Genomic DNA, 72,089 nt, shown 5'->3' with positions numbered 1-72,089 from the left:
CACGACTTTTAATAGTTGTAATTATTAGGCTACAAATGACATATATGCTGATGTAGTGTTGTTCAGTACACCGTCCACAGTCACCAATAGAAATATCTGCACTTACACGTGTTAAATCCTGTATATTGCCTGATTTTTCTTCAAATACCGCTTTGTGAATAATATGCTCTACAATACATATCGCTTCTGTTTTAACGACTACCATTAGTGTTTTCTTTTCTTTTTTTTAGTACCTCTGTAGCGCTCTCGCGGCGACTAACCGATCAAGTGACGAAACGTGCCGCTATTCGCAGGGTCTTCTCTATCTCTTGCATTTCATACCTGGTAAGGATCACAGACAGTTGAACAATACTCAAGAATTGGTAGAACATTCTTATGTAAATAATTCATGTCAGTATTTTGCAACCATAACTTATTAAACTGATGGTTCCATAATACTCACACCTATCAGCACCTGTCTCCTTTGGAATTTAAAATTTGTATTCTGCTTGATGTGTGAGAGTATTTACTCTGTCTAATAGTACTTACTAAATCTTAAAAATCTGAAGTCCAAGTCAGAATATCAACAATGCAGGGAAAGGTAGATTTCTACTTACCATAAAGATGACACGTTAAGTTTCAGACACGCACATTAAAAGACACTTAACCGTAAGCTTTTGGCAACAGCCACAATCAGAAAGAGAAACAGTAGCATACAACATTCATTCACACAAGCAAGTACACCTCATGCACACTTGATGACTAACTCTGCCAGTCTGATTTGATCCATTATAAATGGTTTTTGAAAGCCTGCGACTGTGAAAACAATAGGTTTCTTTATAAATAAATCTTCTGCTACCAGTCACTATTTTTCTTTATTTTACTTTTCGCACGACGCGTTTCGTCAAATGATTCCAATTTCCAATTGTGTTTTTTGCGTTTATTAAGCCATTTCTATCGATGTTGTCAATGTATGAGAGTCTGCTCCATTTCGTTGACTTTTACACTTGATTTTTTAGTTGGGTATCGATTCTTTCGGTGAAGTTAATGGCGAAATTTAGAAGAATTTGTACTTACAGGTTTCTAATGGTCCATTTGTGCAGAGTCTCACACACACTAAACATCACACACTACGTGTTGTACACTTTACACATCGAAAATACCTTACATAAACAAAAAAGTTACAAACATCTTCTTACAGGTAGTCCACAGAGATAACATTATAGGTCTTCCACAGATTATAATATGCTTTTGTACAGAGTTTATTTATCTTAACAATTTTGCTCATAAATTACTACAGCTGGGCAAGGAAAGGGTGATGGGTGATGTAAATTATGATTGGATGTCTAGGATGAAGCTATGGACTGAGAAGAGAAGGCGACGGAAACGACGCTGGGAAAGGACATGGAGAGTTTAGAGAGGAAGGGAACGTGACATATGATTGTAACACATCGTTTCAGAAAATTGCAGCTGCCCCCGGATCTTTAGTGTGCTAAGACCTCAATATGCTCTAGTTATTACTGTACTCTAACATGCAAGAATGAATGAGTGTCGAATGACGTATCTTTTACTGTAAATAAGTATTACATTTGGGTCTTGGCAATTAAGTGCCCAATCTTAACCAGTTATTTATATGTGAATGCTGTGCATATTCAGAACGACGTGTTAACTGCACAATGCCTGGATTCGCATTCCATGAATTTTAGGACTGGTGAGGACTACCGTTTATTCAATGTAATTTAGCAACGAAAACAGGAACTATCAACTTGTAGGTGATTTCATAAGAAAAAAAGAGTGGCAAAACGAACCGCTAGGCGGAATAATACCACATTTCTTGTTAACCTGTCGGCGAGGTATCGAGTACTTAATTGGTCTGTTCTATCAACTTAAGAATCAGTCTTTCTGTGGTGTAAGCCAGGTAACGTCGAAAGTGGTTTCTTCTGGACACCCGTCTATGTGTTGGCGCACAGTGTCAGGTGGTGGTGGAGCCACTCAAGGGCGGATTTTTTTGGCAGTGAGTGATGCAGGCTAACAAGGGCGTTAATTAATGGGAGGACGCATTCAACAGGTCCTAGTGGATGGACTGGGTGACAACATCAATATCGTTTCTTTTTTTTAAATAATATGTTGACAAAATGTATTCTTACAATTCAGTTCACCAATATATTACAAATATTCATAAGTTCTTTTCTTTGAGAATAAACCATTTTGAAGCCGCAAGAATTATTTTTTATTTTAAAACAGTGCTCATATGCAATGAGAAACCAAATTGTGCATTATATTCCATAAGCGTTACAAAGTCTTTTTACTAGCTTCAGGCATTAAATCTTTTTTTTATCAAAACTGTGTAATACACGTACTCTTTTTGCTGCAAACGTTTCAGTCGAAACAAATCTACTCCAAGAGGTTGCTTCGACCTGATCTCACGCCGGGCTTGTTCCTCATACCTGTGGCCGAAGCAGCCCCGCAGACGGCATATTACACTCCGGCGATAAGGTCTGAAGTTAACACTGTACGAACTTGAACATAATGAAACCTGTCTTAAATAAAGCAAGGATGAAACAACAGTTCACTTGCCCAACTCAGAACACAGTGTACACAAGGCTAGAGCAGGAGCGGACACGAGACACTTAACAGCATCAAAACACGAACATTAATTTCCAAAAAACATTTCATATTATAGTTAATCAAGTGTGCCAAACAATGCAAGGTATCATTTCATGGTGTAACACATCGGCTGCGGTTCAGTCCAACCGTGAATTAATGTTCGGCTAGAAAATTATAGTTAACCACGCCAACAAGTAACAAACACTTCGATACGTCTGAAGGATTGCTCTGGCAACTATTAACTAAATCTGACAAGGATTGCGAAGTACTAATGGCTCTGCACAACAAAAAATGGCTCAAATGGCTCTGAGCAGTATGGGACTTAACATCTGAGGTCATCAGTCCCCTAGAACTTAGAACTACTTAAACATAGCTAACCTAAGGACATCACACACATCCATGCCCGAGGCAGAATTCGAACCTGCGACCCTAGCGTTCGCGTGGTTCCAGGCTGAAGCGCCTAGAACCGCTCGGCCACAACGGCTGGCTCTGCACAACAGTTATTACTACTACGTAGGGGAGCTCCCATCTTGATAAACAGTAGCTGAACAGTTAAAGCATAAAACAACATATCCAGGTCGCAGGACCCTTTAAAGGAAGTCAAGCACCAGTAACATCAAAAAGACTTTAGCTATAACGATGTCCCTGCGGTATTTGCCTTTTTAGTTTAAGAGGAAGTAGCCTTAATACATCGGAAATTTGTGGTGCCACCTCCCTCCAGCGACCTTCTAAGGCCTCATTGCTTCTATTCCACAACGCGCCGCCGCCCTTACCCATGTCAAAAGGTTGAAATGGCTCTGAGCACTATGGGACTTAACATCTGAGGTCGTCCGTCCCCTAGAACTTAGAACTACTTAAACCTAGCTAACCAAAGGACATCACACACATCCATGCCCGAGGCAAGATTCGAACCTGCGACCGTAGAAGTCTCGCGGTTCCGGACTGAAGCGCCTAGAACCGCTCGGCCACCGCGGCCGGCTTACCCGTGTCGAAGGTGGGTATACCGTCTATTAGGTAGGTGGTAATAATGTTCTGACTGATCAGTCTAAGTACCTAGGAGTAAGTCTGTAGCGACCTAAAGTGGAATGAACAGAAAACAAATTGCAGGTAAAACATATACCAAGCTGAGAGTCATTGGAAAATGTTAAGAACATTGCGAATGGAAAAACACACGGCAGTGCTATAATATTCTACAATATTTATTGCTTTACAAACTGGAAAAATTTGTGGTAAGGTCTTATGGGACCAAACTGCTGAGGTCATCGGTCCCTAGACTTAGACACTACTGAAACTAACTTACGATAAGGACAACACACACACCCATGCCCGAGGGTGGACTCGCACCTCCGACGTGGGGAGCCGCTCGGACCGTGACACGGAGCCTTAGACCGCGCGGCTGCCCCGCGCGGCTCCTTAATAGATCCATTAATTTGCCTACAAGGGTTTAGTTTGATCGCACGTGATGGAAATTTGGACTGCAAAACGGACGGCAGTGAGTTGAGCACCAAGCAGTCAATAACCACTAAATCAGTGCGACAGAAACAAGAGCCACCGGTCGCAACGAGTGTTACAGAGATGTCAAAGAACGATCACCATTGAAATAGGTAGCGACAGATCCCAAGCTCTGTCTTCGACCAAGCGTGACAAGCAAGCCGGGCAAATAAATGTCCGGTGAAACTATTCACCAAAAGGTCCGACCGAAATAAGCTAGTAACGGCTGGCACGCCGCAGTAACTGCCGCAGAGCTCTACTCTATACTGTCAGCGCCTACACACGGGGCCCGCTGTTGGAACATGCGCAAACCAGGAAAGCCAGCCCCGTTACCCAACAGAAATGTGTGATGTCCTTAGGTTAGTTTGGTTTAAGTAGTTCTATGTTCTAGGGGACTGATGACCTCAGATGTTAAGTCCCATAGTGCTCAGAGGCATTTGAATCAAAACTAGTACTCTCCGCCTCATGCGCCGTCCTCTCCCATACTCCTCCCCCCCCCCTCCCCCCCCTTCGACCTGGCTCTCACCTCGACCGTTCCTATTTCAGATACCACACCGCTCAGTTAGGCTGTAACGTCGCCAAGGACAGTCGTTCGTTCTCTTTCAGGCGCTTATTCACTTGTTCACTCTGTTACACACATTAGTCAAGAATGACTGAAGAGTAACGACAAGTGAACCATGTCTCCGCGTGAACTTATGGCCGACTCGTCGCTATACACTGCCGGTTCAAAAATGGTTCAAATGGCTCTGAACACTATGGGACTTACATCTGAGGTCATCAGTCCCCTAGACTTAGAACTACGTAAACCTAACTAACCTATGGACATCACACATTTCTTTTTGATAACGTGGCTGGCTTTCCCGGTTTGCGCATGACACACATCCATTCCGGAGGCAGGATTCGAACCTGCGATCGTACCAGTCGCGCGGTTCCGGACCGAAGCGCCGAGAACCGCTCGGCCACAGCGGCAGGCTATACACTGCCAGAAAAAAAATAGTATGGCCATTAAGAGGATTCCAATTCACTCAAGATTTATTGTTACAATAGTGCATATGGAGTCCATGAAATTATTACGTTTACCGATCAATAGCGCAAGCGTTTCTGAGGTACCAGGTATAGAGCCATGCTGAAACACCCCTATTAGTACTTCGTGTTGCCACGACGGGCGGCAATGCAGTCGATCGCAAATACTCGCCTGGGATATGTTTTGCCACGCCTGCTCCACCTGTTCACGTAGTTCTGCCTGTTTAATCATACGTGTCACTTGAAAGTTCCTGGCAGATTAAAACTGTGTGCCCCACCGACACTCGAACTCGGGACCTTTGCCTTTCGCGGGCAAGTGCTCTACCAGTTTTAATCTGCCAGGAAGTTTCATATCAGCGCACACTCCGCTGCAGAGTGAAAATCTCATTCTGGAAACATCCCCCAGGCTGTGGCTAAGCCATGTCTCCGCAATATCCTTTCTTTCAGGAGTGCTAGTTCTGCAAGGTTCGCAGGAGAGCTTCTGTAAAGTTTGGAAGGTAGGAGACGAGATACTGGCAGAAGTAAAGCTGTGAGTACCGGGCGTGAGTCGTGCTTTGGTAGCTCAGTTGGTAGAGCACTTGCCCGCGAAAGGCAAAGGTCCCGAGTTCGAGTCTCGGTCGGGCACACAGTTTTAATCTGCAGGAAGTTTCATATCAGCGCACACTCCGCTGCAGAGTGAAAATCTCATTCTGGATACGTGTCACTTCTTGACTCATCGTATTTCACACGTGCTCGACTGGAGACAAGTCCGGAAATCGTGCTGGCCAGGGAAGTTGCTGCACCTCATGCAGATCATGTTGAGTTTCACGGGTAATGTGTGGGCGAACATTATCCTGTTGGAAAAACACATCACCTTCCTGCTACAAGAAAGGCAAAAGAAAGGGTCTAATAATATTCCGCACGTACCGAGTTGGTTAGCGTCCCTTCCAGGAATACTAAAGGTGGACAAGCTTTTCAGTTTATCGGCGCCAGACCATAAATCCTGGGGTATGGTCAGTGCGTCTTGGACAAACGTACTCTACGAGACAGCCCTCACCAGTGCGTAAACGACTATGACTTGCGTGCAGGCAGAACATGCTTTCATCGCTGAAGACCACGGCCCGCCATTATACGAGGTGCATTCAAGTTCTAAGGCCTCCGATTTTTTTTCCTCCGGACTGGAAAGAGATAGAAACATGCACATTGTTTTAAAATGAGGCTGCGTTCATTGTCAATACGTCCCAGAGGCGGCAGCACCGTACGGCAGATGGAATTTTACCGCCAGTGGCGAGAATGAGAACTGTTTTAAATACTTAAAATGGCGACGTTTTCCTTACTTGAACAGCGTACAGTCATTCGTTTTGTGAATTTGCGTGGTGTGAAACCAATTGAAATTCATCGACAGTTGAAGGAGACATGTGGTGATGGAGTTATGGATGTGTCGAAAGTGTTTTCGTGGGTGCGACAGTTTAATGAAGGCAGAACATCGTGTGACAACAAACCGAAACAACCTCGGGCTCGCACAAGCCGATCTGACGACATGATCGAGAAAGTGGAGAGAATTGTTTTGGGGGATCACCGAATGCCTGTTGAACAGATCGCCTCCAGAGTTGGCATTTCTGTGGGTTCTGTGCACACAAGCCTGCATGACGACCTGAAAATGCGAAAAGTGTCATCAAGGTGGGTGCCACGAATGCTGACGGACGACCACACGGCTGCCTGTGTGCCATGTTGCCAAGCAATGTTGACGCGCGACAGCACGAATGGGACTTTCTTTTCGTCGGTTGTGACAATGGATGAGACGTGGATGCCATTTTTCAATCCAGAAACAAAGCGCCAGTCAGCTCAATGGAAGCACACAGATTCACCGCCACCAAAAATATTTCGGGTAACCGCCAGTGCTGAAAAAATGATGGTGTCCATGTTCTGGGACAGCGAGGGCGTAATCCTTATCCACTGCGTTCCGAAGGGCACTACAGTAACAGGTGCATCCTACGAAAATGTTTTGAAGAACAAATTCCTTCCTGCACTGCAACAAAAACGTCTGGGAAGGGCTGCGCGTGTGCTGTTTCACCAAGACAACGCACCCGCACATCGAGCTAACGTTACGCAACAGTTTCTTCGTGATAACAATTTTAAACTAATTCCTCATGCTCCCTACTCACCTGACCTGGCTCCTAGTGACTTTTGGCTTTTTCCAACAATGAAAGACACTCTCCGTGGCCGCACATTCACCAGCCGTGCTGCTATTACCTCAGCGATTTTCCAGTGGTCAAAACAGACTCCTAAAGAAGCCTTCGCCGCTGCCTTGGAATCATGGCGTCAGCATTGTGAAAAATGTGTACGTCTGCAGGGCGATTACGTCGAGAAGTAACGCCAGTTTAATCGATTTCGGGTGAGTAGTTAATTAGAAAAAAAATCGGAGGCCTTAGAACTTGAATGCACCTCGTATCTTACAAGTGACTCTCTGACAGCACGTTCGTGCACGTCGATGCTGTGACGTGGGTGGGAGGCGGGCTAGAGGTGGGCAAACCTGTAGTCCCACTGCTAAAAACCGGTTCGCAACAGTTGGTGTTGACATGTCTGGGCTCGCAAGCCCTCTTATCTGCGCTGTGGTAGCCGTACCATCTGCCACTTTGCCCTTACAACACGGCGATGCTGCCGGGCGTTTGGGCTGCGCGAACGTCCAGAACCTCGGGACTTGTATGAGAATGTTGACGTGACCACTCACTCATATCAGCATCGTTGCACAACTGATGCAGTACGTCCAACTTGTGTGGCATTTCGCCGAAAGGACCATCGCGCCACCCCTTTCAAACTCGCTCAGTTGGCTGCAGGAAGCACCAATGCGTCTCCGTTTCACGACTGTCCGCTTTCTTCAGCCCCTGCCTGCGCCACATGGAGCCTTCTGGCTGTGAACATTCCCTATTAAAACGGAAACATAGATGGCGCTTTTGTTGCTATGCTGATAAGCTACCTGTTGACGGACGACTTTAAAACCATTACCAAGCCGCCCGAAGTGGCCGAGCGGTTCTAGGCGCTACAGTCTGGAACCGCGCGACCGCTACGGTTGCAGGTTCGAATCCTGCCTCGGGCATGGATGTGTGTGATGTCCTAGGTTAGTTAGATTAAGTTCTAGGGGACTGATGACCAAAGAAGTTAAGTCCCATAGTGCTCAGAGCCATTTGAACCATTTGAACCATTACTAGGACGTCTACTTTCCCCAGGTACCATATGCTGCCATCAGATCAAAATCGACGTCGTCTTTCCAGGTATACAATTTTTTTCGGCAGTGTATTTCATCTCTTCACAAACTCACGATATACGCTCTACGAGAAAGTAGAGTGGACGGCTAGTTGTTTTAAAATATTGCTTCTTCTATGAAACTGACCTTTTCCGTGTACTTTAAAGTTGTTGCAGCATATTTTATTGCAAATCAATGCTCTCTTTTTTCCTCGGCTATAGGACGTAATGATGGTGTGCTAGCTACTTAAGTCTTCGTAAATTTTCATATAAATGTTGCTTGTATTGTGACGGAGATTTTCTTCACTGTAAGATAGTTTCGATTAGTATTGTTTTATTTACATTCTGTGATAGGAATGCTAATTTTGTATGTTGATGTGATTATTTTATACACATAAAACCTACAATGAAGCTCGTAATTAAGTTATGTAATATTATCTCTAGATATATATTTTGATTTCTGTATTATGTAATGTCAATATAATGAATGATCGGATGGCATTGTTGGCCGGGAGGCCCCTTTCGGGGGAGTTCGGCCGCCGTATTGTAAGTCCTCTTTAGTTGACGCCAGTTCGGTGACTTGCGAGTCAATGATAACGAAAACGATGATCAAGGACACACAACACCCACTCTCCTGCCGGGAATCGAACTCGGGCCCCGTGCGTGCTAGGCGGTAACGCTACCGCTGCGCTAAGGAAGCGGACACTGTAAATGTAAATTGTATGTTATTTGTAAAATAACTGCTACAGCAAGTAAGACCACCATTAACATCTCTGTAACTAAAGACGAGCACGAACACAGTATAAGGATGGACTGAGACATGAAGTTCATTAGTGGAGAAGCGGATCGTATTCATGGAAGGAGGAAGTATTTTGTTGTAGTGGACGGACGGTGAAGTGTCAAGAAGGGTATTAAGGGGATATTGTTACTGGGAGGTGTAGGACTAATGTTTTTTGGAGACTGTGTCAGTGTGACAAAGAAGTTGTCAGAGGCCGTTTAATGGCGTCGAGTTATAATGAGTCAATAAGCTTTTCAGCTGATCATTAAGTTTCTGAATCGTTGGACGGAGAAGAGTCCACTGCGAGAAAGGAAGAGATGAAGCTCAAAAGAAGGAAGAATTAACTAAAGTAGAGAAAGTGCATAAGACAGAAGAGAAGAGAAAAGACAGCACGAGGAAGTTTAATGGTGGACAGGAATAACGATATCTTGAAGGAAATTAGCAACAGCCTATTCATAATGGATGGACGGAGGGAGTGAAGACTGAGTTTACGAGCAACTGAAGTCGTGTAGTCTGTTATATGTCAGTATCAATGAAGACGTGTAAGTAAAAAGGGAGAGTGCCTGGAGTGTGTTTTAGTGGGGACAAATCTTTTTTCGTGAGGACTGAAGTGGTTCACAAAGTAATTAGAGCTACATTTATGTTAGTGATGGAGTGGTATATACTCGAGAGTGAAATTTCCAATAAAGTGACACCTCGCAATCTAAATAAATTATTGCGTGGGTGTATATTGTTGATTATAACAATTGTATGTACATCTAAGAAATAACTCTCTGTGTCCCACCCATAAATCCTACCTGAAGTGAGTTAAGGCATTTCTGCAGTCGAACAGCGCTAAAAGTTTGCATTTTGAGTTCGTGAAATTTTCAGTTAATTTATGTAATTGTTCGAGACGTCACATCGCCATATTATCAACCACTGCTAATCAGTTTCGGAGCTGGGATTCGGAGACAGGCGCTAATCAGTTTCGGAGCTGGAATCCACAGACAGATGCTCAAGAGTGCAAGGTACAGAACTCTCTGATTTCACAACCGTTGTTTTAAATCAAATGAAACAAATAGCTAGTATAGAAAGCTGTACGAACGCTACAGATCTGCAAAGACAATTTCAACTTAGTTAATTAAGATGTTCTGAGAGGCAAAACTTTAAAGGTAGTAGACAGTAAACCAGCAGTGGAAATATTCGTGTATTACGGTATAAAACCAGACTCTCCCTCGCAGCTAGTTATATTACGTTTCTTTACAAATAAAGCCGAGTTTCTATCACACGGCGTGGGAGTGTAACAGTAGGGTGTAGTCAGTAAGAAAAGACATTGTGTCATTAATTTGGTATAGTACAGGAACAGATGAATACGCGAACAATAATCAGTCGGCAGGAGCACAACCACGATATGCACATCACATATACTTACAGTTCTCTACGCATGTTGTAAGGAAGTTGGTATAGTATAGGAAGAGACTGAAAGCGCGAACGATAATCAGTCGGCAGGAGCACAATTATGACATGTACAACACATATATTGTCTACGCGTTAGTACCCTTGTTGTAAGGAAGATCTCTTGTACGCACAGACCCAATGGCAATTAAAAAGAGATTATGCTCAGGACAAGTAACAATAGCCTGTAAGCAGGATAAGTTGTTTCAACAGTTGGTGCAAGTGCAAGTCTTGAAAGTGTAAATCAAAACAGCATCTGCTGATACAGACAAATGCAAAACGTCCTCACCTCTAACTAATTAATCACTGTAACACTCCTAGACAGCAACATTACGTATTGGTAGATGCGCACTCCAGGCATTTCAAGCGCATTTATTTATTTCAGGGTATTGATTTTCAAGCCAGAGGCTATAGCTGATCGTGTTTGCCCCGTACAAATTCAACAATATACAAGTGCAAAGAATAGGCAAAATTGTTGCAGACTAAAATCTAGTCCTAATATAATCCCACCACCACTCCAGCCTATCCTAAAACCCATCTACGGCATGAAAGGGTCAGCCCATTGTCACTGGCGATGACAGACGGTTCCAGCAAACCAGTCTAGAAGCCCTCACTAAAGAATAGTATTCCAGGGTATGGCATCTCTAGTCCCATGTGTCACACCAGGTGTCTGAGTGCTGACTCAAAAACTTGAATGTGTCACAAAATTCTAGTTACATGTGGTTCCACGGGGCAGGTTTGGATTTCATCATTTGCGTGTAACTAGAATCAAACTATCCCCATACCCACAGTGAAAATCAACCCCAAAAGTTACAAACACCACAAAACGCAGACGATAACCAGATCAACCAAATATTAACAAATGTATCTCAAGTTCATCTGAGATCAGATCAGAAATTCCCATTAGCTTTTCCAGACTCCGAGTTCTATTCCTCTCTGCTGGTTCACCGTTTCCTCAGTCGCATGTTGTAATGTTACCTGCGGCCCACCTACAGCTGTGCTTCGTAAGGACATCATTACCTCTCTGGGAGAACCGGTCTGCCAGCCTGTCCAGCACTGAACACAATTCTACACTACTTGGAGTAATAAGACGGAACTGGCTGTTCCACCCGATTTCTTCGCCTCACGCTACCCCATATTCTTTATCATTAACGACACTTGTTCACCTTCACATTTTTTATTCGAGTACCGAGAACCTCTTGCGAAGGGATGGGCACGACTGCGTTTCTTGTTGATTGCATGCTGGACATCCTTTTCCCATCCCTAGTCCGAGGGTGAGTCAAACGAAAACCTTAAATATTTTTTTAAATATTATTTATTGTGCAGAAGTGGTTCGAAGCTGTATGACTTTTCAACATAATCTCCCCCACGCTCAATGCAAGTCCTCCAGCGCAGGTTTTCATTTGACTCACCCTCGAATGTTGCTCTCAACTATGGAATGAGTGAGTGTTTTGAATGTGATTTCGTGAATTGAGCGTCTATAGTGCAAAGATAAATATTTTACTTAAGCTTTGGTGCCTGAGGTGAAAAATCGAGGATGGTGGAATCTCCGAGGCTAGTAGGAGCCTCCTCCCTTCCTCGTCAGAGGCCAGCAGAGTGACCTTTAGCTGTCATTCCACCATTTTTAGGCATTTTGTTTCCGGTGGCGTAGAGGATGGACGGACTCTGTGCAAATCTCCGTCAAGCTGTTTGGTAAGACTCAGAATATGAGGTATATCGTAATTAAAATAACTATTCTGTTCTTTTCAGCATACTCAAATATGTCACAGATATGTTGAAGCTACCTTTCGTAAGAGTTTTCCAAGCAAAATCAGTGATTAGGTCTTAGATTTCTAACGATCACTTAGAGCTCATTTCAAATACAGGAGTATGAAGTTAATCCTGTAGTACCTCCACCACCTCCAATGTTTGTTGCATTCACTCTTCCCTCCACGTGCATTTATTTGATTTCATTAACCTTTTTTGCAGAATATTTAACGTTTTCTTTCTTTGTGATATGGGCCTCACCCACTATATATCAGCCAGCCATGTTGTCGCTATCGTTACAAGAAAGCGTAGGCAGTTTCGTTTAATGTTTTCAAGTTAGGATTACAACCGACTCAACAGTGTGACATATTTGAGTATTTGTACGTGTGGAATTATTTGCTTTTATTTATTTTACTCTGCTGGTTATTATTTCAATGCTCCCACGTCGGCATAGTTGCACAGAGGAAGGATCATCTCTTTCGTAAGTTAGTTAAGGACAGAATTTGCGCGTGGTGGGTGTGAAGTCTTGTTATTAATCCTAGATCGATCGAACATGGTGAGTATGTGTTTGTGCCATTGACTTCCACAGGGTGCTGGCTGCACGGACGTTCTTGCGGTTTGAGTGTCTTACGTGTGAAATTTTGCTGATAACCCAAAATCGATCCTACATGGTGAATATGTATTGATGGCATTTACTTCCAATCGCCCATGTGGTATTGGCAGCATAGTCACTGCAGATGACTGAAGTTGCATAATTTCAGGTAGACTACGCCTGTGATTGTGTGAAGGATTTACTAGGATATGTCCGCAGCTCGTGGTCGTGCGGTAGCGTTCTCGCTTCCCACGCCCGGGTTCCCGGGTTCGATTCCCGGCGGGGTCAGGGATTTTCTTTGCCTCGTGATGACTGGATGTTGTGTGTTGTCCTTAGGTTAGTTAGGTTTAAGTAGTTCTAAGTTCTAGGGGACTGATGACCATAGACGTTAAGTCCCATAGTGCTCAGAGCCATTCGAACCATTTTACTAGGATGTACTGATGATTTATATGTATTTCATCATATATGTATTTATCTGCTTGATCTTTAGTTGCCCAGTTTCATGATATCTTGAAGCTACGCATTCATTACTGCCTCCAAAGCTGTTTAGCCCTCCAGTAGCCTTGTTGTATGGATCGTTATTAGAAACAGTAAGTATTAGCTACTCATGATGGCATGAGAATGGAAGCTACATGTAAGAACCACCTTAATCTCAGAAGCAATGTAATTTTTCTCCCAATCCCGTGCATAATAAGGTACAAGACCGCTTAGGTTAGACAATGAGCGTCGTCAGAGCATGAAATATATTCTTTGTTCTCCACTGAGGTTTGGGGCCAAGAGCCACAATGAATTTTACCCTTAATCACGATCAACGTAGCGGTTCACAGTTGTAATTCCAGTCGTCTGAGTCCACCTAATAATGCATTCCTGAATAGTTTTAACTTCAAAATAATAATCAGTCATTCTTTAAATCATAAATCCATGTTGTTGCTTATCCTGTCAGACAATCGTGCAAATGCTTTCGTTCACCTGTCTACTTTGGTTGTTTGCTCCCTTCAATGGGTTATCCGTTCTTCAAGATTTATTAATCGATTAAATTAATATTCGGGCAGTCCCCAATTGTTATTAAAAGCAAGTATTGAATCAAAACGGGTAGACGAATGTTAGCCGCAACAGAAACTTTAATGCACTCCGTCAGGCAACGATTTCCTGGTGAGGAAGGACGTGTGACAGGGTGTGTTGTCGTGATGAAGCAGCCAGTTCCCTTGACCCCAAAGTTCGGGCCGTCGTCGCCGCACGTTTTCACGGAGCCCTCGCAAGACGTCACAGTAGTACGCGGAATTCGTCGTTTGGTTCGGTAGGACGAATTCTTTGTGCAGAATTACCTTGGTATCAAAGAAAACGATGATCATGTTCTTCACTTTGCTCTTCACCTGACTCGCTTTCTTGGGTCTTGGAGAGTCCGGGCTCTTCCACTGGGACGATTGTTGCTTTGTCTCTGGGTCATAACCGCAAATCCAGCTCTCGTCGCCGGTGATAACCCTTGACAAAAAGGTTGGATCATCAGATGCGGCCTGACGAAGGTCCGTGCACATTTCAACACGCTGTGCCTTCTGATCGGCAGTCAAGATCCTTGGCACAAATTTTGCGGCGACACGATGCATGCCCAATTCATCAGTCATCATTCGTTGACATGTCCAAAACCAATACCTACTTTATCCGCAAGGTCTTGAATGGTTCGACATCGATCCGCAATAACCAATTGTTGAAGTTTGACAACAATGGCTGGCGTTGGGCGGCTAACGGGCCTTCCAGTGTGAGCATCATCTCCGACGTCTGTACAGCCGGCCCTGAACCGAGCATGCCACTCACACACACGCGTACGGCTCTTGCTCTGTCCCCCAAATACTTGCTGACTCATGGCAAGGGTCTCCGTAGCACTTTTCCCGAGATGCGCACAGAATTTGATACACACGCTCTTTTCTGTTCGCAGATCCATCGTAAAATCGCCACACATCAAATACAGAGTATTATGGAAATCACTGTGGACACGCAACACGTCCTACGAGCTGAACTCCACTCCGCACTCTGACTCATCAGATATGCAGCTCTCGCCACCTAGCGGTGCAAAGATCTACTGTGCCTACTGCCCAGATGGCGGCACCAGTCCCGAAAATTTTGGATTCCACCTCGTATTATTTGACGAACAATAAAGCTGTATCATTTCTACCCACGCAGAACCAAAAAGCAACGGTAGACTTTTAGTAGTGTAATCACTGGTACGCCTCAGGAGATCTTTCCCGTCGTCTCTAATTCGGCTGAGACCTATACATTCGACACACACGAATCTCCTCCCTGTTCTGCTATTTATTCTGTGTAGATAGCCGGGACATTGTCCGTGTCCTGTCAAAACATGTATTAACCTATGTAACGTCTGAATTCGCGTCGCTCACTGGCATTTGGAAAGAGCTCGTAAACTCTTCTATTCATTCTAGCATTGTACCATTCAATTTGCTACTTTCTGTCAAGCTACCTTTTCATTTCCAACTTACGACCGACTCTGTATCCTGTGATCAGCCGCGCTAAATACTTATCTCTGCTCTCTCCCTCTACATTTAGTCTAACCGTCCGCAGCTCGTGGTCGTGCGGTAGCGTTCTCGCTTCCCGCGCACGGGTTCCCGGGTTCGATTCCCGGCGGGGTCAGGGATTTTCTCTGCCTCCTGATGACTGGGTGTTGTGTGATGTCGTTAGGTTTAAGTAGTTCTAAGTATTAGGGGACTGACGACCATAGATGTTAAGTCCCATAGTGCTCAGAGCCATTTGAACCATTTTTTCTAAGTCTAACCATAAGTAAGGGTGTAGTGGCACATGTCTCTCCTCCAAAGCCAGTAATCGGTTCCACACTTGCGTTTCTTTCAGTCCAAATGCTGATGAAGCCTAAGCGTCACCAAGAACACTTACACCCAGATGGTTTTACGTGATCCTCAGAAGCACCGGCCTCTGCATTTTTTGTAACTTCCTTGCTGATCATACGCACCAGGCGATAGATCAAATGAAACGAGGCTACTGTTACCAGTCCCTGTTCACTTATCTCCACGTCGCCTTTCAAAGGCTTAAACCTCCATTTTGTTTTCAGAATATGATAGTACACATATGATGTGTTACGACAGTGAAAGGAACCTGGACCACTGCAGACAGTGCGTTCCTCCAAAAACACACACACACACATGTCATAGTAACAAATGTAAATCCACCTGATGATGGAGGTTTAAACCCTAGGAACGTGTCGTGGAGGTAACTAAACAGTGATTGGTAACAGGAAACCTGTTGTTTCATTTGATGTCAATAACAGTCACGGTAAAGCGTAGCCTAAAATGTTCACATAGAGGTGATAGATGTTACTACCGTATCTTGGTTCACTCTCAGGCTGAATGGAAGATATTCATAATTCATGGTCATGTTCCTGTGATCTTATTCATGACTTTATAACGTTTATGGCACCCCTTTGCGATATGTTTTGTAGACTCAGGCTTTCCTCGAGATGTAGGTTCAAATGGCTCTGAGCACTATGGGACTTAACATCTGAGGTCATCAGTCCCCTAGAACTTAAACCTAACTAACCTAAAGACATCACACACATCCATGCCCGAGGCAGGATTCGAACCTGCGACCGTAGCGGTCGCGCGCTTCCAGACTGAAGAGCCTAGAACCGCTCGGCCACAACGGCTGCCCGGGGTAGGTCGGGTAGTAATGCAGAGCGGATAGTATCGTACAAGAGCTGTATCTGAACTCCAGCTATAGTGGAAGCACTTATCACGACGTTAAGTGTGACATATGAAGCAACTAGACCGCTCGCGTAATTTTGAATCAAATCAGCAGTGAGTTTCGGAGTGGCAACAAGTTTTCGTTTATAGGGAGTTTTTTGATGTAAGAACTTAACTCTGAAGTTCTGTTTTTTGTTTCCAAGTGAGTAATATTGCATTTTTATTGCGTCTTTCGGTACAACCTATATTGGTCTCTGTACTGTACGTCTAGCCCAAATAATACCAATGGCGATGTTAAATTAACACAGATCGTACCGGTCAAAGCAATTTAAGGTTGCATTAGACGAAACACATATTATAAAAATTTAAATTCTTACCTTTTTATAACAGGCGAACCTTGAGAAGGACCAACATAAAAGGAATGAAAATAACGAATAACGTGAAATAAGCCGTAGAAAAAGTCAGACCTCTTAAAAGACAATCTAGGATGTGGGCGAGAAATAAATACCATGAAATACATTAGGTGACAGACTAAAGGCCTTAAGAGAAATAATATGTGATATGAAACCCGTTTTAAGATATAACGAATTTTTTTAATGAGAACAATTAGTGCTGAGCTTGAAACAATGTTTTACGATCAATGGAACGTTCGATGAAGACTGGATTCAGTGCCCATTTGAAAGGGTTGGGCCCTTTGGACAGTGAGCTGAACGTTCTTCACTATACGTGTCGTCATTGTTTCACAAAATGTTAAATATTTTGATTTAAGCTTATTCTATTCAAAATTTTAATAACTTTACTGTGGACCTTTGCATATTTGTGTCATCTTTCCCCCGACGAAACTTTGTACAGAGATCTGTAACTTGTACTTTTATTGGTATAATTTTTATAACAATTTAAGGTCCAATTAATATGTTTCAATTACACTTGAAAATCCAAAGGATGTAAAAATGATTAAAAATCAATGCACATGTATTTTTATGATTTTGAGTTTTATGATTGTATTGTTGTAGTGTTTAGCGTGAAGAATGTTCCAACACAGTCTTCAGAAAAAGTTACAAGTTCGAAAAAGCATTCGTGCGTAATATGATCTCGTTGTTGACACACCCTACGTGACATCTCCTCTTAAGCACCGAGGCAGGCTGCGACTTGGTGGTAGACACCATGAGTTTGCGATAGATAAGGTAGCACTGGCTTTGTACTCCACTCTCTCTCTCTCGCTTTTCAACTGACAGTCCTGTTATAACATCACTCTAACTTATCGTTGTTATGGTCTTCAGTCCGAAGACTGTTTTCATGCAATTCTCCATGCTACTCTATCCTGTGCGAGCATTTGCATCTCTGAATAACTACTGCAACACACATCTTCTTGAATCTGCTTACTGTGCTCATCTCTCGGTCTTCCACTACGATTTTTACCACTCACATTTCCCTCCAATTCCAAACTATTGATCATTTGATGCCTCAGAATATGTCCTACCAAGCGACCTCTTCTTCTAGTCAAGTAGTGCCACAAATTCCTTGACTCCCCCAATTCTGTTCAGTACCTCCTCATTAGGTATGTGATCTACCCACCTAATCTTTAGCATTTTTCTGTCGCACCACATTTCCAACTCTTCTATTCTCTTTTCATCTAACTTGTTTATCGTCCATGTTTCACTTCCACACATGGCTATACTCCAGACAAATATCTTCAGAAAGGACTCCCTAATACTTAACTACGTATTCGATGTTAATAGATTTCTCTTCTTTGAAACGCTTTTCATAAATTTTTCTTATTCTGAAATGCTTTTCTTGCCATTGTCGGTCTACATTTTACATCCTCTCTTCTTCGGCTATTATCAGCTACTTTGCTGCCTAAATAGCAAAATCATCTACACCTTTAAGTATCTCGTTTCCTAATATGATACCTTTAACATCACCTGACTTAATTCGACTATACTCCATTATCCTTGTTTTGCTTTTGTTGTTCATCTTATATCCTCCTTTTAAAACACTGTTTATTCTCTTCAACTGCTCTTCCAAGTCCTTTTCTGTCTCTGACAGAACTGCAATGTCATTGTAAGCCTCAAAGTTCTTATTTCTTCTCCATGTATTTTAATTACTACTCCAAATTTTTCTTTAGCTTCCTTTACTGTTTGTTCAGTGTACAGATTGAGTAACATCGGGGATAGGCACAACCCTGTTTCATTCCTTTCTCAACTACTGCTTTCATCGAGCGAGGTGGCACAGTGGCTAGCACGCTTGACTCGCATTCGGGAGGACGACGGTTCAATCCCGCGTCCGGCCATCCTGATTCAGGTTTTCCGTGATTTCCCAAAGTCGCTTCAAGTAAATGCCAGGATGGTTTCTTTGAGAGGGGATGGCCGATTTCCTTCCTCATCCTTCCCTAATTCGATGGGACCGATGACCTTGCTGTTTGATCCAACTCCCCATATCAACTAATCAACCAACCACTGCTTCGCTTTCATGCCCCTCGACTCTTATTACTGCCGTCTGGTTTCTGTACAAGTTGTAAATAACCTTTCGCTCCATGCTACTTTCAAAATTTGAAACAGCGTATTCCAGTCAACATTTTCAAAATCTTTTTCTAAGTCTACAAATGCTGTAAATGTAGGTTTGCTTTTCCTTAACCTATCTTCTACGAGAAGTAGTAGGGTTAGCATCTCCTCGCGTTTTCCTACAATTCTATGGAATCCAAACTGATCTTTCCCGAGGTCTGCTACTACAAGTTTTTCCATTCTTCTGTAAAGAATTCGTGTTAGTATCTTGCAACCATGATTTATTAATCTGATAACTCGGTAATTTTCAATCCTGTGAGCAAGTGTTTTCTTTGGTATTGGGATTACCACATTCTTAACATTGTTAATAAATGCTCCATTACAATGACTCACATTGTGTGGGGGCGGTAGGATGTACTGACTTAAGTTTACCGGAGATGGAGGTAAGGCACAAGTGTTCTATGTGTGTGAAGACTTGTGGGAATTTTACTAAGTGATATATACTGAAGAGCCAAAGAAATTGATACATGTGCCTAATATCGTGTAGGGACCCCGCGAGCACACAGAAGCGCCGCATTAACTCGACTAATATCTGAAGTGGTGCTGGAGGGAAATGACACCATGAATCCTGTAGCGCTGTCCAAAAATCCGTAAGAGTACGAGGGGATGGACATCTCTTCTGAACAACACGTTGCAAGGCATCCTAGATATGCTCAATAATGTCTGGGGGGTTTGGTGGCCAGCGGAAGTGTTTAAATTCAGAACAGTGATCCTGGAACCACTCGGTAGCAATTCTGGACGTGTAGAGTGTCGCATTGTCCTGCTGACATTGGCCAACTCCGTCGGAATGCACAATGGACATGAATGGATGCAGGTGATCAGACAGGACGCTTACGTACGTGTCACCTGTCACAGTCGTATCTAGACGTATCAGGGGTCCCATATCACTCTAACTGCACACGCCCCACGCCAGTACAGAGCCTCCACCAGCTTGAACAGTCCCTTGCACATATGCAGGGTCCATGGATATAATGAGGTTGTCTCCATACCCGTACACGTCCATCCACTCGATACATCTGAAACGAGACTTGTCTGACCAGGTAACATGTTCACAGTTATCAACAGTCCAGTGCCGTTGTTGACGTCATCAGGCGAGGCGTAAGGCTTGTGTGTCGAGCGGACATCAAGGGTACACGAGTGGGCTGTCGGCTCCGGAACATCATCATATCGATGATGTTTCGTTGAATGGTTCGCAGGCTGACACTTTTTGAGGGCCCAGCATTGAAATCTTCAGCAATTTGCGGAAGGGTTGCACTTCTGTCGCCGGCCGCGGTGGTCTAGTGGTTCTAGGCGCGCAGTCCGGAACCGCGGGACTGCTACGGTCGCAGGTTCGAATCCTGCCTCGGGCATGGATGTGTGTGATGTCTTTAGGTTAGTTAGGTTTAAGTAGTTCTAAGTTCTAGGGGACTGATGACCACAGAAGTTAAGTTCCATAGTGCTCAGAGCCATTTTTTTGTGCTTCTGTCACTTTGAACGATTCTCTTCAGTCGTCGTTGGTCACGTTGTTGCAGGATGTTTTTCCGGCCGCAGTGATGTCGGAGACGGTGTGTTACCTGATTCTTGATATTCGCGGTACACTCCTGAAATGGTCGTACTGGAAAATCCCCACCTGATCGCTACCTCGGAGATGATGTGTCCTATCGCTCGTGCGCCGACTATAACCCCACCTCTAAACTCACAGAAGTCCTCATAACCTGCCATTGTTGCAGCAGTTAACTGATCTAACAACTGCGCCAGACACATGTTGTCTTATACAAGCGTTGCCGACGTCAGCTCCGTATTCTGCATGTTTACTTATCTCTGTATGTGAATACTCATGCATATACCAGTTTATTTGGTGCTTCATTGTAGTTTGCCAGTGTACCAAGGTAGTGGGATACGGAAAGTGAGGCGCAGTACATGTCTTTCTAGGTTTTAGAGGCAGGGACAAATGTTGGGAGAAGCAGGGTTCTGTGTGTATGGGATATAGTCGTGGGATTCAACACCCATGTTTATCCGGTTAGTACTGCTAACAGTATTAGACTATAAGACATAGTATGAGTGCAGAAATAAAAAGGTTGGTACAAGATGTGAAGAGCTGGAGGATGGTTTAAAATCGAAGAATCCTATGGAGGGATGCGGTGCTGATGGAATTGAAAGAGCTGTTTGAAGGAGTGCATCGTGAAATCTGGGAGTGTTAAAAGACACTAGAACTGAGTGCAGTTACCAGCAGACTACGGAAGAAACACAGAAGAGAGGAAACTGGAGTACGTCCACTTGGTACCGGTCGCAAAACAAATGCAACAAAGAAGTAGATGACTACCGCATTGAATGCAGCTTTTAAACAGTGGTAAATAAACATAACTCTGCAACTCTTTGACTGTACTTCGTCATACCTAAGATACGCTACGCTAGTTCAGTGGTACAGAGAACCGCATCAGAAGACGGTGAATTCGTTTCCGTCTTAAGGGGTGGTAGGACGTCAAACGGGACGACTTTGAGCAGGAGAGACACCACAGGAATTTTTAATTTGCGCAGTCTATACTTTTAAAAATACATTCATAAAACTTTGTCAGAATGACCAGGAAGGATTCAGGATTTACACTTATAGTGGTAGAAGTTCAAAAATATAAGAAAATAATATATTTTTTTTACATTTGTATTTCACCTTTTTTTTCACTTACCATTGGCTGCATTTGTTGCTATAGGTACACTTTTCTTCACAAGTAAGGGAGATTCTTCGATGAATTTTGCACAGCCTACAAACCATACTTACAGGTGTATGAAATTCTCGAATTTTCCAAATCTATTAAAACTATGGTAAAAATTGAGATAATTAACTGTACAATTTGAGTTTTTTCTAAACATCTTTTCATAAATTAAATAATTTGTAAGTATGGTTTGTATGCAGTGCAAAATTCATCGAAGAATCTCTCTTACTTATGAAGAAACGTGTACCTATAGCAACAAACGCAGCCAATAAAAGTGAAAAAATGATGAACTTTCACATGTATTAAAAATTATTTTGTTATTTTTTTGAACTTCCACTTCTATGATTGTGAATCCTGAATCCTTCCTGGCCATGCTGATAAAGTTTTATGAATTTATTCGTAAAAGTATAGACAGTGGAAATTAAAATGTCCTGTGGTGTCTCTCCTGCTCCAAGACGGCCCGTTTGACGTCCTACCCCCTTTAATTACCTAGTGCGATAATGAATACGGAATAGTTTGCTAGGAATGTTGAAAAGGCACCGTCGAAGTTGAAGGATGTACGAGGGCACTTGAAAAAATATATTCCACATGTCATCCGACACTAATACCATTGAACAACGAGAGTGGCACATTGTCAGAAGAGAGTATGAGCTCCGGGGTTCCTGCAGAGAGAGTTCTGTTGCGTTGCACATAACAACTGCAACAGAGTGTGCGACTGAAACAATGTCGCAACTGAAAACGAATTCCAAAACTGAAGTACGCGGTACAGTACAATTATTGTGGAGAAAACGTCTAAATCACACAAAGATTCACTGTGACATTGTGGCGGTTGATGTTGTTGTGGTCTTCAGTCCAGAGATTGGTTTGATGCAGCTCTCCATGTTACTCTATCCTGTGCAAGCTTCTTCATCTCCCAATACCTCCTGCAACCTTCATCCTTCTGAAACTGTTTAGTGTATTCATCTCTTGGTCTCCCTGTACGAATTTTACCCTCCACGCTGCCTTCCAGTACTAAATTGGTGATCCCTTGATGCCTCAGAATATGTTCTACCAAGCGACCCCTTCTTCTAGTCAAGTAGTGCCACAAATTTCTCTTCTCCTCAGTTCTGTTCAATACCTCCGCATTAGTTGTGTGATCTACCCATCTAATCTTCAGCATTCTTCTCTAGCACCACATTTCGAAAACTTCTATTTTCTTCTTGTATAAACTACTTATCGTCCACGTTTCACTTCCATACATGGTGTAACATTATGTGATTGGCTTATCATTTTAAACCATTCTCTAATCGAGCAGACGTTCGGCAACAGCTACAGTTAGCAAATAATGTTGCGAGAATGTAAAAGGTGAGCGTCCTGTGACGTAACGTGTTTATTGTCGAAACGCAGTCAGAGATGCGGTGAGTTACTGACTTCGAAAACTGCGGCGCGAAAAACGGACAGAAGAAGAACACTTTTACACATTCTTTTGATGTTCCAGATATTCTCGATGAACAGTTAGTCAGTTACTCATTTTCTCTTGTCTCTTGCAAATTGTGTCGGACGCGCATGTCTTGCCGCCGTATTATTATTGTTAAAAATAATATTATTTTAGTGTAAAGTAAAAGTCCAATACTAAAAGTGCAATACTGCATAGCAGTAGATTTATTGTGCGACGTGTATGTGAAAACGTCAAAGGAATTATTTTCATTACGAGAAGAGAAGTGCCAGTCAAAACGGCATCCATGTTAAATCCTTCATTGCAGTGTAAGTTCATCTATTAATTGCCATAAATTCAGAGTTAAATGGAACTGGTGTATGGACTATTTATTTAGTATAGAATCTACGTCTCACTCCTTCATGAAGTTATTTAATTTACTTTATGTTTCTGCCAAATAGAGAGTTCACAGTCACGAATTCTTTCATCGAAATCGGACGGAAGTTGCATGCGGCGAAATATTTTCTCCGTGCCATATTCTACTGGTCAGTGCATGATAAACTACGGCCCCTTAGGAAATTCATGTTGAGCTATCCAAAAATAATTATATTTTGAATAGGCATTAGCTCTCCTCTGCAATGCAATTTCCGACTGATCAAATGATCCAACAAGAAACAGCCGCACACGGTCGGCGTTCGCAAAGATATTTCCACCACTGATTATAGCTATATGTTACAGCACAAATGTAAACATATTGTTATAATTAGCGACAACGAACGGGGACATTTATAACTGTATGTTTATGTGTACACATTACCTAAACATATCGTTATAATTGGCGCCCGAACAGGGACGCGAATTTAAAAAAAAACTCAAAGGAATAAAAATTTATATAAGATACGCATTATGGAGATATTCATAAAGAATTGTAGCTAATCTTGTCCTTTTTATTTGTTACATGGCATCAAACACCATCCAATAAAATTCCCATTGAGCGAAAGAAACGAGATATTCAGTGGAAATTACGGAAGAGAGATTTTTTTTGGAACAGAATTTGTGCGTCATGGAGGGGCATGTGGTCAGCACACCACTCTCCCGGCCTTATGTGAATTTCCGAGACCGGAGCCGCTACTTCTCAATCAAGTACCTCCTCAGTTTGCCTCAAAAGGGCTGAGGGCACCCCGCTTGTCAACAGCGCTCGGCAGACCGGATGATCACCTATCCAAGGGCTAGCCCAGCTCGACAGCGCTTAACTTCGGTTATCTGACGGGAACCGGTGTTACCACAGCGGCAATGCCGTTGGCTGGCTGTTAGTATAGGTGTTACTTAATTTGCAGCCGATTTCGGTGTTACATTACACTATCTTGGATTTGTCAGTGATACCATGTTGTTGTGTGGATACCGGTTAATCATCGTTAGAGTTCACATAATATAAAAGAATCGGTATCCAGTCTCTACAGTCTCCTATCGTGCGTATGCTGTGAACGGCTGCAGGACAGCTGCTGGACGAAGTGCTGCCACAGTTCAAACCATATACAGGAACGAAGGTTGGAAAGACTGGATGTCAACTTTTTTGTACTACGGGACGTGTAATGATGAATACGCGGTACCCAAATGACAACCTGGAATCACTGACGCGCCTCAGTACAGTGTCATGCAACGCCGAAGTCTACAGCAAGTTACGTAAGACCTCTAATACACAACTACATACAGAAAGGCAAACAGATGATGATATTAAATGACAGCGATCGGCAACATAAGACAACACGTCATTTTCTTATCAAGAGACTGATTCTGATGGTTTCTCACTAAGAGTCGAAACACGTTGCCATGAATCCACCAAAAGCGATGAAGGTTCATGTGAATAAGTATGTACACTACTGGCCATTAAAATTGCTACACCTCGAAGATGACGTGCTGCAGACGCGAAATTTAACCATCAGGAAGAAGATGCTGTGACATGCAAACGATTAGCTTTTCAGAGCATTCACACTGGGTTGGCGCCGGTGGCGACACCTACAACGTGCTGACATGAGGAAAATTTCTAACCAATTTCTCATACACAAACAGCAGTTGACCGGCGTTTCCTGGTGAAACGTTGTTGAGATGCCTCGTGTAAGGAGGAGAAATGAGTACCATCACGTTTCCGACTTTGATAAAGGTCGGATTGTAGCCTATCGTGATTGTGGTTTATCGTATCGCGACATTGCTGCTCGCGTTGGTCGAGTTCCAATGACTGTTAGCAGAATATGGAATCGGTGGGTACAGGAGGGTAATACGGATTGCCGTGCTGGATCCCAACGGCCTCGTATCACTAGCAGTCGAGATGACAGGGATCTTATCCGCATGGCTGTAACGGATCGTGCCGCCACGTCCCCATCCCTGAGTCAACAGATGGGGACGTTTGCAAGACAACAACCATCCGTACGAACAGTTAGGCGACGTTTGCAGCAGCATGGACTATCAGCTCTGAGACCACGGCTGCGGTTACCCTTGACGCTACATCACAGACAGGAGCGTCTGCGATGGTGTACTCAACGACGAACCTGGTTGCACGAATGGCAAAACGTCATTTCTTCGGATGAATCCAGGTTCTGTTTACAGCATCATCATGGTCGCATCCGTGTTTGGCGACATCGCGGTGAACGCACGTTGGAAGCGTGTATTCGTCATCGCCATACTCGCGTATCACCCGACGTGATGGTATGGGGTGCCATTGGTTACACGTCTCGGTCACCTCTTCTTCGCATTGACGGCGCTTTCAACTGTGGACGTTATGTTACGACCCGTGGCTCTACCCTTCATTCGGTCCCCCTGAAGCCCTACATGCCAGCAGGATAATGCACGACCGCATGTTGCAGGCCCTGTACGGTCCTTTCTGGATACAAAAAATGTTCGACTGCTGCCCTGCCCAGCACATTCTCCAGATCTCTCGCCAATTGAAAACGTCTGGTCAATGGTGGCCGAGCAACTGGCTCGTCACAATACACCAGTCACTACTCTTGATGAACTGTGGTATCGTGTTGAAGGTGCATGGGCAGCTGTACCTGTACACGCCATTCAAGCTCTGTTTGACTCAATGCCCCGGCGTATCAAGACCGTTATTACGGCCAGAGGTGGTTGTTCTGGGTATTGATTTCTCAGGATCTATGCACCCAAACTGCGTGAAAAATGTAATCGCATGTCAGTTCTAGTATAATATATTTGTCCAGTGAATACCCGTTTATCATCTGCATTTCTTCTTGGTGTAGCAATTTTATTGTCCAGTAGCGTATGTTAGATAAACACAGCATAAGAATGTCACATTCTTAAAGAATTACATAATGTTTATGTTGCAGTCACAGATATATATGTTTAATGTATGAGTAGTCCCGGTCTTCCTAGATCATCTTAAGTTTTATGCAGCTGCGCATCAAATCGTTGTGTCTGAGTCGGAACTACGTACCGGAATACTGTGACGGCCCGATAGAGAGATGACGGGATGCTGACGCTACTACGTACATAAGCCAGGGAGCTCGAAACAACGAGTACTGGTACAATATGGACCTGAGACTGGAAAGTAAAAGAGTTAAAATGTTTAAATTATCAATACATTTGCAGAATTCTCCAGCGACGAGTATGAGTAACGAGTGAAATTTCATTGGTGGTGAAAAGGATATTTAAGGATTCTTTGAAAAGGAAGGTAATGTGTCGAAGGATGATGTGCGGGCATAATTAGAAGAGCTATTAGAAGGAGTGCAAAGTGTTTTGGGGCGCGGGCGCCGCTATTGAGCGACGCAGGGCGCATTGGGCACGAGCCGCGGGGGCGGGGCAGGCGCGCGCACGCGCAGAGCTAGCCGGCCGCGGCGGCCGCACGGTGCTGCCGCCTGGCGGCGCCCGGGGCGCGGCCGGGACCGCAGCCGCAGCGCCGGCAGCAGCAGCAGCAGCAGCAGCGCGCCAGCCCGCGCCGGCCGGACCTTCGCCGTAGCCGCGTCCCAGTCGCGCAGTGTGCCAAGATGGCGGACCGGGTGCGCAAGAAGGCAGGCCGCGCCGCCTGCTAGGAGTGCGACGGCGATGGCGCAGTGGCAGTAGCGGCCGCCGCTCCCTCCTCGAACGAGAGGCGCTCGCGCGTCCGCGTGTGCTTCTTCCGGTGTGCTCGTGTGCGTACTCGCGTTCGTCGTCCGGCGGTCCGGCCGGAGCGCCTAGGGAGGAAGAAGTGTAGTAGCAGCAGCAGAGAGAGAGAGAGAGGGGACAAGTGCGAGAGTGTGCGTGTGAGCGATAGCCTTAGATGCCCTCGGCAGGGCCAGCATGGTAACGGGCTGCCTGTGCGAATCGCGGCGGCCGGTTCCAGAGCTCGGGTCAGTGGCGGCTCGTACTGCGGGAGCGAGGGGCAGGCTGAGGGCGGCGCTGGTCGTGCTGGCCGTGGCCGTGGCCGTGCTCGTGGCCGGCCGCCTCCCTCGCCCTCGCTGCAGGCGGCGCTCGGCCGCCCCGGCGCCCGCCGCCCCCCACAGCCAGCAGCGTCAGCAGCTCAGCGCCCAGCAGCAGCGGCCGCGTCAGCAGCGCGCGGCGGGCCGCCCGTGCTCCGTCGCCGCCGCCGCCGCCGGCTCCCGCTCGCAGCCGCCGGCGCCCCGCGAACGCGACCGCGGCCGGCACAGCAACTCGGGCGGTGGCAGGATCGGCTCCCTGCAACCGAAATGCACCTCACAAGGCGGCGCCGACAACTCTTAGCTCTTCTTTCTGTCGAAGCTGTCAACACTCTCCACCATCAGCAGCACCGCTACTACTACAACAACCACAACTACGACAACGACGAGAGGCACGGAGGCGACAGCGACTGGAACGACGACAGCAGCGTCGCGGACGAGCGGCAGGGGAGCAGCGGACACCACCCCGGCGCGCTGTTGACAACCACGCCACGTCGTGAAGTCGTCGTCAGACAATGCCCCTGGCCTGTACGGCGCCACCTATTCTCCCAGCGACGAAGACGACAAACGGAACAAGAGCGACATCGAGAGCGATCGAGCAGCAGCAGCAGCAGCGGCGCCGGAGCCACGTCAGAAACTCGGCAGCAGCAGCAGCAGCAGCGGCGGAAGCAGCGACATCGGTCTCGGGAGAGCAAGCCGCGGCCCAGGGCGGTCCCAGTTCGAGCACCGTCGCCGCCATCCTCCTGTTCGTCCTGATACTGCCGGCGGCACCCGACCCGGCGGCGGCGGCGGCGGCGACGGGCGCGCACCACAACGCGACGACGCCGCTCTCGCTCCTGAACCCCTGGTTGTCAGCCTGTGATATCGCGGACCCGGCCACCGCGCCGGACCTCAGGGGCAGCTGCAGTGCGCGGGACGCGATGCCCTCTCTCTCGGATAATAATCACTACAGTAATAATTACGATAGCGGAGTTAATAAGCAGCGTAACAATAATAGTAGTAGTAATTACGGTAGGGACACGCAGGCGGCGGCGGCGGCGGCGGCGGCGGCGGTGGAGGCCGAGATGACGACGGGTCGGCTCAACGGGCAGGTGTCGGAGGGCCCGGGGCCGCCGTGCGGGGGCGGGGGCGGAGCAGACCGAGAGTGCCTTTGCGGGGGCGTGCGGCTGGACGAGGCGGCGGCAGCGGTGGCGTGCGCGGCGGCCCCCGGCCGGCGGGAGGCGGCGCTGCGGCGGCTGCGGCTGCGCCAGTGCTGCGGCCGCGCGCCGCTCGACGCGCTCAAGCCCGAGGCGCGCGCCGCCGCGCTGCGCGGCCCGGCCGCCGCCTGCCGCGCGCACCTGCGCGCCCTCGCGCGCCTCGACGCGCTCGCCGCCACGCTCGCCTGCAAGTTCGACGAGCTGCTGCGCCGCTACGACTGCGCGCAGGACTACTCCGTCAGCTTCGGCTGCGCCCACTGCCAGGTAGGCCGCAGCGTCGCCCGCGTCCCACGACGCGCCGCGCCGCGCCGCACACGCGCCATCGATCCGCCGCGCCGCGCCGCGACGCTACTCCACGTGGCGCCCGGCGAGCGTCGTGACACGCCGTGCTACGCCCCCTCCGGCGAACACCCCCTACAATCTGCCAATCCACTGAAGCCTGTGTGTACGCGAGGCTTTCGGAATTTTCCCATTTCACATTTTCGACGCTACTGCCGAGAAACAATAGGGAGGACATTCCGCCATAGGGTTTATTTGAGTCGATGGGTACATAAACTGTTTACCGAGCGAGGTGGCGCAGTCGTTACCACACTGGACTCGCATTCGGGAGGACGACGGGTCAATCCCGCGTCCGGACTCCTGATTTAGGTTTTCCGTGATTTCCTTAAAATGCCGGGATGGTTCCAATCACAGGGCACGGCCGACTTCCTTCCCCATCCTTCCCTAATCCGAGACCGATGACCTCACTGTTTGCTCTCTTCTCCCAAATCAATCCAAATCCAAAATCCATAAACTGTTTAGTGACTATACCGGTACCCCACAAATATTTCTCGGTCGTGGGATGTGTCAGAGCAAGTTGGGAGTACCAGCCGACTCTTTTACCACAAATGCCTCGATTATTTCATTTACGTAGCCCGCAGTTTGCTAAATTGGTCGCAGATGAAGGAATTGCATTGCAGAGAAAACAAGTAGGCCTTCATTTATTAATCCATCATTGCTTCAAACCAGTCTTGGTTGCAATTTTATTTTATTTTATTTTATTTCTTTTTTTTTTTCAACGACGCGTTTCGCCTTATTTAGGCATCTTCAGGTTATCTTTTCTAGATGGACACGAGAGGCACCAAGATCTGCATAACGCGTTCCCGTTCACAGGAGCGAGTAACTGTTACTGTTGGAAAATAATAAAAAAAACTAAAATTGCAACCAAGACTGTTTTTAACCAAGACTGTTAAGCACTGGTTTCCTGTTATGTCACATATGGACTGGAAGAATTTCTATTAATGCATTTTTTTACGAGTTTCGACGTCAGCCGTCATCAGAACTCTCGTTCAGAAAAGAAACCAAAGGATCACAAAGTTACATGGTTGACTTGAAACGAACTTGAGCAGATGAGGAGCCTGATCAAGGTCGTTTCAACCAAGTATATTTGTGATCCTCTGGTTTTTATCCGAACCAGGGTTACGTAGGCAGATGTCGCCGAAACGCTTAAAAAAATGGATTAATAAACGAAGAAACACTGATTTCTGGTTTTCTCTGCATCACAAATCCTTCATCTGCAACTATTCAGCGAATTTCAGACTACGTAAATTATTCACCACGGTCGCATCCATTCTGGATACCTTAACGGTACACCTTTGTTGCCTTGATTGTCCTTAATATGGTTCAAATGGCTCTGAGCTCTATGGGACTTAACTTCTGAAGTCAAAAAAATTGTTCAAACGGCTCTGAGCACTATGGTCATCAGTCCCCTAGAACTTAGAACTACTTAAACCTAACTAACCTAAGGACATCACACACATCCATGCCCGAGGCAGGATTCGAACCTGCGACCGTAGCGTGTGTTTAATAGATATGTTACAGTTAATCGGTTTCGACTCTAATGACTCATCGCCGAAAGTAAAAATCCTATATTTTGTTACGAAAGCACCACGTCAAGTCGCCAACAAACAATAAATTTGGTCACTCACAATCGATTTCAAGTGACCACAATGACTCTCTGCTGATGGCTTCAGCTGTTGCTTTCGTATCAAAATATTGGATTTTGGCTTTTGATGATGAGACGAACGCTCTCAATGCATTTGTGGATAAAATAATGTAATCCAAATAGAACGCGTTCCCCAGTCTGACAATGTCAAATCTCGTTGGATAGTCAAACTTTGGTGATATAGTGATGTGAAGTGTGAACCTGGAAACAGTAAATTTCGCGAGATCTACCCGGTCGGACACAGGAATTTTCCAGACTGCCTTTACTCTAGCCTTCTGCTCTCAGTGAAGCGAATATATGCCTTCTGCTCTCAGTGAAGCGAATATATGCCAGGAACGACGCGTTAAACTGTAGGCCCCTTCCCCTGTGGGTTTACTGTGGTAGGTTATGGACGTGCAAGTTCACGAAGTGATGTACATTTCAAAGAACTTACGAACAGGCGGCTGAACATCCGTCTTGAAGGACTCCCAGTCAATCAGCCCTTAAGCAATTACTTTCATTGGGCAGGAGTAGCAGCCTCTTCTAGTACAAGGCTCAATGTAGTGTTGACTCCTGGCCTATTCTGACGCACCCATCGGCCAAGAAGTGTTTATGGCCTACTGATAATCACTTCTTTTCAGTCGAAACAATTTGTGTGATCATCGACTGAAATAAAGCGTACAGTTTCTCTTTCAACTAACAGGCTGCGATGGGATCTCTAGGCAGTTATCACTATGCAAAGATGCTTTCATACAATGACGTAGCATTTTCATGGTGAGAAGATGTTTTTGTTGCGATCTTCACTCAGTCTGAAGACTAGTGTAATGCAGCTGACTATGCTTGTCTATTTAGAACAAAACCCATCATCTGTACATAACTGCCACAACCTACATCCACGTGTAACTGCGTGCCGCTGTCAGGCTTTGTTGTCTCTACAATGCTACAATCCTACAGGTCCCCCTCCCGTTACACACGCATCCCTCCATGTTTAATTTGACTATTCCTTGTTGTCTTAGGATTCGTCCTATCAACCGATAGCCTTTTTTTAGTCAAGTTTTGTCATACATAGCTATATGTCAAATGCTTGCGATACATCATAGTGATATGCAGAAAAGTCTACAGAGAAGCGGTGATTTCTGCAAGGAATGGCAGTTTCAACGTTAATAAATGTAACGTAGAGCACGTGAAGATCTGTCACCGTTGCAGCACACTATTGCAATCGATCATAGTAACTACCCTAAAACACATAGGAGTAACCATTCGGAGAAACCTAACCTGATTGTAAGAAAAGCAGATGCCAGGCTGAGATTCTGTGGGTGAATTTTAAGGAAATATAATACATCCACGAAAGAAGTTACTTACAAAACACTTGCTCGACCAATTCTTGAGTATTGCCCTCTAGTTAAAAAACTCCAGGTTGGATTAACAGAAGACACACAGAAGATCTAATGAAAAACGATGTATTTTGTCACGGGATCGCTTAGTCGACGCGTGATCGTTACGGAGATGATCAAAAAACTCCAGTGGCAGATGCTACAAAAGAGGCATTGTGCTTCACAGAGGGGAACACTGTTGTAGTTTCAAGATGTTGTGTTCCAAGAAGAGCCGCGAAACATATCACTTCCTCCAACACACGTCTCGCCACTGACAGATACGAGAGAATCAGAGAAATTAGAGCTGACATGGAGAATAAACGACAATTATTCTTCCCACACGCCATTCGTGAATCAACAGTGGAGGGATAAAATAGGGGGGGGGGGGGGGGGAAGTCAGCGGTGCCAAAGTACCGTCGTCTACACTCCGTAAGGTGGCTCATGGAGTGTAGGCGTTGATGTAAATGTAAACATACTGTAAAAGTGTTTATACGACGCACGGGAGATTTTCCCTTTTTAACTACCAGGATACATTAGGATATTTCGGTAGGCAACCCTGTGAATAGGACCTCCTTGTCCAGGACATTGTATTTTTGTGATGCAGATATGTAAAACTATGTATGCAGCCACTAAATTTAGGGTATGCAGCTGCGTAAATTCCACCTGTTCAACTGAGATTTCGACCGCGTCTTCGACCATCCTTGCAATGAGTTAAGAGGCTGACGACATGGCACCGTATCACCACTTGCTACCTCTTCTTCTGCATCCACATCTACGTCTCTTGACTGCTCCCGAGTGTGACACACACCCGAAATGTCAGTTGTAGAAGTGAAATCTGGACGACTACATTATTTAACCCGTGAAAAGCTGTGAATGGACACTATGCGCTCTACTTCCCTGCAGTTACTGTGTCATTCTGAAGCACTCGGGTATACGACCAGTATTTCTACTACAATTTAATTTGGTGCCAGGTCCGTTATTGTGTAGGATATTGACCACGACATCTGATGATGATATTTAGTCCCAAACCGATTTCGTATACATGAGGTACAGCGATTATGACTGTGTTGTAATGACGTAGAGCAGAATGGAAGAATACTATGATTGTCGTACGTATTTTACTTACAACTGATAGGGTTGATAGAAGAGATAGAGAAGATCCAACGGAGAGCAGCGCGCTTCGTTACAGGATCATTTAGTAATCGCGAAAGCGTTACGGACATGATAGTTAAACTTCAGTGGAAGACTGCAGGAGAGACGCTCAGTAGCTCGGTACGGGCTTTTGTTGAAGTTTCGAGGAGTCAAGCAGTATATTGCTCCCTCCTACCTATATCTCGCGAAGAGACCATGAGGATAAAATCAGAGAGATTAAAGCCCACACAGAAGCATACCGACAATCTTTCTGTCCACAACAATACGAGACTGGAATAGAAGGGAGAACCGATAGAGGTACTCAAGGTACCCTCCGCCACACACCGTCAGGTGGCTTGCGGAGTATGGATGTAGATGTAGATGTAGATGTAGATAGCAACGGACAACGCTGTAGTCCCATTTCAGAAGTCACTTCTAATGACTTATATTCGATTCCAATAATAAAACAACGGTTAGCTGTGGAAGTTAATAACACTTAAGTTAGCCGATCACAAATGTAAAAATTGTCTAAGTCACAGTAATTTAATAATAAGAAATTATAATTTTTTCACTAATCAGATATTAGGTAGTAAACTTCTTCGTGTGCTTTTTCATATATACTTGTAACTGTATTTTTTTAATTTAACCCATTACCTGTTTAGTGTCCTCTGCATATCCTTGAATTTTAGGACACTTAGTATATACAAAATGTCAAAAACAACATTGATCTGCGTTACACGAATCGAAGGATACTTCATAATGCTAGGAATCGAACCCTATGATGCTTGCTAGAAATATGTATTCCTAACAATAATTTTTCTCAATGGGGTAAACATACGAAAAGAACCAAAAACAATCCAAGTTATCTCAAAGATGAAAGTGGGCCACTAATACAGACTGGGAGAATTAAGGTGCAAAATACAGAAAAATTCGTTGGAAAATGTAATAAGACCCAGCGTGATGATATCTGGTCCCACCAAAGTATAACAACTAGCAAACTCAGATGTTTTATGACGATCTGAAATATCCAGTCATTATACTTCCCATTTCAGTTGACTTTACAGTCATGAAACATTGAAATTATTACACAAGAAAAAACATATCTGGCTGTGTACCACAATCCTTCAATTCTCTCGAACTGCGTTTCGGGTATTAGTGAAATTTCGGTGTAATGCTAGAAAATGGCATGAAAGAATCGTTCTTCTGGCACCTGGCCTTCTTTATTAACTGATATTGCAATTTCAACTATTTTTGTCATTTCAAAGTACAATCACTTTATGGTATTGCATGGTATAGAAACAATATCACAGATACCGTCCTATTTTGAGAATTCAAAGAAAGAAATGACTGAAAGCACAAAACATGTGAATAAAATTTGTCAGTCATGGTATCTCGCAAACACAAATGCCAATGCCATCTGGAAAATCGGCTTGGAACCTTGAGCCCAGAACACGTGCATTTGAAGTTAAGGAATAAAGCCAAATTTCTGTTTCCTTGTGTGATAGTTATTTTTTCAGTTAAGTTGTGTAATAGTAACATATTTAGTTCAGTTTTAGCGGAAGATACGTTTCCACTTAAGTCAGTCAGTGCTTAAACCTGTAGTTAGGCGTAACTGCGAAAATCAATCTCGTGACAGCTGCTTCCCACTGTTGCCGAAGCATTGCTGGACGACGTTATTGCAGGGACGTGGGTTCAGCGTACAGCTCTCTCGATCATTTGCGCCGGATTTCGATACCGGAGACACTGTTTTTCCGTCTGGTAGTTCCGCACATATCATCACAAGTGGTCTCAATACCAATGCACCAGCAAAGGTAAAGTCCTTGTCAGTACAGGGTACAGAACTAAGGTTCTGCACCCGGCAGCCAGACTCGTGACGCCTCATTCACTTAATCCTGTCCAAGCACGTCTATCTTTCTTTTTGTCCTCTTCTCTGTGACTTTGTAGAACAGGAGATAAAAGCACTTGAGAACATTTGTCGGAAAGTTCGAACACTAGCCAGGTGTTAAAAGTAGAGCGTACACCGCTGGGCAGTGAAAGCCTGAGAAACATCCTCAAAGTAGTGGCAATACGAATTCTCCGCTACAGGGCGATTTTCTTCTCTTGGTAGCATGGCCAGAGACCAGCGTCGCGTAAGGCGTAGCCAGGAACATCTTTGACTTTAGCAGGCCGTTGACACGTGCACTGACTCAGGAACGGATCGTGGCTTCAGTTCTGGGTTGGGAGAGCGGCTGGCAGAGGGGTCAAAGTTTGTTACTAGATTTCACCTCTCCTCCATAAAATATAATTTGACGTCAGTCTCACTCTTAACCTGTCACAGGCTCACGTGGTTTTTATAATAACAGCAATAAAATATATAAAATGTTTGACGAAAAACTGGTATTGATGTTCCACAATAATTTGCATGTAGTAAACCATTGCTAACCGTCTTTCGTCTTTCAGGGCCCTCCTTGACAACTGAAGACTAAACGGATATTCCACACAACGACAACGAGAGTTTACACCTGTGCAAAGATTGTTTTTTCCAGGATATGTGGCCTGTTATGACTATTCATCTAAACGGAAAACAGAAGCGTAATGGAATACACTCGGAAGCTATGTACAAACAAACCTCTCATTACATTATGCTCAAAAGGTTAAATGAATAAGAATGTGATGGCCAAAATAGTACACGAATGGGTACTGGCACAGAGTACTATGCTATAGGGGCAAAATGACTGGTTGACGTGAGGAACAGGCGAAAAAAAGAGGGAAGGGGAGCATAGGAGAAGAAGCAGGCGGAGTAATGTGGTTGAGGAACAGTTATACTATTTACAACAAGCATATTATGGTGAAAATATTAACTGGCTGCTGCTGCTTCAGCAAGGGTTAATAATGGAACCTTATTTTTGATCATTAAGGGTTAAATCAGCATTTAATCGTGTACTGTTTTAGCCTGTACTTTCTTATAATTTCACTCAGTGTTTATAATGTAATATAAGGTTTATTGTTCATAGCTTCTTGCTGTATTTCGTTGTAGTTATGTTTTTCGTATAGATATACAATCCTAAATGTTCATATATCGTTGGCAAAACAAGCTTTGTACTATAGCTGATATTGTGTGGGCTGTCTGCTTAGTCTTAAGTTTTCTGAGGACGCTCTAGAAAGCCAAAAGCCAGTTAACAACCAACTATCAAATACATATTGTTGTGGAACATCAAAATGTGTATATCAGCTTTTAGTAAGTCTGTGTTCCTCTGAGTGATAAAATGATTAATATAATAATAATAATAATTTGTTTAAATCAATGCTTAGTACATCGATTCAACGTAACTTCCAAGAAACTACAATTCAGAAATGTACATATTTGGAAATCGCCGTTCGAAAAATTGATTTGAGATCTGCAGCAGCAACACGCTATCACAAGTTTAAAAACAGCCTATCTTACACGGATCTAAAATCGGTGTGTGCACTCATCTTTATCACAGTTTCACATATCACTATGATTGTGAACGGAAATATGCAGACTATCGGTAAGCTAGCATGTAAACGGTTTGGAACGCTAAGTGTTTCAGTCGTTTCTGCCTACATTCGGGAAAGCCACGGTTAACTGTTTTTTGTTTAGTGAAAGATCTTTCCGTTTCTGTGTTGTCTTTCTCAGCATCCGATGGTTTGCTAGTTTTGTTGGTAGAATCATGAAGAATTCGTCGTTGCCAGCAGACATTGCAAGCTTATACGTGCCTATATCTGGCTGGCATGTTTCCCGAAGTTGGTCACGTCAGAAAGCCATTCACGCGGGCTTGCCCGAAGGATAGCAGTGGGAAAGTATCCTCTGTTAATCGTAACTGGTAAGTTTCTAGAATTCGGATCGTTTTATAGACTCTTAGTTCTCACGCTACTTCTTTTCCGGAAATTGGAGGAGAAATTTGGAACTTAATGTGCTTAACAACGTAAACGCTGTTAGCTAAATGGTCTTTGGGGCTCTGATGGATGACAGGCACCCGAGATTTGTACTCAGCAAATTATTTCAACTCGTCATAAGTGTTCCACGTATCGTGTACTCCGCTCAAGTCGAGACGGTTCACCTGAAAAAGGTACTTGTATTGGTGACATACACCCATGGGCTCTTTCTTAACTTGGCAGGCTTGACTACTGGGGAAACGTGTCATGCCGTGTGTCGAGAGCTGCAGTGATCTTTTTATCAACTCTTCACAAGCTAAAAAGCAGTATCGAAACTAGATGTGGGTTAATAACCTATTTCTCTACTACTGCAGCATTGAAATAGATTAGTCCCACTACGATAACATTTTAGAAGTGAATGGTTGTACAGAACTGTTATTGTACAGAACATAATTACGATGCATTTTAATGGTCAAATTACTTGTATTATAGCGGCAAACTTCATACCTAATACGGCTGTTTGATATTTGTAAAGCTAATCAAAAAGTTTGACGATGAGCGAAGGAAACAGTATGTGGATAGAAATAGGTGAAGTTATTAAATGCGTTTAAGATTGGACATATCATACTCATCTTTACACTTTTTCGATGAAGTTTCGTAATATGGCATAACTACAACACTTTCTCTACTCTACACACTACTTCGCTCCTAATCTTTTTTTTTTTTTTTCCACTTCAAGACCGAGCGACGAAGCGCAGTGGTTAGCACATTGGACTCGCATTCGGGAGGGCGACGCTTCAAACCCGCGTCGGGCCATCCTGGTTTTCCGTGATTTCATATGTTTTAAATAACTTACAGAGTCAATAAATAGAAACGGTGGAGAAGGGAGCATGTCTGTAAACGTTGGACGAAATCAGAGGCGAGTAGTTACGTTACTAATGTGTCGGTTTAGGCCACGTAAAATTCTAACAGAAATGCTTAGGAAAATTAAATTATAGGTGACTTGTTTTTACGAAAGCTCGCTGGGTAAATTTAGTGAAGTGATATTCACAGAAGAATGTTAGACAGTTCTGCTGCCTCCACCGCATGCCATGCGTCACGCTAGTACTGGAACCCATATACAGCGCAGCCAGCCACAAAAACTGTGGTTTGTGTTGACGGGTTTAACTGTATAGCGATACCTGCCATGTGGTTCCCGCTGCAATTTTCGATTAAAATATGGAAATGACTATAATAATATTGTGTCTTTTTAGGAATCAATTTTCCAACTGGCAAATTTTCTTTGTGGTGCAGAGGAACCGACAAGAGAACCATGTTGACCGGAAGGTTACCATCAAATAAATATGTTTAGGAATAGATGGTTCAAATGGCTCTGAGCACTATGGGACTCAACTGCTGAGGTCATTAGCCCCCTAGAACTTAGAACTAGTTAAACCTAACTAACCTAAGGACATCACAAACATCCATGCCCGAGGCAGGATTCGAACCTGCGACCGTAGCGGTCTTGCGGTTCCGGACTGCAGCGTCTTTAACCGCACGGCCACTTCGGCCGGCTTTAGGAATAGAAAGCATGTGTGTTGCATTAAAATGTTATAGAATCACCACCTCTGTCTATAGCAAACTCTTAACCGTAGCCGTTTATCATTCATCTACCGTGCTGGTACTAACCTCTTGTAACAGACAGGAAACCCAAGAAATAAAAATTTCGGTTTCATAGAATCACCACCTTTGTCTATAGTAAACTCTTAACCGTAGCCGTTTATCATTCATCTACCCTGTTGGTACTAACCTCTTGTAACACACAGGAAACTCAGGCAATAAAAATTTCGGTTCCATGTACCACTGTCTGAATAACCCTTTTGCCTGTAAGGTAGTTCCGCCAGCAAGTCGGAAACATTTCCTCATTTTTGCTTTTGCACGTTTATTTGAAAACTGTTGTAGCGGCCAATGTATGTCTCTAAGCTCTGCCTCCGGATTACGTTTTGTAAATCCCACGATATTTTGTCGGGGCAGCTACTTGACTTAGTCACTTAGTTGTTGCTGGTTACTGCCGGCAGGTAGCAACAGCATTAATGTTAGCAGTTGCTACTTGCCAACAGGAACCAGTAACAACCACTTGACCATGTCGTGTTGTTGCCTTGAACAAATACTGTACGATTAATACAATTTGATACGGCGGTAGATTCAAATGGTTCAAATGGCTCTGAGCACTATGGGACTTAACATCTGAGGTCATCAGTCCCCTAGAACTTAGAACTACTTAAACCTAACTAACCTAGGGACATCACACACATCCATGCCCGAGGCAGGATTGCAGATTGAAGCGCCTAGAACCGCTCGGCCACACCGGCCGGCGCGGTAGATTCCAAAGTCATGTATTCAATAGATCCAACGGAAAAGTCTGCAGAGTCATACTTAATAACGATTTCTAAATTATTAGAGATTTACAACAATAATTCATTGTTATTACTGCCGAGAGATGATAGATGGTGTAAAATGTTGCTGAAAATTTGTGTGCTCTACTTTGGGAGGTTTGATAATAAACAAATGCCGTAAGTTTCAGTTCGTTAGACACTGAGGAGGGTTTGGCTCAGAACGTAGTGGTTTAATGTCTCCTCACTTCCCGGCAAAATGATGGCAAGGAAAGGAAGCGGCTTTTAGGCAGAACGGCAGTGCGTAATAATTTTTAGAAGCACTTTATTTTATAGATAGGCTCCTTACTGCGAAGTGAACGAAGCCTCTTAATTTGTGCTACAGTACAACCGAACCAAGTATCCAGTGTGTCAGCTATTAACAGAAATATGCCCTTCAGTCCCTAATACACTAATAGAAGAATATGTCCGATTGGTGCTTAGTCGTCTCTTATAAGTTTACGATATTGGTTTACTGGAAGTAAGCATGCCCACGGCCTAGGCGTATCCCTTATTCTCGACACCAGTTACATGATGTTCCCTTTATTACCGCTTGCCATGATGAAACGAGAAGACACATCTACACAACTAAATCTTCTGTCTCAGTTTCTGAAAGCACGAAAGGCAGAAATTTTATCAATAACTAGCGGTGAGTGGAAATATTGTAGTCTTACCGCTGCTATAACAATCGGTTTTACCAGTCTGTACTCGCAGATGTGGGGTTTATTTGACGAACGCGGTTGGTAACGTATTTCAAATTATCACGAACACTCATAAAGATTAATCTGCGCATTCATTTTGTGATAGGAAGACCCACCACCTACTTCCAAAATTTCTCTTTTCATTTTTCTGAAAATCACTAATCAACCAGTCTATTAAATTGATGCTGTTCGTTCATGAATCATTACTATTTTTTGAATAAAGGCCGGATATATATTACACTATTTTAATATAAAAGTTTTTCATTGTGAACAGTTAATATCAGACCGAAAAGAGCATCGAAAACGACACTCCATCACATGAAAAGAGCTACCTACTTCTGCAAATTCTTTGGAGGTATTCCGCTTGTGCCAAGCTCAGAACATCACAGCCTCTATCTCTACAGGTAGTTTTGTCTTACTATTCTAGTTCATACTTACTATTGCAGTCCTCAAATGTGTGCGTTGCCTTATGAATAGCCTGTTCCATTTTGTGCCTAAATGTCTCGCTACAACATATAACATTATGGATACAACATGACAGTTAACGCTATATGACGTAGAGTGACGAATATTTTCTTCCAAATATGGTACTAAGTTCACTAAGCAACTACAATAACATTGGGAATAAACAAGTCTTAGTTACTAGAATTTACATCACTGTCTGAACACTATGTATCTAACGACAAACAAAGAGCAAAGTTACTGCCAAGACCTTCTATATACAAGGTTTGCAATGACATTTACAGAAATAGATGGTTTTTGTGTGTTTACGTTTGTACTTCGTGCCCTTTGCTTCTGAAATAGGTCAATTATATACTTCCCTACTCACATTTTATAACATACACAGCTTTTTAGGGTTTAAATTATGTATTCTGACATTAATATTTTAGCACAGATTTTTTGATAAATCATAGTCATCTACATTGCAATGTTTGTTGTGGTTCAATGACACAGTAAGTCTTTTCTTGTCGGAAAAGTTCCTGTGAAATGTGACGGCCATATGTTGGATCGGCCTCCTTTTCTTTTAACTAGTTATTCTTCACGAAGAAGCGTGCAGGAAAATGTATCTCAGGACAGGAAAATGTATTTCAGATAATAAAATAGATGTGATGATGATGATCATGATATTGCTTTCAGGGTGCTTAACGGTAAGTTTATCAGTGCCCTGGTAGAATATGGAGTAAATCCTTAGTTAGACGAACAGCGCATTACCACGAAAACAATATACTTGTGATAATGATGCATGGGCACATGTCAGAGAATTAGCCACAAAAATTACTGATACACTAATAAAAACAGGGAAAGAGTCAGCAACTGTGAGAACAAGCAAAAGTTGGTAAACAATTTTATATATGGATATTAATTTGCTTGGGGATATTCAACAGATAAAAATGAAATACAGTCTTGCATCGGATCCGTAGTTAAACCACTGCTATTTTAGGTGGAAGCCATTGTTGTAGCTTCGACAATGTATGATGCCGTCTCGTCCTTGAATTGTAGGAAGTGCATAAAGTTTATGTTGTCTAAATTACCTGATATGTTATAAAAATGGGGACTACAGTGATAAAAAATGGAAACTGCAATTATAACATCTATTTCAAAGACCACCAACCAATGAAAGTAGGACATAGCAATTACTTCTACTGCTCTGGCTTTTGAATTATCTTCACTATCAATGCAGGATTTCGCATGGTGCCAATCCGTTACTATCGAACGACTTTGATTAGTTGTACACCGAACGTTTCCTGGACACTGCCCCGCCTTTCATAGGTCCACTCAGGTTTCCCGTACTCTTTCAATTACTAATACAGTGAATGTTTAACACCTACAATGACAAAAAATCGTTAATCGCAAACTGACAATAACTACGTGCAGCAACGCCAGCAGAAAAATGCTCCTATTGGACAGACTGAAAAGTGAACTACCAGCTGCCTTATTCTACCTTTCTCAACATATGTAAAAACGATCCAAGTATTTTGGCATGCGAATGTATTCGTCCTCTTTCCAAAGTGCAACTCACCTCTCACTCTCAGGTGCTCCCCTAACTCGCTCACGCCCACCAGCCCATCGCTGCAAGTCGCTCATGCCTATCCACTCTTACTTTCCTTATGTAAAATTGAAATAACGCAGAACTAATTTTACACATCAGACCGCATTTTACGAGCATAAAAATTTTGCATGTGCTTCAGTACCACACCGTGGGGTTCCCAGAAGCCTTCTGCTGATAATGGAGACACTTAACTTCATATTTCTCCGTGCTGTGCCATTTATAAAATATGTTGTAAGAGGTCTATGACTAAGGAATTTATTGCTAACGCAGTCGAGAAGATGTAATGTCGATGGATTGCTCACGCACTGCCTGCGATATTTAAGCTACAATAGAATTGCAGACCAAAGAGCAATGTCAGCAGTAGTAGCGATAGTAGTTCGGCCGGCCGGTGTGGCCGAGCGGTTCTAGGCGCTTCAGTCTGGAACTGCGCGACCGCTACGGTCGCAGGTTCGAATCCTGCCTCGGGCATGGATGTGTGTGATGTCCTTAGGTTAGTTAGGTTTAAGTAGTTCTACGTTCTAGGGGATGTTAAGTCCCATAGTGCTCAGAGCCATTTGAACCATAGTAGCTCGCAGTCGGACGCTTGGGTCAGGTCGCTCTTAGAGAGCAGTTGTCTAGTTGTATAGCTGACAGAGAGCACTTGTGTCCTGTATGGAATTACCAAGGCCGATCGAGGAGAACGATGGCGGTGTCTGAGCGATGTAGTATAAGGTAAAAGCAAAAATTATTATTTATTGCCGTGCGCATATGTAATTTGCAACAGCTCATTTTGTGCTATTGTTATATCAAAGTCACATGTAAATATTTTTCAATAATAATCTTTCCTATAAAGATAACTTTTGGCAGTCATTCATCTGAATTTAAAGTTTTTACTAATTTCTCCTATCCATAGTCATGCCAATTATCGTAAATAAAATCAGTTGTTTTTCAACATAACACAATCTAGAGGCCAGCATTGCACTGGGCTGTGCCAGGAAAATTTCTTATAGGAGCAGATATATACGCGTCATCCGGCAACGTCATTGAGGTAAGAATCTTCAGTTTATTCAGAATGACTTTTCAGGGCCATGACACATCATTGCTGACGTCTAGATTTACCACTTTAGATTCACAGTCAGTTAATTATTGAAAGGTTGTATATGAGTCACATTTTATTGGGAGGTTAGTCCCATTTTTATTGCGAGGTTACCGAATTTATCTGTTGGGAAGTTACACTTGGTTTTTTCTTTTAGTCCCATTTTTATAGCGAGGTTACCGAATTTATCTGTTGGGAAGTTACACTTGGTTTTTTCTTTTAGTCCCATTTTTATAGCGAGGTTACCGAATTTATTGGTTCTTTATAAGAAAGATTATTATTGAAAAATATTTACATGTGACTTTGATATAACGATAGCACAAAATGAGTGGTTGCAAATTACATATGCGCGCGGCAATAAATAATAATAATTTTTGCTTTTACCTTATACTATATCGCTCAGGCACCGCCATCGTTCTCGTCGATCGGTCTTGGTAATTCCATACAGGACACAAGTGCTCTCTGTCAGCTATACAACTAGACAACTGCTCTCTAACAGCGACCCGACCCAAGCGCCCGACTGCGAGCTACTACCACTACTGCTGCTTCCGACACTGCTCTCTGGTCTGCGATTCTATTGTAGCTTACATATCGCAGGAAGCGCGTGAGCAATCCATCGAAGCTACATCTGCTCGAGTGCGCTAGCAATAAATTCCTTAGTCATGGACCTCTTACAACGTTTTCACCTCAAACCTTATTTTACGTGCCAATTTCACGTGCACAAGCAGGGTAACTTTCAGCCTCTGCATATTGGAAACGGATAAATGTATCAAGAAAATTTTCAAAGTTGTTCGAGATCTGAATCTTAGAAATATATCGTACAAATTACACCCACTTGCTGTGCTTAGCCATCTTGGAATCAGTGACATGGTTTTTGTATCCAAAAACCATGTTTTAGGGGAAGATAGGACTTCTAGACAAACGCTTAGAGATACCGAATATAACGCTAAAATTGAGCGATTTGTTGCCGTTATTTATTATTTACATTTCGTCTCATTCGGAAATTATGTGCATATTTTGAGTGTAGATGTAAGGTAACTTTTAGCCTCTGCCTCTCGGAAACGGGTTAAGATATCAATAAAATTTTCAAGATTATTTGAGACCGGGATCTGAAGCACATATCGTAAAAATGTCAGCCATCCGCTGTGGATAGCTGTCTTGTAATCCGCGGCTAATTTTGGTCCGAAAAAATGGTTAAAAAACCTTTTATTGTGTTTTCTAAGGGACTGCCCATTGACTAATGGTGCTTCCATATGGTCCTTAAGGTGGTCCGTTGACTACATCGAATACAAAGAGAACCAACCGATTTGGTCCATAGGAGGAAGTGTGTAATATTCACATTTCGTAGGATAGTGATGCTATGAGGGTCTTTCTATCGGCTATACAAATGATCTCTAGCCCAAGGGCTATGCAAAATATTTGATCCCCCCCCCCCCCCCCTTTCTATCGTCAATAGGAGCCGAGGTATAAGTTCTGGAAACATCCCATTTTTATGCGCGGCGTTTTGGAACATACACCAATGGGAAATATTCCAATATCAAGAGGGAAACGAGAATCAGGAGGCCTGTGTCTACATTTGAAAGATGACGTCGTTTCACATTTCGCACCGGTCCCATAAAACTAGTGCTAGTAGCACCACTGTTAGGGTGCTAATGAGGTTTGCCTTAAATACATGCTGTAATGGTAGTGAGCGATAGTTATCTTCCAGGCTGGACGTAGTGAGTTGGTGTTAGTCAAGAATGCTTTTAAGATGACGAAGACGCCATTACTAACAGCTCAGTGAGTTTGAACGAGGTCGTGTAATAGAACTACGAGAATCTGGATGTTCCTTTGACTATACTGAATAAAGAATTGACAAGAATGTAGTACAGTGTTGCTCTCAGTGGTCACGGGGAGGTACTGCCGCATGAAGACTGCGCTCCGGATGCCCGTGTGGCTGCCGACAGGGAAGACCATTGTGTTCGGCGTATGGCTGTGGCGCTTCGAAGTGCGACTGCAGCAGTATTTCGAGCAGCAGTTGGCACCATAGTGACGCAACGAACTATTACAAATCAGTCACCTCAAGGACAGCTCTGAGCCAGACACCCTGTAGGTTGCATTCCACGGGTCCCAAACCACCGCCGTGTGCAATTCCTGTAGTGTCAAGCAAAACCTCTTTGGAGGGCGGAGTGGGGGTCTATCGTGCTTTCTGATGAAAGCCGGTTCTGCCAGAGATGCCCGTGTGTTGATTAGGTGGATGCCAGATGAACGCCTGCAACCACCCTGTCTGCAGCCTAGACACACTGGACTTATACCTGGAGTTACGGTCTGGGTGCGATTTCGTATGACAGCAGAAGCATCCTGTCTGCAGATTTTTACATAATCCTGTGATTTGACCTACTGTGCTGTCATTCATGAACAGTATTCCAGGGAATATTTTCCAACAGGATAACGCTCGCCCACAAGCAGCTTTCGTAACCCAACGTGCTCTACGGAGTGTCGACATGCTGCCATTACCAGATCTTCCTCCCGTCGAGCACGTATGAGAAATCATCGAACGACAGTTCCAGCGTCATTCGCAACCAGCTTTAACCGACCCTGTATTGACCGACCAAGTGCAACAGACATGGAGCTCCACCTCACAAACTGACATTCTGAAATGTATGACCTCATGCATGCACGTTTGCATGCTTGCATTCAACATTAAGGCGTTTACATCGGCTATTGATGTACCAGCTTTCACATTTCAATAGCTTACACTACTGGCCATTAAAATTGTTTCACCAAGAAGAAATACAGATGATAAACGGGTATTCATTGGACAAATATATTATACTAGAACTGACATGTGATTACATTTTCACGCAATTTGGGTGCATAGATCGCGAGAAATCAGTACACAGAACAACCACCTCTGGCCATAATAACGGCCTTGATACGCCTGGGCATTGAGTCAAACTGAGCTTGGATGGCGTGTACAGGTACAGCTGCCCAGGCAGCTTCAACGCGATAACACAGTTCATCAAGAGTAGTGACTGGCGTATTGTGACGAGCCAGTTGCTCGGCCACCATTGACCAGACGTTTCCAGTTGGTGAAAGATCTGTAGAATGTGCTGGCCAGGGCAGCAGTCGAACATTTCTTGTATCCAGAAAGGCCCATACAGGAACTGCAACATGCGGTCGTGCATTATCCTGCTGAAATGTAGGGTTTCGCAGGGATCGAATGAAGGGTAGAGCCACGGGTCGTAACACATCTGAAATGTAACGTCCACTGTTCAAGGTGCCGTCAATGCGAGCAAGAGGTGACCGAGACGTGTAACCAAATGCACCCCATACCGTCACGCCGGATGATACGCCAGTATGGCGATGACGAATACACGCTTCCAATGTGCGTTCACCGCGATGTCGCAAAACACGGATGCGACCATCATGATGCTGTAAACAGAACCTGGATTCATCCGAAAAAATTACGTATTGCCATTCGTGCAACCAGGTTCGTCGTTGAGTACACCATCGCAGGCGCTCCTGTCTGTGATGCAGCGTCAAGGGTAACCGCAGCCATAGTCTCCGAGTTGATAGTCCACGCTGCTGCAAACGTCGCCGAACTGTTCGTGTAGATGGTTGTTGTCTTGCAAACGTCCCCATCTTTTGACTCAGGGATCGAGACGTGGTTGCATGATCCGTTACAGCCATGCGGATAAGATACCTGTCATCTCGACTGCTAGTCGAGGCCGTTGGGATCCAGCACGGCAATCCGTATTACCCTCCTGAACTCCCCGATTCCATATTCTGCTAACAGGCATTGGAAATCGACCAACGATAGCAGCAATGTCGCGATACGATAAACCGCAATCGCGATAGGCTATAATCCGACCTTTAACAAAGTCGGAAACGTGATGGTACGCATTTCTCCTCCTTACACGAGGCATCACAACAACGGTTCACCAGGCAACGCCGGTGAACTGCTGTTTGTGTATGAGAAATCGGTTGGAAACTTTCCTCATTTCAGCACGTTGTAGATGTCGCCATCAGCGCCAACCTTGTGTGAATGCTCTGAAAAGCTAATCATTTGCATATCACAGCATCTTCTTCCTGTCGGTTAAATTTCGCGTCTGTAGCACGTCATCTTCGTAGTGTAGCGATTTTAATAGCCAGTAGTGTACATTAACCTGTGAACCTATTACGTTAATCACTTAAATATATTACCCAGGCAATTGTATTTCCGAAATTTCATTACTTTAGAATGATTATTTCTCAGTGTTACGATTTTTTTCCGTCTTGTGTCAAGGAGCGCATGTTGTCGCTTGTAACCCGATTCACCTACATGCCCACTTCATAGATAACGTATCCGCTATTGTCTAACGCCTGAGCCATTGCTATTTAAATACTGCACCTCCGCACGCTGTTGTCCTGAAAACCCGTGCCTCGATAGCAGACGCCGTCGAAGGAGCGCCTGTGGCAGGAGAGGTTGTGGCGGCCACGTGGCGTCTCCTAGCAACATTGATCCCGGCCCTCCACGTCTGCTGGACGACGCCATCTCGGGCACACCTCAAGGTCTAAACACTGCCGGAAAGACGTTTCTTTCCTAAAGAGTTTCACCAACAGTTTCCGAAGCGAAAACAGTCTTCTGCTCAGAACCCATCAGAACTTCGTACGCATTGTTGCAGCTTTAATATGGGCTCAGTAATAACGTTTTACTGCAGTCTAGTGGCTTGCCCTTTGCAATCGAACTACACTATTTCATCGGAAGTATCCCGACTCCTGTTAGTGAGTATTAATAAGCGGTGCGTCCATCTTTCCCTGCTACGATAGTATGAACTCTGGTGGGGGTACTTCCAGTGAGGCGTCTGAATGTCTGTAGAGGTATGTGATCAAAAGTATCTGGACACCTGGCTGAAAATGACGTACAAGTTCATGGCGCCCACCATCGGTTATGCTGGAATTCAGTATGGTGTTGGCGCACCATTAGCCCTGATGACAGCTTCCACTCTCGCAGGCATACGTTCAGTCCGGTGCTGGAAGGATTCTTGGGGAATGGCAGCCTATTCTTCACGGAGTGTTGCACTGAGGAGAGGTATCGATGTCGGTCGGTGAGGCCTGGCACGAAGTCGGCATTCCGAAACACCCCAAAGGTGTTCTGTAAGATTCAGGTCATGACTCTGTGCAGGCCAGTCCATTACAGGGATGTTATTGTCGTGTAACCACTCCGCCACAGACCATGCATTATGAACAGGTGCTCGATCGTGTTGAAAGATACAAGCGCCATCCCCGAATTGCTCTTCAACAGTGGGAAGCAAGAAGGTGCTGTAAACATCAATGTAGGTCTGTGCTGTAATAGTGCCACACAAAACAACAAGGTGTTCAAGCCCCTCCATGAAAAACACGACCACACCATCACACCACCGCCTCCGAATTATACTGTTGGCACTACACACGCTGGCAGATGACGTTCACCGGGTATTCGCCATACCCACATCCTGCCACCAATTCGCCACATTGTGTACCGTTATTCGTCACTCCACACAACGTTTTTCCACTGTTCAATCGTCCAACGTTTACGCTCCATACACCAAGCGAATCGTCGTTTGGCATATACCGGCGTGATGTGTGGCCTATGAGCAGCTGTTCGACCATGAAATCCAAGTTGTATCACCTCCCGCCTAACTGTCATAGTACTTGTAGTGGATCCTGATGCAGTTTGGAATTCCTGTGTGATGCTCTGGATAGATGTCTGCCTATTACTATTACGACCCTCTTTTACTGTCGGGGGTCTCTGTCAGTTAACAAACGAGGTCGGCTTGTACGCTTTTGTGTTGTACCTGTCCCTTCAGTTTCCACTTCACTATCCTATAGGAAACATTGGACCTAGGGATGTTTAGGATTGTGGAAATCTCGCGTACAGACGTATGACACAAGTGACATCCAATCACCTGACCACGTTCGAAACCTGTGAGTTCCGCGGAGCTCCCCATTCTGCTCTCTCACGATGTCTAATGACTTCTGAGGTAGCACAATGCACCTAATATGGAAACGTATGTTTTGGGGGTGTCCGGACACTTTTGATCACATAGTGAATGTACAGATAGGTAGTACTGTGTTCGATTTGGGAGGACTCAGTGATTTCTAGGTGCAACATTTCTTGCCATTACTAGGCTGATTTCGAATTACTGACGTTCCACACTTCCACACGTAAGTTATGAAATAACGTGGTCTCTGTGCAGGATATATTGCTCAGTTAGTGCAGCTTCTTTTTTTTAAAAAAATATCCTGTTATCCTACCTCTTCTTCTTGTCAGTGTTTTCCATATGTTCCTGTCCTCGCCGATTCTGCTCAGAACCTCCTCCCATACCTCACCTTATCGGTTCACAACATTCGTCTGTAGCACCACATTTCAAATGCTCTGGTTCTCTTCTGTAACGGTTTTCCCACAATCCTTGTTTCACTACCATACAATGCTGTGCTCCAAACGTACATTCTCAAAAATTTCTTTTCTCGAATTAATGCCCATGTCTGATACCAGTAGACTTCTCCTGGCCAAGCATGGCCTTTTTTCCATGGCTAGACTGCTTTTGATGTCCTCCTTGCTCCGTCCGTCATGGGCTATTTTACTGCATAGGTAGCATAATTCCGTTAACTCCATAAATCATAATGTTAAGTTTCTCACTGTTCTCATTTCTCATTACTTTCGCCTTTCTTCGATTTACTCTCAGTCTATTTCTTTATTCATTAGACTGTTCATTCCATCCAACACGTCCTATAATTCTTCTTCACTTTTACTGAGGATAGCAACACCATCAGCACAACTTATCATTGATATCATTTCACTTTAAATTTTTATTACATTCTTGAACCTTTCTTTCATTTTCTTGGTTACTTGTTCAGCATGGAGATTGAACAGTAGGGGCGAAAGACTACAACCCTGTCTTACACCCTTTTTAATCAGACAACTTCGTTCTTGATCTTCCAGTCTTATTATTCCTTCTTGGCACTTCTACATATTGTATATCATCCGTCTCTCCCTATGTCTTACTCATATTTTTCTCAGAATTTCGAACATCTTGCACCATTTGGCATTGTCGAACGCTTGTTTCAGGTTGAAAAATCCTAAAAACGTGTCTTGATTTTTCTTCAGTCTTGCTTCCATTATTAGCCGTTACGCCAGAACTGCCTCTCTGGTTCCTTTATCTTTCCTAAAGCCAAACTGTTTTGTCACCTAACAGATCCTCAATATCCTTTTCCCCCCTTCTGTATATTTTTCTTGTCAGCAACTTGAATGCATGAGTTGTTAAACTAATAGTGCGATGATTTTTGCACTTGTCAGCTCTTGGAGTCTTCGGAATTTTGTGGATGATATTTTTCCGAAAGTCAGATGGTATATCGCTAGACTCATGCATTCTACACCCAACGTCGTTTTTTTGCCACTCGCCCCAGTGACTTCAGAAATTCTGATAGAATGTTATCTATCCTTTCTCCCTTATTTGACTTTAACTCTTCTAATGCCCTCTTAATTCTGATTTTAATACTGGATGTCCTATCCTTTGCCCCTTCTTTTTCAATCACTCAGACAAGTCTTTTCCCACATGAAGCCTTCAATGTATTCTTTCCTCCTATCCGCTGTCTCCTCTGTATTTAAAAGTGAAATTCCCATTTCACTCTTAATGGTACCACCTGTGCTTTTAATGTTGCCAAAGGTTGTTTTGACTTTCCTAGATGCTGAGTCATTCCTACCAACAATGACTTTTTTAAAAATTTCTTTACATTTTTTGCAATCTTTTCGCCTTAGCTTCCCTGACTTCCTATTTATTTCGTTCTTAAGCTACTTGTATTTCTGTATTCCCGACTTTCACTGAATATTTGTACCACATCCTTTCATCGATCAACTGAAGTATTGCTTTTGTACCCATGGTTTCTTCGCAGTTACCTTCTTTGTACCTATGTTTTTCTTTCCAACTTCTGCGATTGTATATTTTAGTGATGTTCATTCCTCTTCAACTGAATTGCCTACTGAGCTGTTTCTTATCGCAGTATCTATAGCCTTAGAGGACCTCAGGCGTATCTCGTCATCCCTTCGTACTTACATATCGCACTTGTTTGGTGTAGGTTTGCTGTCGACCCTGCTGAGAACAAACTTATCAGTGAACTGTTCACAGTAAGTCACTCTCTGCCCTACATTTCTATTTATAACGAATCCTACTCCGTTATACCCTGCTGTTGATATTACTCTATAGTCATCCGAAAAAAATCCTTGTCTTCTTCGCTTTCCATTTCCCTGACCCAGACTATATCTAGATTCAGCCTTAGCATTCCTCTTTTCAGATTTTATCGCTTTCCTACTTCGTTCAGACTCCTGAAATTCGACGCCCGAATAATAGAACGTTAACCTTTCGTTGGTTATTCAATCTTTTTCTCATAGTCACCTCCTCGCTAGCAGTCTTCTCCGAATGGAGGACTGTGCTGGAATCTTTTGCCAATGGAGAGACCGTCGTGACACTTATTCAATTACAGGTCACATGTGGATACGCATTATGTGTCTTTAATGCAGTGGTTCCCATTGCCTTCTGCATCCTCATGCCGTTAATCATTGTTGATTCTTCCGGCTTTAGGGCAGTTTCCCACCCCAAAGGTAGGAGAGTGCCACTGTCCGCTCCTCCGCCCTCTTTGACAAGGCCGTAGAGAACACATAAGGGCAAGTGAAAATAACGTTTCAACTTTAGGAACGCACCTCAGAGGGAATCTATGCTCCACTGAAAATTTCTAGAGAAATCTCTCTATTTCATATAATGTCTACAAAGGCCAGTTAATGGACGTTTAAAAAAGTACAAATCTACATTCACGCATTGAAGCAGCAGGAACTAATACTAAATGAACAAACAGAATTTTGCAGGAAAAAATGCATAGAAAATTTCCATAGCGCATTAAACAGCAGATGAAAGACACTCCACCCTGCACTAATCTCCAGATACGCGAATACAAACGATTCATAGAAACCTTGAATAGCACCTTAATCAGCATATGAATTGCATTCGATCTTATCACAATCACTCATCAAATACAAGACTACAAACAACGCATTGAAAATTAGACCAACATATCAGTACTATCGCAGGTGGATTCAATTTATATACGAATGAAACAATGTGTTTCCTCTTACATAGCGCTGGAAGGGAAATGAGAATTTATTGTACAACTGTGATGTGATGGAACACTGTGTCTCACACTGATATGAACACACTCGCGAAGTAAACTGATAATTTCGGAGACTATATAAGGTCATATAATAAAATCCTTTGGATAAACATCTGTCAAAATTTACGATGACATCTTCGATAAATTTGGCAGCGCGACACACAGTCTAATCCAATAATGCTAAACTCTCAAAAGTACACAAATTATGTTTTTCACGCGGATCACTCCATCCTGAGTAATAAAGGCATCACCATTAAGAAAAATATATATTATTCACATACATTAAGATAATACAGTGAGGTGAAACTACAATTCTGGCGTCTTTTGACGCAGATTTGAGATAGATTTAAGTGTAACGACATAAATAGAACTGCCCACACCAACCATATCGTAAATGTAAGGAAGTAATTAGTTACTATATGAACCATTTTATCACTTGTACCTTTATTATCAACATTCGACACAAGCACTCATAAAAAATTTTGTTCTTTGCAATACGTTGCTCGTGAAAATCGATAAAGCCCGAAACTAATCAACCGGTAAATACGGGGGCGTTTGAAAAGTCCGTGCAAAAATAAAACTACTCACGTGTTTGGGGTAAACCTTTTTTATTTTTCGATATAGTCTCCTTTTAGCTTATACACTTCGTCCAACGGGGTTCTAATTTGTTGATCCCTCCGAATAATAGGAATTATCCAAATCTGCAAAATAGCTATTAGTTGCCGCAATCACCTCGTTTGAATAAAATCTTTGTCCAGACAGCCATTTTTTCAAATTGGGGAACAAATAGTAGTCCGAGGGGGCCAAATCTGGAGAATAGGGGGGATGTGAAACGAGTTGGATTCCTATTTCCATTAATTTTGCGACCACAACTGCTGAGGTGTGTGCTGGTGCATTATCGTGATGGAAAAGGACTTTTTTGCGGTTCAATCGCCGGCGTTATTTTTGCATCTCGCTTTTCAGACGGTCCAATAACGATTAATAATATGCACCTGTAATAGTTTTACCCTCTTTCAGATAGTCTATAAGGATTATCCGTTGCGAATCCCAAAAGATAGTCACCATAACCTTTCCGCCCGAAGAACTGGTCTTCGCCTTTTTTGGTGCAGATTCTCCCTTGGTAACCCATTATTTAGATTGTTGTTTGGTCTCAGGAGTATAGTAATGTATCCATGTTTCATCTACAGTGACGAAAAGACGCTTAATGTCTTGCGGACTCTTCCTGAGCAGCTGAAAACCATCCTTGCAACACTTCACACGATTCCGTTTTTGGTCAAGCGTGAGCAATCGCGGAACCCATCTTGCGGATAGCTTTCTCATGCCCAAATGTTTATGCAAAAATATTATGTACCCGTTCATTCTAGATGCCCACAGCACTAGCAATCTCACGCACCTTAACTCTTCTGTCATCCATCACCATATCACGAATTTTGTCAACGATTTCTGGAGTCGTAACCTCCACAGGGTGTCCAGAACGTTCAGCATCACTTGTGCCCATATGGCCACTCTGAAAATTTTGAAACCACTTATAAACTGTGCTAATCGAAGGTACAGAGGCACCGTAATGTTTATCAAGCTTCTCTTTAGTATCCTGAGGCGTTTTGCCTTTCATAAAGTAAAGTTTAATCACCGCACGAAATTCATCTTCGTCCATTTTTTGACAATCACTCGACTTCCTTGATTCACACGTATGCTAAACACAAAGAAATAGATCAATATGGCTGAAACATGGCGTGCGTTCTTTACAAAGATGATACTAACTAAAGAAATCTCGATACGCACCGGTGGTGCCATCTCTCGGACTTTGCAATTACTTTTAAAACGCCCCTCGTAAATAGCAGCTTCGATGTCAAAAATTGGAAAATGTCTTTCGTTTCAAATCGGAGAACGTAGTGATATTGAACGCTGGAACGCCGGAGCGAAGTCGACTCATCCCACAGGTGTCCCACTAGGTCCAGGTAGAGATTCTAGGTAGGCCGGTCAATTTCAGGACTGTTGTTGTCCACAAGCGATTGCCTCACAGATGCTGGTTTATAACAATGAGCTTTATCATGCTGATACAATCATTGTTTCTAAACTATTCCTCTACTGTAAGCAGTACACAACGCTGTAAAATATGTTCATATCCTTCCACACTTAGCGATTTCTTGGCATAATAAGGGGAGTACATCATAAACACGAGAACAGAAATACCGTTGTAACACCACCTCCTCTGTACTGCATACAAAACATTACGCAAAACGAGAAACGTAGCATCCAAAGACTACAGTATCAATGACTCACAACTGGGATCAGTCAACTCATATAAATACCTGGGAAAAATAATTATTATGGGTAGATAAAGTATGTGGCAGTCTTAGGTTCATTGACAGGATACCGAGGAAATGCATCAATTTACAAAGAGTGTTGCTTCCAAGACATTCAAAAATGGCTCTGAGCACGATGGGACATAACATCTGTGGTCATCAGGCCCCTAGAACTTTAGAACTACTTAAACCTAACTAACCTAAGGACACCACACATATCCATGCCCAAAGCAAGATTCGAACCTGCGACCGTAGCGGCCCGCGGTTCCAGACTGAAGCGCCTAGAACCGCACGGCCACGCCGGCCGGCTCCAAGACATTCGTGCGACTGATTATAGAATACTGCTCATGTATGTGGGACGCATAACAAATAGGACTAAGGTGCCGAACAAACAGAACATGAGGCAGCACGAATGATCACAGGTATCTTTGTCCAACGGGAGGCTGTTACGGAATCACAGAGAAACCCGAACTGGCAGACTCTTGAAGATAAATTAGTATCACATCCCGCGGAAATCCCCTTACAAAGTTTCAAGACCCAGTATTAAGACAGTAATTCAGTAAACTACGTATCGCTCCAATGCTGACAGCAATGAAAGATGACTGCGGTACAGAGCAAAATACCCTCTGATACGCACTTCACAGTGGTTTGCAGAGCATAGGTGTAGACGTAGATGCTCTGTTTGGAATAGAACACTTGTCACCAATTATTATTAACAATATTTTGTTACGATTTACCTGTTTAAGCTCTTGTAATCACATTGATTATAACGCCAAGTACTTCACAAGCACGTTTTCATTAGAAAACCATATTCAGAAATTGATCCCAGAATGATCTTAAAATTCATTCATACTCTGATAGTATTACAATTTTATATTTACATTAAAAATTCTGGCTGGGGTTAGGATTTCCCGTTGAACTGCACGTCCGTTCATTAATAGTCCGGTGATACAGTTTCCAGGTCAGAGAACACCAACGGCATACCACCGCCGTTTAGTGTACCTGGTAAAGATTTGTACTTGCCATACCTACATTTGTTCAATAATTGCATTCGTTTAACTAACTTTGAGAAAGAAACTGTTGATTCGTTTATTTATGGAATAATTTACACACTTTATCTCTTGAAACACAATTTAAATAAAAATCTGTATGCAGGCGTTAGTACGCAGACCCCTTAGCACAATTTAAACATTGCAAATTCATTTGGATGAGGAGAATTTCATGTTTTTAATTCCTAAAAGACATATTTTTCTAATGACGAATACTGTGGCAAAATTAACTTACTACCTTACACGCACAGATCTCGTTAATTTCTTGTCTATTCTAAAACGGGGACTTTTTGAAAGAAACTTAGTAATAATAAATTTTCTACAGTTACGGGCGTAATCACATACAAGTCAGGAATTTGCTTGCGAGGGAAACGAGAGCACCAACGCACGTAATACTTGTTGCGTCTTAATATGGTCCACACTCAAGTTTCATATTTGATAACAGAATATAAAAGCTGTGAACGAAATGAAACAGAATATGCAGACAATTGGTGTGTATAGCGCAAAATTTATCGGTGTTTCTGTATAACGTTTGACAGGGAAGTAAAATCTTATACGATTCATGAAAGTACTTATATGTACCTTTTTGTTGTTCATCACTTTCCATTGTCTTTCCCTTCTTCCATCTGTACTGCTAATTTTTTGGAAGTTGTACATCATTACTTTTGAAGGGTTTATCTTGGTTACTTTCTATTCTTGAGTATTGTTTCTTTCCAAATCATTATTTTAATTTTTTTGGTACAAGCTGTTGTTCATTTCTTTTCGAGAATTACGGGAACATTTGCTTCGTTAACCTGTACTCACTCAAACAATGTCGAAAACAAATCGATCTTTTCTTTACGGTTACCATCAATTCCTTCTTAATTCGTTGGTCAATTTTCTGATTGAATGTCATTTTGCTTCCATCATTTGGTTGTATTGCAGCTGTTAATTTTATTGCTGTTCTCTTGTATCCAGCTTATAAACCATTATCAACTATTCACCTTCATTGAAACATCTGCACCTGCTAAAGTAATACTGTGCATTCAGTAGTATTTCAAGTTGTCAAATTTTTGTATACATGGTAAGATAAACCACAACATGCTTCCATTTTATCGATGTTTTATTTTGTTGTTTATCTTTATGATCAATTTCCTTTTTTGGTTCCTCTACGATAATTACTTTTTTCGTTTTTGTGTTGTGGCTATTGTTTTGGCCTATGTTTTCTTCTCTTTGTTTATATTTGTAATTAATATTTTTACTTTATTTAAAATTCCGAAACCAACTCTGTTTGCTCTTATTCCCAACAAATTTAATTCTGAAATTACTTCTGTTAAATTTTCTGAGACTACGACAAAGTTCGTAGGAGTAAATAGGCAGCTGTGGAAAGAAATTCTATTTGATTGTGACCTTGATATAATCGATTTAATATTATACACTCAGTTTGTTCAGTTCAGACTCTTAATAACACGTACTTAAACAGTAAGATGACTTGGCTTAATATGAGTGAGAGCAGTTTCTTTCGAATGATCGGCATAGTCCTCCTCTAAATTTCATTTTAGATCATATATTTTCTCTTAGGAATTCATAAATAATGATTGATAATTTTGTTTTAATATTAGTTTCTCTGAGGCTTCAAACTGCTGTTTCTGTTTTAGATGACTTTTTGAAATCATCAGCTTCCTGGCATATTAAAACTATATGCCACACCGGTGCTAGTGCTCGTTGCCAGAACCTTTGCAGTCCGCTGGAAAGTGAAAGCTTCATTGTGAATGTTGTCAGGGGTGCGCAGTATAACAACATGTTGTGCACTATTGAATTTATGTTGTAGTTTGTTCGATGCAGGTTCTTTCTGGAACCAATCTGATATTTTCGACATTCTGTCTGTGCCTCCACAATAGGTAACGCGTTCTTGTCGAGTTTCTTCTGACTTCCATACGCTCTCAGGAGTCAAATGTATATGCTTCATAAATTTTAATTTTATATCTCTTTATTAGTATTATTCGATTTTTGTTTCATGAGACCTAACAGAAACGAAAAATTCATTGTGAATATGGTGTGTCTCGAAAATGATGTGGTGTCCTCGAGTTTCTGATCCAGGATTTAAGGAATGAGTCAGTCGTATTAGTCCTATCTCGTGTACTGCTTCTCAAATAGTCATTTCTCACTTATAGCTCCGTCACAGCAAGATTATAAATAAATGATAAATAATTTTGAATGTTGAAATGGTGGAATCACTACAGAGTATTTTACGGACATCAGAATCAGTCGTTTCAAAAATATATTTATCGTGATAAAAAAGCAAACAGTCTTTTAGGGCATCAGTTCCTCTCATTATGTATAGTTGTTAACGTATAAACTAGGAATTACGTGCCCTTGTTGTTTGGTGCAGGGAAACATACGCATAGAGCCATACGCAAAAGTCATTCCTGCATATTTTTGGCGTAGGTGAACTGTCACTGCGTCAGCCATGTTGCAAGACTTTTTTATGATGCAACGCGACGTACCTTGGTTCTCTGAAGATACCTCGCGCATGACATCAAACATTTGGAGATTTCCTAACCTTAGTGCGCTTCTGCGAAGACTGCCTCGTGTAACACCTGCAGCACTGCTGACAGTACAAAGAAGGAAGTCTGGAGATTTTCAACGGAATCTTAAAAATATCGTGAAGTTACGATTTCCCAACAGTTCTTAACCTACACGCTCAAATCTTCCGCCTTAGTAACAAGACAATACTTACACTCCACAGAACGAAATTTTCACCCCGTAGCGTAGTGTGCGATGTTATGAAACTTCGTGGCAGAATAAAACTGTGTGCCGGGTAGAGACGCGAACTGGGGACTTTGCCTCTGCCGGGAAAGTACTCTACCTACCTAGCTTTACTTCAGTCTGGAAGGTAGGAGATAAGATACTGCCTGAAGTAAAGCTATGAAGGCGGGTCATGAGTCGTGCTTGAGTAGCTCAGTCTATAGAGCGCTTGCCCGCAAAAGACAAAGTTCCCGAGTTCGAGTATCGGTCCAGTACACAGTTTTCATCCGCCATTAAGTTAAGTTACACTGCATATTCCCCAAGCTATAACGGCTTTTGTTAGCGCGCCACACCACTACTTTACGTACATTACCATCACTCACATATGACGGTTTAATGTCTCACGCACCTCTTCGCTCAAGGCAGCAAGCGATTAGTTGTCATTATTACCATTATTTTAACAGGATGTATTAGTTATTATTGACAGTTGGGTTCGATTATAAGCCAATGTTCGATTATAAACCAATAGGTCCTATCAGTTAGTCTCTGCACAATTTTTGTCCAAGTAGTAGTTGTCGCTGGCTGCCTCTGACGAAACAAATGATGAAAATCTGAATGTAGATCTTCTTTCTCTGTCATTGAGCGAAGCAGACGTATTTGTGCTTGCGGAGAATATTTTACAAGCAGTAAGAAATGTTTACAATATTCGCAAAGAAAACAACAATAAAAACTAGTGAGTTTAAAAAAGAAGTCTCAGCTAAATTATTCATTACTAATCCATACCATTTTTATGTTTACAAATGAGTAGCTCCACCCGACTAGTATCGACAATGTAACATACTTAAGTCGAAACAAGGCCCCGGGAGTAGACACCATTCCATTAGAACTACTGACAGCTTTGGGAGAGCCAGTACTGACAAAACTCTACCATCTGGTGAGCAAGATGTATGAGACAGACGAAATTCCCTCAGACTTCAAGAAGAATATAATAATTCCAATCCCAAAGAAAGCAGGCGTTGACAGATGTGAAAATTACCGAACTATCAGTTTAATAAGTCACAGCTGCAAAATACTAACGCGAATTCTTTACAGACGAATGGAAAAACTGGTAGAAGCCGACCAAGGGGAAGATCAGTTTGGATTCCGTAGAAATGTTGGAACACGTGAGGCAATACTGACCCTACGACTTATCTTAGAAGAAAGATTAAGGAAAGGCAAACCTACGTTTCTAGCATTTGTAGACTTAGAGAAAGCTTTTGACAATGTTGATTCGAATACTCTCTTTCAAATTCTGAAGGTGACAGGGGTAAAATACAGGGACTTGGAAGAGCAGTTGAACGGAATGGACAGTGTCTTGAAAGGAGGGCATAAGATGAACATCAACAAAAGCAAAACGAGGGTAATGGAATGTAGTCGAATTAAGTCAGGTGATGCTGGGCAAATTAGATTAGGAAATGAGACACTTAAAGTAGTAAAGGAGTTTTGCTATTTGGGGAGCAAAATAACTGATGATGGTCGAAGTAGAGAGGATATAAATGTAAACTGGCCAGGAAGACGTTTCAGAAAGTATTTGTATGGAGTGTAGCCATGTATGGAAGTGAAACATGGGCGATAAATAGTTTAGACAAGAAGAGAATAGAAGCTTTCGAAATGTGGTGCTACAGAAGAATGCTGAAGATTAGATGGCTAGATCACATAACTAATAAGGAGGTGTTGAATAGAATTGGGGAGAAGAGGAGTTTGTGGCACAACTTGACTAGAAGAAGGGACCGGTTAGTAGGACATATTCTAAGACATCAAGGGATCACCAGTTTAGTACTGGAGGGCAGCGCGGAGGGTAAAAATCGTAGAGGGAGACCAAGAGATGAATACACTAAGCAGATTCAGAAGGATGTAGGCTGCAGTAGGTACTGGGAGATGAATAAGCTTGCACAGGATAGAGTAGTATGGAGAGCTGCATCAAACCAGTCTCAGGACTGAAGACCACAACAACAACAACAACATATTTAGGCATAAATCAAATAATGTTCCAGCAAAAATATATTATATCGGCTCGTACACTGATCAGCCAGAAGATTAGGACCACCTATCTAATGGCCAGTATGTCCACGTCTGGCACGGATAACACTGGCGACGCGTCGTGGCATGGAAGCAAAGAGGCCGTGGTAGGTTGCTGGAGGGAGCTGACACCACATCTGCAAACACATGTCACCTAATCCCCGTAAATTCCGGGGAGGGGGCGGACGAGTTCTGACGCCACGTTCAATCACATCCCCGGTCTTTTCGATCGGGTTCAGATCTGGCGAGTTGGAGGCCACCACATCAACTGGAAGGCGTCACTGGGTTCTTCTAACCATTCCATCACTCTCCTGGCCTTGTGACATGGCCATTATCTTGTTGATAATGCCACTGCCGTCAGGAAAGACAATCGTCATGAAGGAGTGCACGTGGTCTGCAACCACTGTACGAATCTCGTTGGCCGTCATGGTGCCTTGCTTGATCTCCGCTGTGCCCACGGATGCGCCGGCTGCCGTGGCCAAGGGGTCCTAGCGCTTCAGTCCGGAACTGCGCGACTGCTACGGTCGGAGGTTCGAATCCTGCCTCGGGCATGGGTTTGTGTGATGTCCTTAGGTTAGATAGATTTAAGTAGTTCTAAGTTCTAGGGGACTGATGACCTTAGATGTTAAGTCCCATAGTGCTCAGAGCCATTTTTGAACCGACGGATGCCCACGTCAGTGTTCGCCAGAGCATAATGGAACCGCCACTAGCTTGCCTCTGCCTCGCAATACAGGTGTCAACCAGCTGTTCCCTTGGAAGACGACGACATGAGGAAGAAGGTGTCGGGGTTCATCAGACCATGCAACGCTCTGCCGCTGCGCCAACATCCACTGCCGACGGTCACGTGCTCATTCCAGTCGTGTTGTTAACATTGGTACATACATGGGTCGTCAGCTGCGCAAGTCCATCGTTAGGAGTGTTCTGTGCACTGTGTGTTCAGACACACATGTACTCTGTCGAGCATTAAGGTATGATATTAGCTCCACCACAGCTTGCCGCCTGTACCGTTTTACCGGACTGCTAAGCCTTCGACGTCAGACATCTGTAATGAGGGTGGCTGCCCAACGCCACGACGTGTGGCCGTGGTTTCACCTTTGTTTCGCTACATGTTGAAGACATTCAAAACAGCACTCCTCGAACACTCGACAAGTCGTGCAGTTTCCGAACTGCTCGTGCCGAGCCTCCGGGCCATCGCAGTCTGCCCCCGGTCGAACTCACGTAGGTCGCGCGCCGTCCCCATTCCACACTCGGACAGTAGGCTCACTGATACTACATGCACCATGCTTGTGTCTCACTAACAGTCATTTGTGCGCAATGTGATGCTGCTATCGCCTAGACGGGATTATATCGGTAGTAGATCGGTGGTCATAATGTTCTGTCTGATCAGTGTAAGTGTCACATACCGATAATTTCAACTTCTTTGTAATACTCAACATGACTAGTTATTCTTTCGGTAATATGAATGAAAAACAGCAAAGTGGTGCAAAGATTGGTAACTTGTTGAATTTTACACTGCACAAAACACAGAAAAGTAGTATTCTATGGCTACATCATCGGTCAGTAAGTTCATACAAATATCTATGTGTAACAACTTCTGGGAATATGAAGTGGAATGACTACATAGGGTTAATTGTAAGTAAACCAGGTGGCGAGTTCTGTTCTTTGGTAGGATATTGGGAAAATGCAAGTTAGTCTACAAATAATAATGCTTGCAAAATTCTCATGCGTTCTATTTAGAATATTGCTCGTGCCTTTGGGACTCATAAGAATTAGGACTAGTGAGGTATACGGAACATATACAGAGAAGGGGAGCACCAATAGCCATAGATTAGTTGACTCAAAGGAGAGCACCATTGTTCTGTTGACAAACCTGAGCTAGCAATCTTTTGAAGATAGACGTCAGCTATCCCGATAAAGCCTACTTGTAACTTTTTCATGAACCAGTATAAATTGAAGAATCTATGAATATCCTATAGATCCTTACGTATCACACTCGTAGTGACTGTGAGGACAAAATTATGTGATGAATATTTAAAAAAACCTCTATAGCTGTTATTTTACATGCGTTTATTAAACCATAACGATTTTGTTTCCATACGAGTCTCTTCAGGTGACCTGCAGTTTAACAAAACTCAGATAAGGTTAGAAGCAACTAAAACATGGGAATAATACGTTATATCTTACAGTCATATCGAATACTCACCAATAGTCTTCGTAAATAATGCATACAACGTGGCAGGAGCCTGCTGGTGTCCTGAATTAAATGCCTAATTACCCGATAAAACGTTTAAAGGTACATGTCGGAACAGGACAAGTAGAATGTTTTACTTCGTTGAATCTGCTTTGTGTAAGCACAACTAGCAGTGAATCTTAGGTACTACAATATTGTACTGTACTGACCAGACATGGCCATTCAAAGAAAGGCGTACACATGTAAACATCTCGCTTGGCGTATATTGCGGACGATTCAAGGACTGGAAAACATAATCGTTTCTACTAAAGGTAACGACTTCAAATGCGAGAATGTAATATAAGGTCCAACGGTGCCGACCGGCCACCCTGTCATCCTCAGAACTTAGGCGCCACTGTATGCGGATACGTAGGGACATGTGGTCAGCACACCGCTCTCCCAGTCTTTGTCAGTTTCTGTGACCGGTGCCGCTACTTGTCAGTCAAGTAGCTCCTCAATTGGCCTCACAACGGCTAAGTGAACACCGCTTGCCAACAGCACTCGGCAGAACCGGACGGTGGCCCATCTAAGAACTAGTTAAGCCCGACAAAGCTTAATTTCTGTGATCTGACGGAAACTGGTGTTACCACTACGGCAAGGTAGCAGCTTGAAAATAAAACGTAAAATTACTTAGTACTCTAATTACATCATGATGTGTAAAAGAAATTTTGACAGTCAAATGTAAAAGATGCAAAAACATTTATTCAAACAATTTACAAAATTTGTACAATGAAGGCTTTCACGACCGGATGTTTCAGCTGCCGAGAATTCTTTCGGGTTGTATGGCCGTGGTCCATGGAAATCTTCTATCCTTGACGTTTCGTCCAAGACTCAGCACAACCAGGAGCACCTCCGAAGATGTCAAATTTAGCTTTGGACGAAACATCAAGGATAGAAGAGTTCCATGGACCACGGCCATACAACCCGGAAGAATTTACAAAAATTGCTTACAATCAAAATTAGATCAGAACAATTATGTACCATATAAAAGAAATAAAAAACGCAGTACTTAGAAAAAGTCGTGTCAACATTACACATGTAAAACTGTGAGTAAATGTGATGACATAAAATGGTCATGACTGATGGATATCAGACTAAGAACTTTACACGATCAGATTTATCGTCTCATTCGGGTACTCGTGGCAAATGGCCCTACTGCACCACCCCAGGCGTTTTGTTCGTTTACTGATTGTGAGTCTCGCCTGTCACGAGTGATGGTTTTCGGTTAGACGTCAGGATCAAACTTACTTGCGTAGTTTGAACTTTCTCACATTGAGAAGACAGAAGGAACGATCTCTTTTAATTGCTAAAAACTTTCTAAAGCGAAGATCGCATAAATATTTCTTTATTTAAAACAACCGGTTTGGACAGGCTTTGCTGTTATCTCCAGATTTTAAAAAACCTTTCTGTTATGAAACGTCCTCATTTTAAGTTGGACACGACGTCAAGTTGTCATGTGGATAAAAAAAATAGCACATTATAAAAGGTTTGTCATAACTAAAATATTTGCTTGGTTGAATTTTCTCTTTTTGAGAATACTTGTGTTGTCATAACAGTCTGCTGCAGAATTTGACTCTCGTGAATCTAATGTTACGACAAAATCGAAATATAGTAACAAAACAACACAAGCAATAATAATCGAGTTTATTAATGACCAAAAAAAAATCCGTGGCGACGATTTTGTCAAAGTCTTAAGGTAAATTCTCTGTACTCCAGGGAACTGAAAGAATAGAAAAGTGTCGCCCAAAAATTTCGTGACGTGTACATTTAATTGTTCCCGAAAATATGTATTTGTAAAGACATCAAACAATATTTAGAACGTAGTAAATAGCACCACTTTTTACTTTTTTTGTATCTTGTTTTCTTGCTAACCACTAACATCGAAAATTATTTTTCGTGATTACTTGAATTGTTTGCTGTTGAAACAATCTTCATTAAAACATGTTAACCTACCTACTTTCTAATATATGTATAGTGTAGAATTTTTCGTTGTCGGGATTGTAAGACGAAAACACCCACTTGCTTTCACATATTTCGTTTTGTAGAACACTTGTAGGAAAACTACCAGGAGCTCGAGCAACCTTTCAAGTGTGTAACTAAAACAAAGGAACAACGCAGTAAAGATGAAGAAGACACGAAAGCACAGAATTCATTACTATAATAAGTATGCACTGGGGCAATAGATTGGCAGATGACGCCACAGTCCGCTATTTATGCCCGTGCGCACTCTGTACCGCAGTGAAGATTTTAGTACCCCACTCTCGGCACAGTCAGTTGATCGTTAAGGTCACCGATGTACTCGTGATGCGGTTGGCCGCTGATTTACACGTAGGCGTGTGACGCGCACTCACGACGAGTAAATCGATTATCACCAGAAGGGCGTTTGTATTAAACGGCTTTTACGTGTATAATGATGATACGACTTCTTGTAAGCATTGCTTTTTTATTTATCTTACTAGCTGTTCCCAGTCACGAGTTGTTGTGGCTCAGTCTGGTGAAATGGGAGCGAAAGAAAATCGAAAGCAAGCATTTATAACATCTATGGGAATTAGATATACGTCCTAACTCCTTCTTCCCCTCCCCTCCGTATCTGTCTTATTTGAACAGGAATAAAGTCTAATGAGTGGTGCAATGGGAAGTAGCCTCTGCTACGCACTTCACAGCCGTTTGCAGGTTATGAACGTAGATGTAGAAGAAGACTATGAAGTTGTGTGAGACCTGAATTTCTCCCGGGGTATTCAATTTTCAAATAACTTCCGGGAATTCAGCCAGGTAACACTTACAGGGACCGCCGATATTTCGGCGGGAGAACACCCCGCCATTTTCAAGGCAACTGCAACGGACAGGCGGCGTACATGCATTTTTAAAACCTCGGTTCTCGGACTGAAGCAGGAAAGATAACACACACACTGAACACTAGTGCCACCAAAGATGAACAAAGTCATAGCTATCGATAGTGAGGCTAAGAATTCGCAGGTGAGGTCGCATTGACTCTGTCCTTCTGCTTTTTGACAAGGGAGAGAGCCGGATTCCAAACAGAGTTTAAACGAAAACGTCTATCCTTGTTAACGAGGTTGCTAGCTAATTTAATCTCAACTGCCTCCTTAATAACACTGTCCCATGGACATGTTATTTATAACATCGGGTGACCAGTATCCAAGTAATGTTCGGCAATAGGAGATCTGCTTGGCTGCTGTAATCGTGTTTGTAGTTTATGCTCAGTACATCGGTTCTCCACGATCCTGTAGTTTGACCAATATATGCCATGCCGCAGCTACAAGCAATGCGATATACACCAGCCTTACGCAGACCAAGATCATCCTTAACATCCCGGAAGTTATTTCAAATGACTCTGAGCACTATGGGACTTAACATCTCAGGTCATCAGTACCCCAGAACTTAGAACTACTTAAACGTAACTACTCTAAGGACATCACACACACCCATGCCCGAGGCAGGATTCGAACCTGCGACCGTAGCGGTCCCGCGGTTCCAGACTGAAGCGCCTAGAACCGCTCGGCCACCAGCGGCCGGCGGAAGTTATTTGTATGAAGTTGTGTGTAGCGCGAACGGGGTCTGTGCGCATGCGCTATTGGCCGCTGCTGCAGACGGCGCTGTCTGCTCGCCAATAGGTCGTCGCCTTGCGGACGCGTTCCTAGAGAGTGCAGCGTCTGCTGAGGGCGGCGTGCCAGCAGTGCACGGGAGTCGGCCGCGCACCGCCCTGCAGGCCGGGCCGGGCCGGTGAGCTGAGCCTTGCCGAGCCTCGGCCCCCTGGAGTCGCAGCCAGCGCCGTCATTGATCCGGCCGGGCGCCCTCTTCCGCAAGATCAGCTGACGCTACGCGCCACGCCGCTGACCCACTGCTGGCTTTCCACACTGAACCCTGCCCACGGCGCTGCCGGAGGGCAGTCGGCACTCTGTAACATGTCTGACCGTTACAACCCCAACTGCCACTCGGCAGAGTGATGTGTCACGGCGGAGGAGAGATTTCCAACTACGAATGTAACTTCAATAGAGAAGAGAGCTATAGGCTGCCAGCTTTGGTGGCATCCCGCGATCAAGACACCACATGCGCATCCACGGCGCACGGGGAATACAGACAATGACCAGCAAGCAACCACTGCGGCAAGGCAATAATACACTGAAATGCCAAAGAAACTGCTATAGGAATGCGTATTCAAATACAGAGGTATGTAAACATTCAGAGTACGGTATTGCGGCCAGGAACGCCTATATAAGACAACAAGTGTCTAGCGCAGTTGTTGGATCGGTTACTGCTGCTACAATGCCAAATTATCAAGATTTAAGTGAGTACAGTCGCCACAAGAGCGATGGGACACAGCATCTCCGAGGTAGCAATGAAGTGGGGTATTTCCGTACGACCATTTCACGAGTGCACCGTGAATATCAGGAATACGCTAAAACGTCAAACGATCTACATCGTTGCGGCCGGCAAAGGATCCTGAAAGAACGGAACCAACGATGACTGAAGAGAATCGTTCAGCGTGACGGAAGTGCAACCCTTCCGCAAATTGCTCCAGATTTCAGTGCTGGGCCATCAACTAGTGTCAGCGTGCGAACTATCAACGAAGCGTCATCTATATGGGCTTTCGGAGCCCTAGATGATTGCACGACAGAAAGCTTTACGGCTCTCCTGGGCCCGTCATTTGTCTGTTGATGACTGTGACTGGAAACATGTTGCCTGGTCGGACGAGTCTCGTTTAAATTGTATCGTGCGGACGGACGTGAAAGGCTTTGAAAACAACCTAATGAATCCATGGACTCTGATGGTTCAAGCTGGTGGAGGCACTGTAATGCTGTGCAGTTCGAGTGATGTGGGACCCCTGTCACGTCTAGATACGACTCTGACAGGTAATGTCGTGTGACGAGGGCCTCCTGTCGGGTAGGCCGTTCGCCTGGTGCAAATCTTTCGATTTGACACCACTTGCGCGTCGATGGGTATGAAATGATAATGATTAGGACATCACGCAGTCCCTGAGTGGAAGAAATCTCCGACCCAGCCGTGAATCGAACCGGGGCCCTTTGGATTGACATTCTGTCGCGCTGACCACTCAGCTACCGGGGGCGGACACTCTGACAGGTGACACGTTCTTAAGCATCCTGTCTGATCACCTGCATTCATTCATGTCCATTGTGCATTCCGACGGACTTGGTCAATTCCAGCAGGACAATGCGACACCTCACACGTCCAGAATTGCTACAGAGAGATTCCAGGAACAAAACTCTTTTGAGTTTAAATACTTCCGCTGGCCACCAAACTCCCAAGACATGAACATTATTGAGAATACCTGGGATGCCTTGCAACGTGCTGTTGAGAAGAGATCTGCACCGCCTCGTACTCTTACGGATTTATGCCGGCTGCTGTGGCCGAGCGGTTCTAGGCGCTTCAGTCCGGAACCGCTCTGCTGCTACGGTCGCAGGTTCGAATGCTGCCTCGGGCATGGGTGTGTGTGATGTCCTTAGGTTAGTTAGGTTTAAGTAGTTCTAAGTCTAGGGGACTGATGACCTCAGATGTTAAGTCCCATAGTGCTTAGAGCCATTTTTCTTACGGATTTATGGATCACTCTACACGATTCATGGTGTCAGTTCCCTCCAGCACTGCTTCAGACATTAGTCCAGTCCATGACAAGTCGTGTTGCGGCACTTTTGCGTGCTCGCGGGGACCCTACATCATATTATACAGATGTATCAGTTTCTTTGGCTCTTCAGTGTATTTTGAAAAGCATTCGCCCTCTCCTGGTTTGCCTGTTTCACTTCCACCCAGTGACGATGTTCCACCAATCGTAGCTGGAAGAATGTAACCAGAAACCCTTCTTTATCATAACTCTGGGAAATATCCCTTTCTATTAGAGCTGCGATCTACTAAAACTACGGTCGGGTAGTTGGATACACTAAATAAATTACATAGTAAATCGTAGGATTACCATTGGTATTGGTAGTGAAAGAAACATAAAGCAGTATATGAGAGAGAAACTGGCAATGGACGACTTGTTTTGCACATACGAGTGTCATTGAATAATTAACGACACAAATTGATCTGCATAAAAAAGCGTTTATTTTTACAAAACAATATTTTTTTCTACTTTTCAAAATGATCCCTAGAACATTTATGCTCCTGTTCCAACGGGCTACAAGCTTTTTTATTCCGACTGCAAAGAACTCGGTATCTTGGTGTTTGAACCAATTCCCCACAAACTTTTTCTTCCTCAGTGTCCTGGAACCTCTTCCCACGTAATGCCTCCTTCAGTGGACCAAACAAATGGAAATCACTAGGTGATAAATCGGGACTGTAAGGGGGATGAGGCAGTACTTCCCAGCCCGTTTTGTCGATGGTTTCAAGGGTTAGTTGAGCAGTATGAGGACGTGCGTTGTCTTGCTGGAGAATCTCACCTCTCCTCTGAGATCCCAGACGTCTCTTTCTCATGGCTGGCTTCACCTTGTTTAAAAGCAAATCCGAGTAATATTGCCTGTTCGTTGTACGCTGCTCTTCGAGATAATCACAAAAAACTGGACCTTCAGGATCCCAAAACACCGTCAACATGACTTTTCCTGCTGAAGCTTGGGTTTGAATTTCTTTTTGTCAGGTGAGTTGCTGTGCTTCCACTTCATGCTTTGCGTTTTTGATTCAGGCTCATAATAGTGAACCCAAGTTACATTACAAGTTAAAATTTTGTTGAGGAAGTACTCACCTTCTCTTTCATAATGTTCATTTAGTTCTGTGCACACTTCAGCCTTGTTTCCTTGTGTAGCCGTGTCAACTCTGTTGGGCCCCCTCTTGCACATGTTTTTCGGTATTTGAAGCTATAAAGGTACCAAACTTCCCTTACTAGCAGTTTTTTCCCCAAACCAATTTGTATCCTTAATTATAGAATGACCCTCGTGTTTAGAACCGGACATCGATCAGCGTCCGTTCGTTGCTGATTTTAGATCTTCACAAAGTACAAATTGCACTTTATAAGTAATAAAAATTGGTTGATTGCCTAACTTCTGCGTATTTATGTAACCAAAGCAATTACTTTGATGCAAATACAGTTTATATTTAGATGAAAATAGTCTATGTAATTGTTAATTGTTGTTGTTATTTAGTCAACAGAACGTTCTTCATCGTAATCGAAAGCAAGAGTTCCCTGTTGTTGCTGATAAGTGCGGAATTTGGTTACGAGTAACAGTAATATGTTTTATATAAGTTTGATGAAGTGCTGAAGCTATGTTTGACATGCTTTTTATTTTGAGTTTTGTTTTATCGTTTTTTTTTTGTTGAGAAAATTGTCATTTTTGATGTTACATCATAAATCTATTTTTATTTTATTTTTGCTACAGCGTCCCTCTCTTTCACGTTACAATTGTACAATTTTCCAATAAAGCCTGAATTAAACTTTGGCAATTTCCATTTTGCGATAAATATTTCTTTATCTTTAATGTAACAGAGGGGAACATAACTATGTGGGACAAAAATGTTCCTTAGGTTACACGGCATTAATCTATACTCTCGCTCAGTTTCTAGTTGGTTCACCTCTTCTGGTGTCTAGGTGAACCTAGGAAGACACTAAGCGCATACGTAAACAAAGGGATCGAAGTGAGGTAACGCTAACGCCTGTCAGGTCTGCAACACACCTAATGTGCAGGTATCACATTTACGATCTAAACTGACCACAGCTACTAGGGAAACTACCTTATTTGCACATACTTATGATCGTCTATGGTAGCCGAGCGCAGTTTTACAATTCTATTTACAATTCTACCCTCTATCCAATGACTACGATCCGCTGGTGGCATCCAGAAGAGTTTTGCGCAATAACCCCACTTCTTCAGCAAAAGCGCATGAAAACTGTCTTTTATAAGCGAACGTGGCACTGGACTTCGACACTGCTCGGCTAACTGTGGACGCCAGAAGATACTGAAGAAGATCCCAGCAAAGGGGTTGAAACATGTACCATCTAAAAGTTGAGGGGATCATGACGCGGCCTAACACCCTACAGGATTTTTTTTTTTTTACCTTTAATGACAAGAGCCAGCAACGCCTGCAGACGCACATGAAAGAGGATACTTCCATTAGGGCTCATTCTGTTTCAATCACTTATAGAGCCCGAGTCAAATAATTACTTGTAATACTTTTGTGCGCGCTGTAATTAGTCTTATCTTGTCTTGGCAGTAGGAGGCTTTAATACATTCCTAGAGTTCTCACTTAATGTTGTTTCTTAAGACGGTGTAACTAGGCTTTCAGGGAATAGTTGGCGCCTAGCTTGGAGCGTCTGGCAGTTCACGTTTTTCAGCACGTGAACGACGCTCTACCGTGGGACAAACAAACTGGCTACCATTTGTGCTGCATTTTTTTGTATAGGGGGGGGGGGGGGAGGGCTGATATTGAAGGGAATTGCACGGGACAGACAAACTTGGAGAGCTGCATCAAATCATTCTTCGAACTGAAGATCGCGAAAACCTGTAGAGCAGGAATGAAGCCTGATGGTAGGGTCCACTCAAGGCAGGGGACATCGAGTCGAGCTGGATTTGGTGAAAATATCATCTTCCTTTCCTTGGATTAACGGCGCCCATTGAAAACCGGTCACTACCTTTGACTTCAACCTTTGAATTCATAAGATTATTGATCCCCTATATCAGTCCACTTGTTAAGTGAAATATGATCCTCAAGTAAACAATAACGCAATCTAACTTTTTACCTGATGTACTACAACCACCAGGGACTTTCTTATAGCGCCATGAAGTAATGAAAGGAGGATTTTAACACAAGCTAAAGCAAGACAACTTGTAACCATGAGGTTTCTAGAAAATTTCACGTACTAACTCCCTTTCTTTTTTTAAAATCCCTCCTTCAGGAAGAAATACATGCCATGCAGATGGAGTTGAATACGATAATGTAGAACATCTAGTAAACTGAAACGAGCTCGAAACGTTATTAAAAATCGAGGTCTTCGTCACTGCAAATAGGTGCCTTAAGTTCCATTGCGAGATCTTGTTAGCTGCAAATTACGTTGAAGAATGAAATAAAGCAGATCATTTACTTCCATCGTGATATATAATAAGACTGAACCCAATTCTCTCGTGAACGGGGTTCTTAAGGCAACGTTTGTGAGAATGTAAACAAGAATCAGAAGG

General features: G+C 43.4%; 1 protein-coding gene across 1 annotated transcript; it reads left to right on the top strand.

Moving 5' to 3' along the window:
• Nucleotides 1-27,856: 27,856 nt before the first annotated feature.
• On the top strand, nucleotides 27,857-66,920 carry LOC126455949 (uncharacterized). The gene is made up of 3 exons (XM_050091706.1): nucleotides 27,857-28,819; nucleotides 28,895-29,281; nucleotides 66,615-66,920. The coding sequence occupies exons 1-3, from the start codon at nucleotides 28,160-28,162 to the stop codon at nucleotides 66,918-66,920; spliced, it is 1,353 nt and encodes a 450-aa protein (XP_049947663.1). The 5' UTR covers nucleotides 27,857-28,159.
• Nucleotides 66,921-72,089: the final 5,169 nt, after the last annotated feature.

This window comes from Schistocerca serialis, chromosome 2 (assembly GCF_023864345.2).
Source record: "Schistocerca serialis cubense isolate TAMUIC-IGC-003099 chromosome 2, iqSchSeri2.2, whole genome shotgun sequence".
NCBI classification, from domain to species: Eukaryota; Metazoa; Arthropoda; class Insecta; order Orthoptera; family Acrididae; genus Schistocerca; species Schistocerca serialis.
The sequence above is the reverse complement of the archived record's forward strand: the minus strand, read 5'-3'. Positions and strand labels throughout refer to the sequence as shown.

Bases quoted from the DNA above. Each gene is read 5' to 3' on its own strand.
- LOC126455949 (XM_050091706.1), top strand. From the start codon at position 28,160: ATGCCCCTGGCCTGTACGGCGCCACCTATTCTCCCAGCGACGAAGACG. The intron at 28,820-28,894 runs GCGGCGGCAGCG...CGGCTGCGCCAG, and splicing joins GGGGCGTGCGGCTGGACGAG to TGCTGCGGCCGCGCGCCGCT. The intron at 29,282-66,614 runs GTGTGTACGCGA...ACGCGTTCCTAG, and splicing joins CTGCCAATCCACTGAAGCCT to AGAGTGCAGCGTCTGCTGAG.